The sequence below is a fragment of the Xenopus laevis genome, chromosome 7S (assembly GCF_017654675.1).
Source record: "Xenopus laevis strain J_2021 chromosome 7S, Xenopus_laevis_v10.1, whole genome shotgun sequence".
NCBI lineage: Eukaryota > Metazoa > Chordata > Amphibia > Anura > Pipidae > Xenopus > Xenopus laevis.
In genome coordinates, this window is record NC_054384.1 from 86,981,249 (window position 1) to 87,052,953 (window position 71,705).

Sequence of the window (71,705 nt, forward strand, 5' to 3'; positions counted from 1 at the left end):
CATTTAAAGAAGATATGATTTCATGAAAATGCTTATTGGGCAGTGCTCTAATCAAGGGTGGTGTAAAGGAAACTGATACTCACCGATGCCATGCTCCAATCCAAGATGGTGGAGCTCTGGTCCAAGATAGCGGCGCCCTGTTCCTCCACGTGGGTCCTGCTGGTCTCATCGATGTGACGCCAGCGCCTTCTCGTCCGCTGATTGGACGCCGGCGTCAGAACGGGTGCCGGCATCGGAACACCATCGTCAGGATACCAGGGTCAGTGTCATGGTGTAACCATATTGACCCTTCTCTGCCTGGATTGAACCCCTAGCCTGGACTTTGACCATTCTTTTGCTGAACCCTCTTGTTACCGCGAACCTCGGTCTGACGAACTGCCTCCTCCTTGGTCCACACTCCTAACTGTGCTTACGGGCCCTTACAGGTGGATTAAGAGGGTCTTGGGACCTGGACTGTGCTGTCAGCATGGGCCCTTTATAAATCAGTGTTTTGAGTGATTTAAAATATAGAATTTTTAACGTCTTAATGTCTTACATGTAGCATTTTAATAACTATAAACATAACACTGCTCACTGATTGTTGCATTCAGTATAATTTTTTTTAACATTTTAATTTCCATTTTCAATTCTCAGTTGATGGTTGTATTTATTGTTCCATTACATTGCCAAAGCCTATAGATTGAAGTAATAAAATATACCTAAAACTTAGGGATGTGCAAAACATTAAGCCACATTTTGCTGTGAAAAAACACCCATAAATTCTAATGTAGTGGTTCCCAACCAGTGGCTCGTGATCAACATGTTGCTCACCACCACTTTGGATGTTGCTCCGAGTGGCCTCAAAGCTGGTTCTTTTTTTTTAAATCTAGGCTTGGGGCAAGTTTTATTTGTATACAAACCAGGTGTACTCCTAAACAAAGCCCCTTGTAGTCAATCACAGCCCATAACTGGCACCTCCAGGAAAATGTTTTCATAATTGTGTTGCTCCCCAACTCTTTTCACATTTGAATGTGGTTTACTGGTAAAAAAAATGTTGCACTGTTTAAAAAATGTCACGCGACAAATGCTCCATTGACTTAAATGCATTTGCCAAAATATTTGTAGTTTTGTGAATTTTTGGCAAAGGGAAACGGGTCAGATTCACCAGTCCCTCATGTGAAATATCTCAGCAGACTAGAGATTCAAAGGGAAAGCGTTGAGATGTCACATTACAACAAGTAAAATGGATCTTCCCACAAGCAGCACAATTCACTAACTGAATTATGTTGCCATGGGTTTTGACATAAAGATGTTATAAATGCAGATTTTCAGTGTGCCTCTGCTGAATCTTTTCCATTCCTGCATTTAATTTGCATATAAATGTGTTGCAGCAATTAAGAAAGCCTACAGTCTGCAATGGAAATAGCTGTGTTTAACTCCTACTTCATGAGATGTGCACTGGATTGTATTCTAGTGTGTAAGAAGGAAATGGTCCTGCACATGGAGCTTACAATCTAAATTAGATATGGGTACCTTCTAACCCTCCAGATGTTGTTTTACAACAAATGCCAGCATCACCAAATACACTTTTTAACGTTATGATGATTATTTTTATTTTTACTATTTTTTATCATTTTTATTATTATTATTTTTACATTTTATGTATAAATTGGTGTATATATTGAACATAAAAGCACTGTACAATAAATAGGTGTATACGTTGAACATACAGATTACATTCAAAGATGCAACCAATAACCAATGCAAGAGGTATGCCCAGAAAGCTTACAATCTAAAAAATAGACCTTATTTTATTTTAAAACTGTGTAAACTGAATCAATTAATGTTTACTGCTCTTTAGCCTATAGAGAGAGTGCACATTTTTGCCCAATACCAACCCCCCCCTGTTATTGCTTTGTGGAAATCAGCCTGAAATTTACCCCCACAGATTGACCATTCACCTGAAAACCAATCACCAGTTCGGCTAATCTTTCCCCAATATGCCCACCTTGAACTAAATTATTCAAAGCAGATCTGATCATTCGGCCCTCGGGCCAGATATCTATTGGATAGGCCACCTGAGAGGAGGTAGGATTTTCCGAGGAGGTCTCAAGGGGCTGAAATGGAAGCCTAAATCTGTCCCTGTATGGCCAGTTTAATCTGTCAGGAAAGAAAAGTCTTACTGCTTTCATTTGAACCAAGTTCAACCAAACTCTCAAACCCAAATTCCCTTAATTAGTGCAAAATTATTGAACAAAACCAGCGTTAAAAGTCTGAAACTTTTTAACACAAAGGCATAAAACATGCTCCAATTGTCAAAAGGACCATCTGCCATTGACTTTTACACAAGTTTTTCCCCTTTAAAATCTAGACCAGAAACATTTGAGGTTTAATAATTAGGCCTCTTAATCTTTCAGTACAGCAGAGGTGATCCACAAAGTAGACAACTCTCATCAACCACAGCTCGTCTAGTCCAAATGGCCAGCAGTCATTTGAAGGGCAACATCACAAGTAAGCATAGTCTTAAGCTGGCCATAGACGTTAAGATTTTTAAAATATCTCTTCGTTATCATAAGACCAAGCATATCCTGAAACGATCAGTTAAATGTATGATTTGTCCATTAACTAAAAAGACCATTTCAAGCGATATCATCTGTAACGTAGGGTATACCAAGACCCAGTATATTATACATCAATTGGGAGTCCACATCTGATTTCCAACTTAGTTAAGCCTAAGGGACACACCCCAGTTCTCAGGTAATTATATGCAAAAGATTCCTTTATCAAAAGATAACGGTCCGAGGCTTTTTTCAGTAAAAAAATATAATTTTATTTAGATTAGCGTTAAAACTCAGATACATACTGACCCCACCAGGCCCACCTTACGCGTTTCGCACCCTCCGGCGCTTAGTCATAGGTGTATCTAGTCATAGGTGATACACCTATGACTAAGCGCCGGAGGGTGCGAAACGCGTAAGGTGGGCCTGGTGGGGTCAGTATGTATCTGAGTTTTAACGCTAATCTAAATAAAATGATATTTTTTTACTGAAAAAAGCCTCGGACCGTTATCTTTTGATAAAGGAATCTTATACCAAGACCCAGAACTAACACCAAGGTCACGGTCACGGCTCACGCTTCTGCCTATAACAGCCGCCTTATGCTTCAGGAGGATCCCTCTGCTACTCGGAAGCTGCCGGTCTTATAGTGAAAGGACCAAGGGGAGAGTTCTGGGCAGGCAAGTGAACCGAACATGTACTAGAAGGACGGGGAACAGGAAGCATAGTCGAGGGATAGGCTGAGGTCATTACCAATCTAGGAATGCAGTGCAGAATCAGCAGTCAGAAGAGTAGTCAAGGTCACAAGCCGAGGTCAAACCAAACAGACACGTGGTACAGTAACGAGATCCAATAGAATAAGGCAGAAGTCGGTACAGGCAACAGAACAGCAAGGGACAGGCAGTGATCAATTAATAGGATCAGACAAGATAAACACACCCAGGAACTATGGAACATAGACCTACATTGGGCAAGAAACAATTGGCCACAATTGGTCAAAACCTGGAAGCACAGCGAGCGTGTGTCATTTGCACATCAGAGTGTGAATAAGGTGGAAGCAGAAGGCATCCCTGCTGGTAATGGACCAGTTTCCCAGATAAAAACATTAACAGGGTTATGAATAAAAGGCACTACATTTGCCCAGGAGCAGTAACTGATAGCAACCAGCAGGTAGAAGTTACTGGTCACATGTTATTGGTTGCAATGGGTTACTGCTCCTGGGCAAACGTAGTTCCTTTTATTACATTTTAATCTTTTTATTACATTACACTGAATGAAAAAGTTATCAAATTATCAAAAATGGGCAGCAAACAACTTTTATAATTGGTAAGGCTTAATCTGGTCATACATTTAAAGATGGCCATACCCATAATATTGACTTCATTTTAAGCAAACGGTATTTAACTTTATGAACGAATTACTTTCCCTCTGTAGTAATAAAACAGTACCTTTTACCTGATGGTAACTAAGCTGCATAAATATTGGTGGCAAATCAATCGTATTGGGTTTATTTAATGTTTTTAGTAGACTTTAGGTATGGTGATGCAAATTACAGAAAACCCCAGGTCCCAAGCATTCCAGATCACAGACCCAATACTGCTCACTATATAGTATAGTTCAGATATATTTGCATGTATAATATAGGCAGGATAGTGTCATAGCTAACTGTTTACGCTTCCCTATGCCAGAGAAAAGGTTACTCTATTTCAAATTGTAAAATATAATTGTCATTGCAAAATATGCAGATTTATTTGTGGAATTTGGAGTCAGTATTAAAGGTTGGTAATGCTAAAAGCATCCATCTTATGCCAGCAAACTGCCAGTTTCTGAAATGCACTGCATGTGCCCTTGTTTCCAGACACTGTACAGAGCACCCACTGGGCTATTATTTATCTCTGGTTCTTTTCGTTTGAATAAATTCTCAAGGTCTGAGATCACTGGTGGTTGATGTGAAGCAAAAGCCCAATCCAGATGGTCCTCAGAGTTGGATTTCAGTGTAATACACTGTGAGGTCAAAGCACAGTGCTAATGAGGCATATAGTATGGCACACTTCTTTTGTTGTGCAGCTGAAAGCATTGAACTAGTGTGGGAAACTCCAAGAAACTCAGACTCTCACACTGCTGCTAAAATCATGTTTGTTCAACCGCTGTCCCTGCACACGAACACCTGCCTGAAACTGTATCTCCTCCAACATTTACTGAGCCCTAAAGGACTAGTTCCATCCAGGGTCCCCATTTGGGGGGGCGCAGAGGGATTTATACTAACCTCCTGTGCTGACAGAGAAAATACTGATCTGCAACCTTCCACACTGCCATCAGATCTTACAAAGGAGATGTGATGAATTTCAGAGGAAAAGTTTTCAAGGTATAAGGCACCATAATATTATAGTGTTGCATCACTGTTCTAGACATAATAACATAGTAAGTAACATAGTCCCTGGATCAACTTGTACTATGATCTATCTCCCATAACCCTGTATTCCCTCACTTGCTAAAAAGCCATCCAACCCCTTCTTAAAGCTATCTAATGTATCAGCCTGTACCACTGATTCAGGGAGAGAATTCCACATCTTCACAACTCTCACTGTAAAAATATTAAGGCGGAACCTCTTTTCTTCTAATCGGAATGGGTGACCTTGTGTCAGCTGGAAAGACCTACTGGTAAATAAAGCATTAGAGAGATTATTATATGATCCCCTTATATATTTATACATAGTTATCATATCACCCCTTAAGCGCCCCTTCTCCAGTGTGAACATCCCAAATTTGGCCAGTCTTTCCTCATAGCTAAGATTTTCAATACCTTTTACCAGCTTAATTGCCCTTCTCTGTACCGTCTCTAATACAATAATGTCCTGTTTGAGCACTGGAGACCAAAACTGTACGGCATATTCTAGATGGGACCTTACCAGTGCTCTATAAAGTGGAAGAATGACCCCCTCCTCCCATGAATCTATACCCCTTTTAATACAGCTCAAGACCTTTTTTGCCCTTGATACTGCTGACTGCCATTGCTTGCTACAGCCAAGTTTATCATATACAAGGACTCCATGGTCCTTTTCCATAATCGATTTGCTTAGTGCAGTCCCATTAAGGGTATGAGTGGCTTGGATATTTTTACATCCCAGGTGCATGACTTTACATTTATCAACATTGAATCTCATTTGCCACTTAGCTGCCCAGATTGCCAGTTTGTCAAGATCGTGTTGCTGGATAGTTTTTTATCATCTGCAAATACTGATGCATTACTTACAATATGCATCAGTATTAATGAACAAGTTAAATAAAAGTGGACCCAATACCGAGCCCTGAGTGACCCCACTAAGAACCTTACTCCAAGCAGATAATGTACCATTAACAATCACCCTCTGTACCCAATCCTGTAGCCAGTTTCCTATCCATGTGCAAACGACTTCATTAAGATCAACAGACCTTAGTTTAGAAAGCAGTCATTTGTGGGGCACATTATCAAACACTTTGGCAAAATCCAAATAGATCGCATCTACTGCCCCCCCCAAATTTGTCTGACATGACCTATCCTTTATAAAGCCATGCGATTGCTGCTCATAATGCCATTCACAAGGACAAAATTTTGAATGTGATTCCTTAAAAAGCCTTCAAATAATTTGCCCACCACAGATGTCGAAGTTACTGACCTATAATTCCAGACTGAGATTGTAATCCCTTTTTAAATATTGGAATGCCATCATCTTTTCTCCAATCCATAGGCACCATACCAGATGAAAGCGAATCTGAGAAAATCAGAAATAGGGGCTGGTCTAAAACTGAACTAAGCTTTCTTTAAACCCTGGGGTGTATGCCATCAGGCCCTGGAGTCTTGTTTACATTCATTTGTATGAAAGCTTTATGAACCATATCCTGAGTCAGCCACTGACTAGATTGAGCTGAGCCACCAGTGCAGCTATGAAGTGAACCTGGGAACTCAGACTACTCTATTGTATACACTAAAGAAAAGAACTGATTTAGCCCATTTGCCTTTTCTGTATCTGTTACAACCATACTGGTACAATTATTTAAAGGAGCAACACTCTCAATCCACATCTTTTTACTTTTAATATACTTAAAAAACTTTTTGGGGTTAGTCTTAGCCTCTGTCGCTATGCACTCTTCATTTCCTTTCTTTGCCTTCCGGGTTGCTGTTTAACAACATTTATTATTCTGATGAACAATACTTATTGCACAGCAACACATGTTGGGGGTTTGAGAGTTGCATTACGCCAGAATATGTAGACACAGTCATTAACATCAATTGGGTGATTCTCGCTGGAAGTGTATCCTGGGAGTTGTAGTTCCCAGCTATAGTCCCTAATTTCTGCTCCTTCTCGATTTCCCTCAGATCCTTTTGTTGAGCCATTGGTATTTTGAACATCTGCATGAGCAAGCTGCATAGACTTTTTGGCATGTGGGCTGATTGATAGGAAAAATGCCAAAATAAACATATTGTCACTCTGTTGGAATAACTTCCAGGCTTGTAAAATCAAAAACTTTTACTGAAACACAGGCAGAATTGTTGCTTTACACGTTGTGTACTGTAGGCACTTATTCATAGTTGCATGCGATACAACCCACTTTTAATTCCACAATAGCCAATAGTATTGCGCATACAATCAACCAACCACTGAGCTTAATGTATAAGTATATATGAGCTTGTAAACCACTGCACGTGTATAGAGTAGAATTTAGTGATCACTACTTACTGTATATAATATAATAAATATTGAGACATGTGTAGTGAAGAGATTTTCTAGCCAACATATAGTTAATACATTTAGATCAGTGATTGGTTAATGGTATGTGCAATTCTATTGGCTATTGTGAATTTAAATGTTGGATGTGTTATTTGTAACACTTGTGCATATGATTAAACTGCATTAAATGAATAGTGTGCCTGTTAAGATGCATATTCCAATATATCCCTGTGCTCCCTATGCTGTAGGCCAGTGTCATAATTACTCGGAGCTGATCCCTGCACAGAAAAAATCTTTGGAAAGGCCCAGTGAACAGAAATTCCATCCGCCGTCTACCTGTCCACCCACTGCTGGCATCCCCCACTCCCTGCCCACAGGTAGGAGAGTGGTTGGGGAGGGGGGATTTCTTTGCAACTATAGAGGAAGCAAAAAAAGGTGCGCTAATATTCTTATTGCGCCTTATACATACACCTTACAAGTACATTAGAGGACATTATAGACAAATGGCAGGGGACCTTTTTACCCATAAAGTGGATCACCGTACCAGAGGCCACCCCTTTAGACTAGAAGAAAAGAACTTTCATTTGAAGCAACGTAGAGGGTTCTTCACAGTCAGGACAGTGAGGTTGTGGAATGCACTGCCGGGTGATGTTGTGATGGCTGATTCAGTTAATGCCTTTAAGAGGGGCTTGGATGATTTTTTGGACAGACATAATATCAAAGGCTATTGTGATACTAAACTCTATAGTTAGTATATTTATGGGTATATAGAATTTTAATTAAAAGTAGGGAGGTGTGTGTATGGATGCTGGGTTTTCATTTGGAGGGGTTGAACTTGATGGACTTTGTCTTTTTTCAACCCAATTTAACTATGTAACTATGTAACTATGTAACCTGAAATGAAAGAGAAACTATATATGGAGTAGTACGTTCAGCACTTGTTGAAAATAACTCCGATGTTAGAACTACTCACATTATGGGTCATCAAACAGGAGCGTGTAAAATGCTTTCCCGTAGCACGATATATACGATGTAAAGCTGTGCGGTAGTTCTAAAAGGAAGAAAGGCTACAGATGGTGAAGAATCGTCGGAAATCCAACACAGACCCTGCGGGTCCTAAAAACTTACTAAACAGCTGCAAGGTAAAGCTTTGAAAGGACCGCAAAGGAGCCGCTCGATGTTAGCGATACTTCCTCAGGGGCATGCCCCTGAGGAAGTATCGTAGGATATGAAACGCGTTGGGCCATGTATATTACTGAAATAAAAGTTTGATATATAATTACTCTCCCCTTGAATTACTTATCTAAACTTTATACTGCACCGGAGGCGACCTGACTAACTGCGAGAGAAAGAAAGGGATACGGCATTGATCGAGGACGTCGATCACATCAGCAAGGCTGCCTTCACTTAAAGACCGGCGTTTAACAGCGTCTAAGAGAACACGCTAACATCGAGCGGCTCCTTTGCGGTCCTTTCAAAGCTTTACCTTGCAGCTGTTTGGTAAGTTTTTAGGACCCGCAGGGTCTGTGTTGGATTTCCGACGATTCTTCACCATCTGTAGCCTTTCTTCCTTTTAGAACTACCGCACAGCTTTACATCGTATATATCGTGCTACGGGAAAGCATTTTACACGCTCCTGTTTGATGACCCATAATGTGAGTAGTTCTAACATCGGAGTTATTTTCAACAAGTGCTGAACGTACTACTCCATATATAGTTTCTCTTTCGTTTCAGGTGTATGTATAAGGCGCAATAAGAATATTAGCGCACCTTTTTTTGCTGATCATTTTTACTAAGAGTGGAAGTGTGGTTCCACTATTTTTGGTGCTGCTCTCCCCATAGGAACTTTGTGCTGACAGCGCAGTCTCCACTTAATTTCTTTCCTATCTATAGAGGAAGCAGACTCAGTGGTCTAGACCCCCCTTTCTCCTTGGGTCATCCTGCAACCACCTGGTCTGCTTCCTCCACAGTTACACCAGTGACCTGGCACCTTCCAATATACTGGCGAGTAGTGATGGGTGAATATGACCTGTTTCACTTCGCCGAAATGCATTGACGTCTATGGACAAATTTTCTGATTAGCAACAATTTTTTTCACCCATTATGGGCGTCATTTTTGCTGAAAAACTTGCCTAAAAAGTTTGCTCATCACTACGGGCAAGTTTATTTCAAATCTATCTGGCATAATCTTGGAGATATTGATGGCTTTGCTCGGTCTACAATTGTGTGGCTACCTTTAAACTCATCCATTAAATACACTCATGTAAAATATCTGAAATTCTCACACAGCTGAAAGAAGTATATGTATATAGAGATGCATTTGACATGCAGATTTTGCCCCCCTACCATATAGTTTTGCTTTTTCGCTAAGATCATTTTTCAGTAAATTATGTTAATCTGAATAACATTTTATTCCAACAAGATTCTAAAGCATCAAGTTCAGGTTCAGGCATGCGGTTTTGTCTTCCACACAATGGCAACTTTCATTCAACTGAAGTTTGTTAGAGACATCAGTATTGAGAGGTCCATTCACTGGGGCTATTGCAGCCTATAGTGAGAAACGGAAGAAATCACATAATGAATTTCAGTCCCGTGAGAATATTATCGACCACACAAGCTACCGGCAGCCATAAATCCCAACCCCAAACCATTTCACATAAATCCCAACCCCAAACCAATTCACATAGTGAATCCTTTAATCGTTGAATGGAAATTCCACACATTATGTTGCATCTAAAAAGAAAGTAACGTGAATAAAGGATAATAAATATGTAACAAACAATGAGTGAAAGAATTCAGAGGCAATACACTGGGTGCCTATACAGATTATTCTGCAGTGTCACATTTGTAGCTTTCTTGAAACAAATAAAGGTTTATTGTTATGGACAGTGGATTTGTGGCATGATGTGGAAGAATATTTATATGTAATGTTTGTGGGATAAGTACTGCGTTGCTGAATATGTTGGCACACATTATCTGATATCAATATTAATCAAAATGTTCCTTAACTTCACTGTCCACCAGCAGCTAGTCCTTGAAGTAAAAAGGGCATTTGTGTCTACGCTAGCTAGTAGGGATGAGTGAAGAATTTTGCCGCAAAAAAAAAACACCCATAGACTCCATAGTTTAAAAAAGTAGCACGGTTTGAATAAATGTTGCATGGTTTGAACAAAAGTCATGCAACAAACATCCCATTGACCTCAATGCATTTGGCAATTTTTTTTCTGTATTGTGAATTTTCAGAAAAGCGAAAATGGGTTCACCCATCTCTACTTGCTAGCCTTCCCCTACATTAATAAATCAGCTCATTTAGCAATTTAGCCAAACAAGCTTATGTTTTTTCAATTTGACCAACCATGTACTTGGCCTGATCCGAATGTTTGGCCCGCAGGGACATCGCCAATTTACTAACAGGCACAGGTGTCACTTCGCTAGTGAAAGAGACAGACGCTAGCGGTCATTCACACTCTATCGCCAGGTGAATTTTCGCTCTGGCGAATGGACATAACTGCGCTAATTCAATGAAATGTGGATTTTACTGAACGTTACCTCTTCCGCCAGCCTTGCCTTCGCCAGCTCAGACCAGGCGAAGTGCATTGGAGTGTATAGATCTTCCTCATTCTTCTGTTACTTACATCATATTTTTTAGTGGAAAAGTCCAAAAAACGCTGGCAACTTGTCCTTCAAAAGTGATAGCCTGCAAAAGTCCTTGAAATTTGTTTTGGGTAACCAGGTTCCCCCATACATTTTCTAACATATGGAACATTAACTTTACAGTGGGCTCATGTGTAGGGCATTATAACAACTCTATTTTCTTCATTAAAGTTCCCTGGACTTGTGTAATGTAATGTATTTGCTGCAACATATATGTCCATTCAACTTTAAATTTCCCGCCATATGCAAATTAACTTGAGCGCAAAACCTCTAGCGAAGTTGCGCTAGGCAGAATGAATGCTAGCGCATCTTTGCTTTCAACTGCTCGCATTGCCGAAATGTCGCCAGCGTTCGGTGCCCACAATGAAACAACGCATTCCAGTGAATTAGTATTGTCTGAGTGAATTGTTGCCTGGCGAAGTGTAGCGATGGCTAAGAATTTTTGCCCTCAAGTAAATCTGCCCCCATGTCAAAATGCCAATAAGATCCTCGCCCAGAGGGATTTACAAACCTGCTCAATATCTGGCTAAATTTCAGCCTAATATTCATGTCCCAGACATGGGCCAATTTGCAGACAACTTGGTCAGTGGGGATCAGTGCATGTATGGCTAAACCTGGAAGCCTAAGTCAGTGATAAATTACAACAAATACATCTGGGGAGAAACAGTGTGCTGGGCTCATGAAATAAAAGGCAGCCCCAGCAAAAGCATTGTGTAAAAAGAAAAGTTAGTACACAGGTGCCTTGTGTCCTACATTGTCACTGGGCTCATCAGTCTGCTTTTACGGCCTTTGGCAAACAAGAAACATCAGGTAAACCAAATTATTTTGGCGGAGCTGATTTAAGCTTCAGTTGAGAAAATATTATACAAAAATGTGTAATTTTCTTATAAATAATGTTATCTCACTGACAAATGGCCAGAGTTGTAGTACCCATCAATGATCTGATGAAAGTGCTTCCCAATAAGGCCTTAATGCACTGATAATCAGGCAGTAGGTTTCAAAAGTGCATTAATATATAAGTGAATGATGAACCAACTACATTCAAACAGAAAATGACATGTGAGACCCTACCCATAGCAAACAGGCAAAACAAAGAAAAACCTAAAAGGCAATTAAAGTCAGAAGGAATGCAACCTTGAATACATTATTTGTTGTGTCATCACCGTTCTTTAAATATGGTTCAAGGTACTTAATTCACACCACTGGGCACGTTCATTGTGCATTTGTTTAGACTTTTTTCCCACACTGTTGCTAGTGCTATAGAGGCTGTATAGTGTATGAGCCTCTCTCCAGCTGTTTCTTTGTTGGCACGTAGTTCAGTAAGACACACTTCCATTGTTCCCTAAGCCCCTCACTGTGGGAAACTCCAACAAACTACCTACTGCAGAGTGTATATTTGTATGGTGCTGACAGCAAGGACAGACACCATTAAATTCCCTTGAGTTTCACTCAAGTTTCACTTGATACTCCTGGCTTCTATTCTTTTGAGTAAATAGCAGGTATTCACACAACACCAAAACCACAAATTATTTCAAAGATATGAAAAAAAGAGAAATATCCTTGGAAGACTTTTTTTTGCATAAAGGAACAATAACAGGAGATAAATATAATATATTAAAATAGATAGAAATACCTTGATTTATATCTGTCGTTAATATTTCAAGTCAATTTAAATCTGTCACACAAGTATTAGCAGATATTGGGTGACAAGTCATGATGAAAATGCCTGAAACTGCATTGTATACAGTAAATGGCTCCTGTCTGTTTGGATGTCTGCATTTTTGAAGAGGTGCTTCCCACAGACTTTGCTGAGTAGCAAAAATAAATTTAAATTACTCTCAACTGCCCTTTTTTGCTCATGACAAAAGAATCAGACTGCTTCCACCACAATAGTGGGCAGAATAATATTGTCTAATGTTTCTGAAGGAGGCCTCATACCCAGCTTTTGAACAAATATAAGAATACATTTAATATATTATTATTATTTTCATGTATTATTACTAGTCATTATTCATTGAATTGTTCCGTTTGATCAGCGAGATTGGCACCCTCAGTACAATTTATGCTTATTCTCTAATTAGCCCCTCAAATATCCAGTCTAAAACCATGACTTGTTTGCAGACATACATTTTATACTAAAGCTTAGTATAAAGCAGTGATCCCCAACCAGTGGCTTGTGAGTGACATTTTGGGTGTTACTCCCAGTGGCCTCAAAGCAGGTGCTTATTTTTTGATTCCTGGTTTGGACACAAGTGGCATAAAAACCAAGTGTACTGCCAAACAGAGCCTCCCGTAGGAATGCCAGTCCACACAGAAGCTTCCAAATGGCCAATCACAGCACTTATTTTGCAGCTCCCGGGAATATTTTTCATACTTGCGTTGCACCCCAACTCTTTTTACATCTGATTGTTGCTCCTAGGTTAAAAAAAAGTTTAGTATAAATAATTCAATAAAATGCTCATGTAGATCAGGGAGGATGAAATTGTTAAGGTTGCAGTAGTAAGAGTGGTAGGTAAACCAAATATAAAGCTGGAGAATAAGAGATATTTCATTGAGCAAGTTACTGTTGCCAGTATTTGATATAGTCAATGCTGCAGTACTTCTATGTTTGCCAAAACAAGAACAGGGTCAGGAACTAACAATGACATGCAAAGGTTCTTTGAAAATCCCATTCGCACTGCATGGGCCTAATTTAAGATCCTAAAGTATCCAAATACATGAAATATGATGATGGCCTGTCTTTGTTGGAATCATTAGCTGGACATTTCACACCAATTCTGTTTTGATTGGGCAACAAGAAGACACTGATAAATGTCCTTTTAAAACTATGGCATTTCATTTGGTAAATTACCAATTGTCCCAGAATGTCAATGCCTGTGTTATGATGACAAATAATCCTTACAGTAGCTGCCCTTTAAAATTATATAAGGGTTATATTCCAGGCATGCACAGTTTGGGGGTTAGTAGTCATAATTTTAGCCACACTTTATATCACATGCAACCATGCAGCTCTTTTAACTGTTAGAAAAACATCACAAAATTAGGCAGCCCCCCATTGACTAAAATCACTTATTTTCTTCCCAGGGCCAGTGCTGCTCTACTCTTTAAAAAAATCAATGGCCAGGGTTACTTTCCAAAAGAGCATTGCACCTCAGTTTTTCTTGCTTCTTCCTGGCACCTTTGCCGTAAAATTCCCTTAAAAAATACTCTGCTGTACATGTGCCTGCACACGGCAGCATCATGTAACAGAAGCAAGAAAGAACTTGGCACAGTGGGTGCCAACTAAAAAAATGGCGCTCTCTGCGATTTTGAGTTTCTTTTAAGGAACACTGGAAACTGTAGTTAAAATTATGGAAGAGCACTGGTTCCAGCAAAAAAAAAAAAAAAAAAATCTAATGTATTATGACTTTTAAAAATCGAAATTATGACTTTTAATCTCATAATTATGAATTTAAATCTCATAATTATGACAATAAAAAGTTGAGATTATGACTTTTAATCTCATAATTATGACTTTAAAAAATCAAAATTATGACTTTTAAACTCTTAATTATGACTTTTAATTTCATAATTATGATTTTAAAAAATTGAATTTATGATTTTTAATCTCATAATTATGATTTTAAAAAGTTGAAGTTATGATATTTAATCTCATAATTATGATTTTTAAACTCATAATTTTGATTTTTAATCTCATCATTATGACTTTAAAAAGTCGAAATTATGACTTTTAATCTCATAATTATGACTTTTAAACTCATATTTATGATTTTTAATATCATAATTATGACTTAAAAAAATCGAAATTATGACTTTTAATCTCACAATTATGACTTTTAAACTCATAATTATGACGAGGCAATGTTAATTTTAGCATCAAACCAAAAGGTATGGATGCACTGTTTCCACAAACCTCTTGATTTGCTTTATTTCAATAGGTTCAGTCTGCAATTAATAATTATTATTCTCTAATAATGGGTTAAATATTACAATTAATGGGGCTACTATTGTATAATATTGTGATACCAAGTATTTTCTCTCTGGGGCCACATATATTCTTGTCCTGTAGAGCAAGCAGGTTTATCACATCAAAAGCCTTTGCTTAATCTTCCATAAAATTGTGGCTTGGAAAAGGACTTTATTCATGTTTCCAGATAGTATCTCAGTGCAAATGTTTCCCACACTTCCCCTCTATCTCACAGCTTGCCTCCTGTTTCCTATATTGTTCAGGGCTCCAGATGCCACCCTTAATGTGACACACGTCTATTGTACCTGCAGGGCTGGGATTGGCTACTGAGTGTGGGAACCTCTGCTCAGCCTGATCCTCACACATTATTATGCAAAGAGAGGAGTATAAAGAGGGGCTGCATCTCCCTGGGATCAGATATCACAGGACACTCTCCCAGCTCCCCAGCTCCATCACATCCACTTACTAAACAGGATGGCTCCTTACAGCGCTAGCAGCATGCTCAATACTGAACACTGTCACAAGGCACAAGGAATAAGAAAGGTATGTTTTTTACTTATATACTCTTGGGAAGGGGATGGCTTTAGTGTTTAATCTCTGTATGAACCTTGAGTATATGGGTCTTTAATAGCACTTGGGCTTCCATCTTATTCCCTAAAAATGGTAACTAACCTGTTGCTGTATTTCATTCCCCAGTTGAGAAAACCAGTGGTTGAGAAAATGAGGAGAGATCGGATTAACAGCAGCATCGAGCAGCTCAGGATGTTACTGGAGAAACAGTTTGAGAAACATCATCTCCCATCCAAACCAGAGAAAGCTGACATTCTGGAGATGGCAGTGAGCTTCCTGCAGCAGCAATTAGTTACCAAATGTAAGTGTCCTTTCCTTACTGTCATCTGAAATTTGGGGGGGGGGGGCTGATCCAAGGGTTGAAATGACTAAACCCAATCTGATGAGAGTTATTAAAGATGACACCTTATAGACAAATTTAGCAATAGGCAGACACTTTTCCATGTTAACTTGCATTAGATCCAATGGATGATATTTGCATCAGGCAGATAAATTATTATAGGGTTTCCTTTTCATATGGCTAACTGCAAATATGGAGGCAACTTGGAGGTTTTTAGCAACTATTTATTTTTAAAAAAACCCTAGTTATAAATAGTGTATAATTTACCTTCAACAGCAAACCTGACCTTTTTCTTATTTTTCTCCATTTCAGGTAAACCGTTATCCAGTCCTGCGTACAAGGAAGGTTACTCAAAATGTCTCCAGGACTCTCTGCAATTCCTCTCCCTCCAGAAACACTCAGAGCTTCAAGGAAAAGTGATGCTGAATTTCCATGAGGATCCTTCTGCTGCACAGAGTTTGAGTCGTACTGGGTCACCTTTTTACCAGACACCTACCAAAGGCACCGCACCACCAGCCAAGCTCCTTTGGAGACCCTGGAACTGAACTGATGGCTCAGGCTGCCTGCCCATTAGCTCATTTACAGCTATGTATGGGAAAAATAAATAATTACTGTAAATTGTTGGAATCCAAGAATATTACAGGATGAAGTCTATGCTAGAGGACAGATATTGCTGTCATAGCATATGGGCTGTGCCTGCCTGAAGGAAGCATATAATAATTATATTGTTATATAATAAGTGGTGTTTGCATTGATAGAAAAGAGTATAATTGTTTTAACTGTGTATATTAGTACACAAAGCAAAGTTTTAAACTTTTTGTATATTACATTGTGTCTGTATCCTTAGTAAGGATTTTGCTTGCTTGGTTATAAATGTATTATGGCTCACATAGGGGAGTCAGAAGTACATGCTGTGTATTGCCACACATTGCGGCATATTTGGGCCTCTCAGAGTCTGGATATTATATGTAACACTACATTGCTAGTGATTTATTATTATATTACCATAAAAGTGCATCTTTAAGATTTCCTACAATGTATGCAATATTTGCAGTATTTAACAGTATAATAACTGTTACATTTTTTAGTACTATGCAGTATTTGCAATATTTAAATGTTATATGTTTTCAGCAATATGCAAAATTTGCCGTATTTAACAGTATAATAACTGTTTAACTTGTAAACTGCAATATTTGCAGTATTTGTGTTATATTTTTAATTAATTTGCAACATTTGCAGTATTTAACAGTATAACTGTTATATTTCTTTGTAATATGCAATATTTGCAGTATTTAACAGCATGCATGTTACATTTCTTTGTAATATGCAAAATTTGCAGTATTTAACAGTGTAACTGCCATATTTCTCTGTAAAATGCAATATTTGCCGTATTTAAGAGTATAATAACTGTTAAACTTGTAAACTGCGATATTTGCAGTATTTGTGTTATATTTTTAATTAATTTGCAACATTTGCAGTATTTAACAGTATAACTGTTATATTTCTTTGTAATATGCAACATTTGCAGTATTTAACAGCATGCATGTTATATTTCTTTGTAATATGCAATATTTGCTGTATTTAACAGTGTAACTGCCATATTTCTCTGTAAAATGCAATATTTGCAGTATTTAACAGTACATTACCTGTTAGAGATATTAGTGATATGTAATATTTGCAAACTACTTGATGGATTGTTTCCATATAAAGATCATACATGTATGAATGATCTTGCCTGTTAATAAAATTATTTATCTGAATAAATTTTGTTTTTCTCTGTTCTGTTAGCATATACGGAACAGGAGTAGATATATCACAGGAATAATCCATGTAATACTAATAAAGGTGCCAGAGTGTTCTTCCATGAGTATTGCTGGGTGTGTTCACTTAACATTGTGTTAAGTAGAACTGTTCAGTCTATGGTCCTTTAGCTGTTGTTGAACTATACTGGCACACCCCTGACAACTGTTGGTGTATTAAGGGAGTTGTATTGTTGTATTTCAACACCTAAAAGGTTACCAGCTGAGTTAGCTATCATACATATCAATGGTTTATAATAGAGTGTTACTATAGGCACCATCTCTCCCTACTATACCTGCTATCCTACAACTACAGTCCCTTCCCAGAGACTATTATCTCAATGTTACTATAAACACTGTGTTTGCCTAGTATACCTGCTATTCCACAGCCACACTCCCTTCCCAGAGACTATTATCCCCATTGCTACTGCAGGAACCATCTCTCTCTACTATATTAACTATCCCACTGCCATAATCACTTCATAGAGGTTAGTATCTCCTAAATATTCTATTATACCCTAAATATACCACTAAAGGCACATCTCCAACTACTATGTTTACTTTCCAACTAGCAGACCCTCTTATATTTTCCCCACTATGGCTATAGGAGCTGCTGCATAACCTGTATGTACATTTAGTGATGAATATGCTTTGTGCTAATATTTCTTTTCTGTATTGCTTTGTGGGGCTCAGAGCAGCCCTTAGTGGTGATCTAAAAGACACTTGCTTCCAAGGGAATGATGCGCTCTGCTCCTGCCACCAGATAGAATATGCTATGGGCCTCCCCACACTCATCACCTTGGATAAAGCAATACCTAAGACAGACAGCACTATATTCAAAGGGATATGACTATGAAGATTTTCATTCAGGTCATGGTATAAGGGGTAAAAGGGCTAGCCACAGGTCCCTCTGCTCTGAAATAAAATGCAAAGGCTTGTGGCTATTCTGTAACAACAGAAGGCAGTGTGAAAAATGCAATAAAAATGGCAGATTGTAGATTTTGTTGCATTTTGCATACTACCTTCTGTAACATAAATGACCCCAAGTGAATGATAAGGATACAGCTTAGGTCAGGGGCAAATGGTGTGATCTACTCTACTCTTGTCAGGACCAGTACCGCCGGGAGCGCCCGTCAGCGCGTCTTCCCTTCCCGGAGGTCGCGGAGAATTCAAGACTCAAACCCCAGAGACAGGAACATTAAACTTTATACTTAGATTTTGGGAAACCAGTAAAAAAATAAAAGATGGAAAGTTATTGAAAAAAGTCTTTATATCTGGTGAACAATCTGAAAACAATTTAACTCAAAAAAGTGTTTGGAAGGTGAACAACCCCTTTAAGGTATGAAGATCCAAATTAAGAAAAGATCCATTATCAGGAAAACCCCAGAATCCGCCATTCTGAATAAAAGGTCCCACACCTGTATTTCTTAATTCATTATTATTATAAATATCCACTAGCTGCAAGTATGGGTCCCCAAAGCCCTGCATTGTTAATGCACATACAAATTTAGTTGTGTTGGTGGATAGAATTGGTTGGATTGTGACATTGGCATCTCGGTGCAATAAGAATGTAGCCCAGCACAAAATGTAGTACTAGACAGGCCAATGGGCCTTTAGTTATACCCCTGCTCATGGAAATATTTTTTTTTTGTTATTTATAACCTTAGTTTCACTATCATTGATATGAGCCAATAGAGCCTAATCAAATGTTGGTTCACAGACCAAGTGCTTAAAACCTTTTTGCTTGCATAGAACAAAGAGGTTGGTTAATCCTGCCATATATGCAGTACTATAAAACAGTAAAATAAGTCTTTATTATTCAGTATTTGCAAGTAAAATAGTATTGTTTAATGTTTTCTTTCAGCTAAAATAATTTTTACTTCTTTATTTTTTGCTTATATATGAGAGAAATGACATTTGATATTTCAATTCATATTTAAATCATGAACCATCTTATATAAATATAAATATAGCCATAGCACACACTCAGATCATCGGGAAGTATATTTATTTACAAATTCAGTCAAAATTACTATCATGGCCTTTGCAGACAAAGCCCCGAAGCAATGTTCTCCCCCACTGCTTTCACACCAGGGTGTAAGTTTGGACCTGTGCTGGCTGCCCAGCCACATCTCATTTTCTTTGATGTTACAGGTAATGAAGTCACATTAAGGTGCCAGAGATTTAGCTGCATTTATAGCCTGAGAACCCAGCCAAAGGTTTGACACTGTGGGTGGAGGCTGAACTTGAGTATAGATGCCTTATGTAGATTACAAAAGTGTGTCAGTCTAGGCAATAAAGCATTTGATTGTACCAATGATAAAAAAAGACCTACACATTTATAAAGTTTGCTGTTTCTTACTAGAAAGGCAGTTATTGTGGGTTTCTATTTGTATTTATCATTACTGCCAATAATCAGTGCAGATCCACAGTATTTTGCCCATCTTTTAGGACTAATCAAAATGCCTGTGATGCCATTGAAAACATTGAACTAGATCCGCTAAAGCTTAGGCAGAATAATGTTGCAGTGCTTAGCATTGACTGGAATGGGGGATTGCATATTGTCCCCCTACTTACTTGGGTTTCCTTATGGTCATCCAGTTTCCTCATATACTCCAAAATTGACACTTATATGGGTTTGATAAGATCATAATACACATGATATTTTGTTCACCACTCTACTTTTAGGGCTATTCCACACGGGGAGATAGCGACGCGTTTGCGGTCGCGGCGACAAAGCGCCGCGACAGTCGCCGCGACCGGCGCAGGCGACAGTTTTGTATGGGCGCCTATGTAAAAACGCCTGTGCTAACCACACGAGGCGATGCGCTTTTCAACAGTCGCCTGAAAATGCCTCGCCAGGCTTTTTCAGGCGACTGTTGAAAAGCGCATCGCCTCGTGTGGTTAGCACAGGCGTTTTTACATAGGCGCCCATACAAAACTGTCGCCTGCGCCGGTCGCGGCGACTGTCGCGGCGCTTTGTCGCCGCGACCGCAAACGCGTCGCTATCTCCCCGTGTGGACTAGCCCTTAGAGGCATTCAAAATTCTCCCCACCCAAAAACAAATTACCAGCTACTTTCAAAGACAGAACTTTCCCATTTATTTTTATGGAAGGCAAAATAGACTGGGAAGTTAATTTTGACCCAAGCAGGATTCCAAATATTTCAGCAGATAATTAAAGCATGATAATACATACTAGACTAAACTTGCTTTAAAAATGTAATTATCAATTTAATATTTCTGACAATACAGTAAGAAAGGCAAAGCAGCATTTGTGTTATCACATTTTAAACACAGAAGGGGCACATTTACTTAGGTCCCAATGTTTGCTTCGGAAAACTTCACCATGCTTCACGCAACTACGTCAGACGTTAATTTGCTACTAGTGATGGGCAAATAAATTCTCCTGGCGCAAATTTGCGGCGAATTTCCACGTTTCGCTGGTGGTAAATAAATTTTCAAAACTCGCGGCCTCAAAAAAAATTTGGACGTGTCTGAAGTCATAATTGACACGCATCAACACTATTCAAGACGCCCATTGACTTTAACACCGGCGTCAAAATTGACACAAGCGTCTTTTCAGACGCGCGTCCAAAATTGACGTGGGCGTAAATTTTTGAGTTTCACAAATTTGTCTCTAATTTTTCATGAATTTTTCACTGCTTTGAATTTGAATTTTCCGGCGGAGTGAAATGGGAGAAATTCGCCCATCACTATTCACTACACCTATTTATCAAAATGTGACAATTCGTCACAACAGATAAACACTGGCGTATATTCGCTAGCAAAAATTAATCAGCGTGAAAGTTTCTTAACAAATTTTCTCTAGTGTTACCTTCTTCCTAGTGAAACTTCGTTAACATACTTAAGATTGTCAATTTAAATATGGCAGCTACTGTACATACAAGTCATAAGTATGTATATATTAGTGATGTTGGTGAAATTGCTGGTAGTGGCCACTTATTAAAAATGTCCAAGGAAGCAAATGTGTCATGAGCTTTAAATGGCTAAAAAGGTGTAAATAACAAATATGTAACAGTTACAACTTCAAACATAATCAGTTTATACATAATCCCTTATCCCACATTAAAATATGAGTGTTTTTCTTTCTTTATGACTTTTTTTGAATGCAGGATATGATGTCAATGACATAGTCATGTTGAGGATGTAGCCTTATCTTAATAAATTGCCTGGTAGAAACAGACGAAGTAGACTTTGGCGAAAAGGGTAATATATTGGAAATTTGCACTTTGATAAATTTGCGGATTAACAATCGTTCGCCTGAGCAAAAATTCACATGGCAAAAGAGGGCAAAACGTCTTTATGCCATGTGTGTTTATAAGATACTGTAACTTCATGGAGCAAGAATCATTTCTTTTAAATAGTATCTCAGTGCAAGTGTTTCCCACACTTCCCCTCTATCTCACAGCTTGCCTCCTGTTTCCTATATTGTTCAGGGCTCCAGATGCCACCCTTAATGTGACACACGTCTATTGTACCTGCAGGGCTGGGATTGGCTACTGAGTGTGGGAACCTCTGCTCAGCCTGATCCTCACACATTATTATGCAAAGAGAGGAGTATAAAGAGGGGCTGCATCTCCCTGGGATCAGATATCACAGGACACTCTCCCAGCTCTCCGGCTCCATCACATCCACTTACTAAACAGGATGGCTCCTTACAGCGCTAGCAGCATGCTCAATACTGAACACTGTCACAAGGCACAAGGAATAAGAAAGGTAAGTTCTACTTATTAATTGTAACTTTATTAGGCTCTATATACTCTGGGGAAGGCCTGTGGCTTTAAACATTATATGTGGAAAACAGAAGTACATGGATCTTATTACAGATCTAAAACAAGTCTTTCTAGTTGGTGAAATAATTGGACTGTAAAAGGTTTTTGGTGAGCACAGCAGTTTACAATAGGCAGCACTTTAACTTGGGCATCCATCTGATTCCCTATGAACGGTTGCTTACCTGTGTTGTATTTCCTTCCCCAGATGAGAAAACCAGTGGTTGAGAAAATGAGGAGAGATCGGATTAACAGCAGCATCGAGCAGCTCAGGATGTTACTGGAGAAACAGTTTGAGAAACATCATCTCCCATCCAAACCAGAGAAAGCTGACATTCTGGAAGTGGCAGTGAGCTTCCTGGAGCAGCACATGGCTTCCAAATGTAAGTGTCCTTTCCTTACTGTCAGGAGCGTAACTATAGAGGAAGCAGACCCTGCGGCTGCAGGGGGGCCCAGGAGGTATAGGGGCCCCATGGCCCCTAATTCATATAAAATTTCAATAAATATTGGAGAAACAAGTCAACCCCAAAACATTTTGGGGGCCTGAAAAATAATTTGCTGTGGGGCCCAGTAATATATAGTTACGCCACTGCTTACTGTCACCTGCAGATGGGGGAATGGGTTTCCTTGTAGAAATGATCATGGAACAAAAAACATGCAAGATTTATAACAAACCTAATAATGTTCCTCTTTTCCTCCACAGATGCACAATCATCCAGCCCAGCTCACACAGAAGGCCACTCTATAAGTCTCCAGGACTCTCTGCATTTCGTCTCTCCAAAGAAACACTCACAGTTTTCAGAAAATCTTCTACACAATTTCTATGAGGATCATTCTGTGGCAGTCAGTCCTCCTCTATCACCTTTGTATCAGACCCCCACCAAATGCACAACACCTGGGGCCAGCAAAGTGCTATGGAGACCCTGGTAGACATTTAATGAACGTTCTGAGCATCACCTTCAACTCCAGGACATCCTGCAGGCTGGTGGTTTACTTGATGGTTTACTTTGACTATGTAATAGAACAAGTGGTTACTGTAATGGTGCAACACCAAAGCTATTCTGTAGCTGTATGAATTATATCCAGGCAATGTCTGGTGCTTTTTTATGTGTCAGTAAGGACACTTTCCTAAGTGATATGAATTGTCATTATTATATAATAATATGCTTATGGCACTGACCTCAAAGTACAATAGATGCTTTAAGAAGAGGTCAAAGCTTATAGATACTGAACAGAAGCGCAAACGTATCTATATTTTACAATATCTGTATCCTCAGTGAGGAGAAAACATATTCCTAAATTTGGGTTAGGAAGCAAAACGGTGAAACTAGATTGCTAGTTATGACTTATATTCTACTATGTGGTATACTATGTTCTTTAATTCCCAGCACCCTAACCATCCTAAAGGGTTGCTGGGAGTTGTAGTTTCTTACAGTATTTGGATAATTGTTATCTCTGTGCTGTGAAGAACATTTGTGAATTTGTAATTCATTTCCTACAATGTATGCAGTTTTATTGCACTTATTGGTATATTATATAGATATATAAGTTATGCAATATTTGCAAGTTATATTTGTGCCTGAATGTTAAATGTATGCCTTTATTTAAAATGCTGCCAATGGCATTTCAATAAATTGATTTTTTGAAAAGATGAATTTATTTTTCTCTTCTGGCTAATTATATGTCCCATAAGACTGTACAATTTTTTTTATATTTAAAGGTGAAATATAATTGATGGAAAGAACATTATACTCCATTTATACATATAAGGGGGTTGCCATATAGCTTACCAAGGCATATTTCCATAGACTTCTGTAGAACAGTTACGAGGGGTATAACGATAGAGGAAGCAGGATGTATAGGGGCCCCATGAGGCCCTAGTTCATATACAGTTTCAATAAATATCGGTAAAACAATAATTTGCTGTGGGGCCCAGTAATGTCTAGTTACACCATTGACAGTTACTATTAATGTTACCACTAGAGGTGCTGTTCTACTAATGCCTAAGAAGTGTCAGAATCTACTTTTTATAATGCTTTAGCCATTCCCCTTAATTATTACAAGAAGCAAACTGTATAATTCTTTGGACAGTCTATAATTTCAATTGCAAATCTCAAGGTAAAATTACACTGAATGGGTAATTAATTTACATTATTTAAATATATCATTCACCATATTCTTACATTCACCATACACTGCCAGTCTGCAAGTGCTGCTGCACTTCACTATACTCTAATAGAGGATGATGGAAGTTGTAGTTCAGAATATATAGGTCTAACCAAGAAAGCTATATCACATATATACTGTAGATAATCTGGCAAAATAATCACAATATTTAAGGCAATGTTCTACAACATATAAAATGTATTTATGTATCCTGATTTCCTGGATATAATTTTTTTTCTGCTTATTCCCACATCTCATTATTGGGTGACTGTCACTAGTATTTGTCAGACATAACTTTCAGACAATTGCTGTTATGGCCAAAGTATTGCCTGATTTGTTCTTTTACTACTGTATTTAAACTGAATGGTTAGTTGCAGGTCAGGAGATAGAGCCGTATGATTGTGCATACGATACAAGACTAAAATCTGCATGTTTATAGCCAGCTTTACAGATACAGGACTGGTTTGCCACTTATTTAGAGAAGACTTTCACTGGTACACAGGATTTTTAGCTGCAGGGCAAGCCCTTGCAATTTTTTAATGCAGTGCAGGTGCAACGTTTCAGGGCCACGCCCATTTGTTGCACCTGCCCTGCATTAAAAAATTGCAAGGGCTTGCCCTGCAGCTAAAAATCCTGTGTGCCAGTGAAAGTCTTTTCTATGGAATTTTGAGGTGGCCGAAGCCTCTATCGTTGTGCACCAGGTGATTAATACTTGAAGGGTGGTGTTGGTGTGCGGTTAACCGAAATTCCTTGATTGCCACTTATTTAGTCACAGTTCCAAGAAAGTGTATATAGTATCAATAGTTCTACTATAGATAGCTTGATCATATCCTTTCCAGTTCCATCTGCTATTCGTGCTAAAGAGTCATGCCATCTGGTGAAGTTCTCCATGATATTAGAGACATCTAGCTACAGGCTTTGGGAGGCTATACCAGGACCAAGAGTTTATTGTGAAAGTGTCTTTAATTTATTTAGCACATCAGATAAGACCTAATTTACCTGGGTTTTCATTTGTATCTAGGAGAACAAAGAGGCATTCCCTCCAAATCAGAAACTCCAGTTGCTTTAGACTTAATTCTACTATACATCATTCACCATAACTCAATATGATTTTGGAAACCATTGATTAGATCAGTGATCCCCAACCAGTGGCTCATGCAGGGGCGCTCCGCCAATGAGGCGAGTTGAGGCACTCGCCTCAGGCGGCAGCACCCCCTGGTTGCCAGGGGCGGCAAATATGGCGCTCTTGGTAACCCGGAAATTCAGCTCTTCTAGTGCAGAGAGTGCAATTGTGTTCTCTGCACTAGCGACGTGGACCCCCTGACCCCCATCCGGCGCTGAAGATGAGGGACGTGGGGAGGCGGGGGGGCGGCAAAAACTAAGGCCACCTCGGGCGGCAAATTGGGTAGGATCGCCCCTGGGCTCATGAGCAACATGTTGCTCTCCGGCCCCTTGGATGTTGCTCCCAGTAGCCTCAACTCAGGTGTTTCTTTTTGAATTTCTGACTTAAAGGAAAGATTTTATTGCATAAGAATCATGTGTACTGCCTAACAGGTAGTCAATCAAATCCAATATTTTGCGCCCCTATGATTTTTTTGCATGATTATGTTGCTCTCCAACAATTTTTACATTTAAGTTGTGGCTCACAGTAAAAAAAAAAGTTGGGGACCTTTGGATTAGATGGTCTGTTTGATGCTGTATATCAGTCTGGACTCCACCAGGGCCCTCTATATGTAGGAGCCCCAGCAATCGCTATAACTGCTTTATCTCTTGTTAAGGTGGCCATAGATGCATGAATACAGTATTATTGTCCAAAACAAAGATTTGATGTGTGTATGTCGGGAGATGACCTGACTGATATCGCCAAAAGACTTGGATATTTGTCAGCTCATTGATTGGCCAGGACGGAAAATTCTGATCACTGACCAGGGTTTACTGCTGAATCTTTAGATACAGGTAGAAATATGTTTGTTTCTACCTGTATATCTGATTCAGCTCTAAGTGTGAAAATAATACGAACAATGGAAAAATTGCAGAAAAAATCTTAACTGTTGTGTATATGGCCACCTTAAAAGGGTTATGTTATTATATCTGGTTGCTAGAGTCCAAATTATCCTAGCAACCATACATTGGTTTGAATTAGAGACTGGAATATGAATAGGAGAGAACCTGAATAGAGAGATGAGTAATAAAAAGTAGCAATAACAATACATTTGTTGCCTTGCAGAGAACTTGTCAGTTACCCCCATTTAATAGCTGGAAGGAGTCAGAAGAAGAAGAAGGCAAATAAATCAAATATTGTTAAAAAAAATAAAAATAAAGGCCATTTGAAAAGTTGCTTAGAATTAACATAACATGCTAAAAGTTAGCTTAAATGTGAACCACCCCTTGAAGGCCTCTCCTTGTGTAATAATTGCTTAAAATGTGCTTTCTACTGAAATCACATTTTAAGCAATTATTACACAATATTTTTGTTGCTGTTCAAGTAAAAAAAAATCAAAGTATGTTTCTATTTTGCTTTTAATTTTTGAGAAATATTCCTGGGCTCTGTACTATTTGGTTACACGAATAAGCCAGGAGTATCGAGTGAAACTCAAGTGAATTTAATGGTGTCTGTCCTTGCTGTCAGCACCATACAAATATACACTCTGCAGTAGGTAGTTTGTTGGAGTTTCCCACAGTGAGGGGCTTAGGGAACAATGGAAGTGTGTCTTACTGAACTACGTGCCAACAAAGAAACAGCTGGAGAGAGGCTCATGCACTATACAGCTTCTATAGCACTAGCAACAGTGTGGGAAAAAAGTCTAAACAAATGCACAATGAACGTGCCCAGTGGTGTGAATTAAGTACAATGTAATAGTATCTGTCAGAAGTCACTGCTAAAAACAGTGAGAACTAAAGGGGAACTAAAGCTCCCAACAAATAATGGTTAAAAGGTTTTCATCACTGAATAGGTTCCTATACTGCAGGAGCCCTAAAGAAATGCAAAGGGTTGTTTTTCAGTTCAGTTGTTTTCAGATTGTTCACCATAAACAAAGACTTTTTTCAATTGGGTTTCCAAAAGTGACCTTTTAAGTTCCTTTCTCCGGCAGCTCAGTGATCTAGGAGCAGTCTGAACTGTTACAATTTGCTACATTTAGTTCATGCTATTAGTTGATTTTTCAGTATATGTGGAATATTAGCAACTATTCTATCAATTCTAACCGCTGCCTTTAATGAAACTCTGGGATAACAAAAGATAACAACTGTATCAACTAAATGTATCAATTTAAAACAGTAAAATAGTCGGCGACCCCCCCCCCCTTCCCTGATCTGCTTTATAAGGTGAAAAATGAAACCTTACACTTCAATATTAAAAAAACGGACACAAATAGGAAGCAATTCGAAAAATACTTTATTTCTGGTGAAGAATCTGAAACCAACTGAACTAAAAAAAAAAAAAGGATTTGAAGGTGAACAGCCCCTTTAAGAGAAATTTACTACCTTCAGCTTAAGTCTGGCTATCTACATTGGGCCTGAGTGTTCCCTATAACAGGGGATAAAAATAAAGTACCATCAATATAGCTCAGTGCTTATTACTGCCTCTGTATCACCTTGAAGAAATAGTATCCCTGTAACTATTTCCCATGTTTTACTGTTTAATGGAATTAAAATAGGTTGAATGCATGTTATATGAACAAAATGAACCGTTCATTTAACCATTGCCGCTCACTACCTCTTTAATACATTTGGTTGTTTAGAGCAATGAACTTGCACCCTCAGCTATAATAGAGTCACAGCCCAGGTTAACAAATTGAAATACTAAAGATTTGAGCTCAGAAAAACTTAATGGGACTCCGACAATTTTATTTTGTCTGTTCTCCTCATTGTCATACACTTTGGGTGGCATGTAAATTACAGGTATTGAGGAGCTGAAGAACTGACCTTCAAGTGCCCCGGGCCTAACAAAGTGGGAGAGGTGTAGGTGCTGTGCATCTTTCTGTACTTATCAGTACTGTGTTTGCTCTTTTTAGTTTAGATTAGATTTAGTTATTCTAGTCTAGCAGTGGCATAATTAGAAGTAACTGTATCCCACAGCAAAATCATTTTAGAGCAACTCTAAACTTTGGGGACAAGATATTTTTCAGTAACCAATATTGACAGTGTGCCCACTGGGCCTTTTATATCTCCTGGACCCCCATTAGTTGTAGGGTGCACCACTATAATTATGCCGGTTTAATCTAGCTTTTGCCACATGGTGTGCTAGTTATCTTATATACTTTACATTCATGGGCCAAATAATAATACAAAGATTGTGCCATACAAAGAAGTCAGTCACATGCTCATGTGAGAAGGAAGGAAGTTTCAAATAGGAATATAAATACTGTAGGCTTATCACACACAATATCATTGCCAATGTCTATATCTTGTGTGCCCAGTCTGAAGGTCTGAAGGTCAGACTCCTTTGATGGGCTAGTGGGGAAACTTTTCTGAGCATATTCACAAGAATATCATTTGACACTTCCCTTCTTTCCCCTCCAATGAGATACACAAAACATCAGGTTTCAGATGTACTCTCCTAAGCACCTCCATTGAGTTAAGGGCTCAGTAAATACTGGAGGCGATACCGTTTCAGGCAGGTGTTCGTGTGCATGGACAGCGGTTGAACAAACATGATTTTGGGAGCGGTGTGAGAGTCTGGGTTTCTTGGAGTTTCCCACACTAGTTCAATGCTTTCAGCTGCACAACAAAAGAAGTGTGCCATACTATATGCCTCATTAGCACTGTGCTTTGACCTCACAGTGTATTACACTGAAATCCAACTCTGAGCACCATCTGGATTGGGCTTTTGCTTCACATCAGCCACCGGTGATCCTTGAGAAAGTATTCAAATGAAATAGGCTAGAGAAATAAAATAGCCCTGTGAATTCTCTGTCCTGTTTAAGGAAACAAGAGCACATACATTGCATCTTGGGTCATTTACAACTAGGAAGGCAGCTGTAAATGCACACTGCCTTCATCTATACCTGAATTGCTGAAGGTCTCTGTTCTCTACTTTAGGACAGAGATCTATTTGACAGCCTTGTACCCATGAGGGGTCTTGCTCTTATGTCCTAATAATTTTTTCAATTTTTTAATTGATTGGTTCATTATTTTTGGGGATACTCACATTTTCCTTTTTTGAAATGTTGTCTTGGACCTACACCCTAGGACTGGGGTGAATTGTGAGTATACTCTCTATGATTAACTTCAATATTTGATTTAGAATTATTGATTATTTTGGAGTAGTACCTATACATATATATATTTCCTTGGCATCAACACAAATCATATTACTATACCTCCTCCTACTCCCTAATTTGTGCCTAATTCAGACAAAGATGTTAGGGAGCAGTGATGGTGCTGGCGTCTCATACCACATTTTTCTGGAGTGAGTTGCAAATTGCCCCTTAGTACTCTTGTTCTACTGTCTAGAGCAGGGGTCCCCAACCTTTTTTACACGTGAGTCACATTCAAAAATAAAAAGAGTTGGGGAGCAAGACAGGCATACAAAAACTTCCTGGGGTGCCAAATAAGGCCTGTGATTGGCTATTTGATAGCCCCTATGTGTATTGTCAGCCTACAGGAGACTCTTTTTGGCACTAAACAGGATTTTTATGCAGCCAAAACTTACCTCCAAGCCTGGAATTCAAAAATTAGCTTGTCTGCATAAATAAACCTTTTATCTTTAAGGTTATACTATAAGGGTAAGAGCACATAAGCAGATTCAGGGAGATTAATCACTTTGGGCGACTTTGGAAAACAAAATACTCCGAGTGCAATCCCACCGGCAATTTACATTTTAGCCAGCGGGAAGGCAGGGGAGGCAGGGGAGTCGCCCTAAATATAAGGAGATTTGTTGCCAGTCAACTAATCTCCCCGAATCTGAGTGTGTGCCCTGACCCTTACTGTTGGCAACAGCTCCCAGCACACAGTGAAAAACACACAACCATGCAACAACCAATTTTCAATCAAAGAAGCGAATTTGAAGCAATTTCAAATAATCAGTTGATCCAATGCTTGAGGGGATACTGGGAAATGTAGTTTAGTATAGCCTGGGGGGGGGGCATGTAAAAGGCCCATGCATGACATTCATTGTCTAAGGGAATGTGTCCTTGGGTTCTTTAACTTTGCTTTGATGTGTGGTGTGTTATTATGTCTTTCCCCAGAGGATGAAGGGAATGATAATTGATTTAAGTTTGTTTTGTGGGTCTGTACACATGAGAAATTACATCAATACTGAATGCAGAAGAAAAACTGTCTTGATCGGTCATGGCAACTGGCAAATAGCATAGATAAACTGCCCCTAGGGCTGATGGCACACATGGCAATTTTCAGCTGGCTGAAAAGCAAACCAAATCAACTCCAGTAGCTCCCTTTGACTTGCATTGGAAACAACTTAAAGTTTAAGTATGTACTGGGCCTTTTTTTTTGCCAAAAATCCCTTGCTACATTATTTTCAGGCTAAAAACTTACAAGCTGCTTGCTCATAGCAGCAGGTGCAACATTTTGTAGATCATGAGATTAAAATTCTGGGGAAATAACTGTAGTAATGAAGGTAGTGGCAGACTGTAACCATCTTTGCCAGTACTGTAAAGTGCACAAAGGATCAACTGACAAAAAAAAGTTAATTCATCTTTATTCACCAGTTATTCTTATCCAGAACTTGTTTTCTTTAAATCAAAACAGGGATGCAGACCCTACAGTGCTGGAGAGTACCTGATAGTATAGGGGGCCCAGTGGGTTCTTGACTGCAAAAGTTCTTCCAAAAGTTTAAGAGGACTCTAAAATAATTTTGCAATGCGGCCCAGAAACTTCTAATTATACCACTAGGTCTACACCAGCCCAAATAGGCACAATATGGTTGATCAGTTAATTCATGAGCAGCTGATTACAGCCTGTTCTAGATCATGTACATGCATAGTCCTTTATTCCAGGGACCAAACAGTCTCATTGGTGCTGTTTTGATAATCATGTGTGTGTCCAAAATGCTGGCTACGTGTTTGTTTTGACCAAGCTATTATATCATAGGACAATTAACTCATGCAAAGATTAAGATGAGGTGTTTGTTATTTCCTGTGTTATAGAATAAGGTAAATCCATGTACCGAGAATCAGTAAGCTCTGAACAGAGAGGCAGAGTGTGTATAGAACTGTTATTGGTTGGGCAGTACACTGTGGCTCCATTTGATGGGTATATACCTTATACAAAACATTACTTAACCTTTAATTTAACCATTCCTTGGTCACATCTTTCACAATTTATTTAAAATCAGATAGGCTTCTGTTTCTGGAAACATACTGGTATAATTTAACATGCAAACTTTGCTTTGAGCTATAATAATTTCTTTTAAATAGCATCTCAGTGCAAATGTTTCCCACACTTCCCCTCTATCTCACAGCTTGCCTCCTGTTTCCTATATTGTTCAGGGCTCCAGATGCCACCCTTAATGTGACACACGTCTATTGTACCTGCAGGGCTGGGATTGGCTACTGAGTGTGGGAACCTCTGCTCAGCCTGATCCTCACACATTATTATGCAAAGAGAGGAGTATAAAGAGGGGCTGCATCTCCCTGGGATCAGATATCACAGGACACTCTCCCAGCTCCCCAGCTCCATCACATCCACTTACTAAAAAGGATGGCTCCTTACAACGCTAGCAGCATGCTCAATACTGAACACTGTCACAAGGCACAAGGAATAAGAAAGGTACGTTTCAACTTTATTGGGCTCTATATACTCTGGGAAGGCCTGTGGCTTTAAACATAAGTCTGTGTGGAAAACAGGAGTACATGGATTATTACATTATTACAAATCTAAAATAAATCTTTGTAGTTGGTGAAATAATGGGTCTGTGAAAACTAAGGTTCTTGGTGGGCAGAGCAGTTCCTAATAGGTGTATTTAGCAGCACTTTAGCTTGGGCTTCCATCTGATTCCCTATGAATGGTTGCTTACCTGTGTTGTATTTCCTTCCCCAGATTAGAAAACCAGTGGTTGAAAAAATGAGGAGAGATCGGATTAACAGCAGCATCGAGCAGCTCAGGATGTTACTGGAGAAAGAGTTTGAGAAACATCATCTCCCATCCAAACCAGAAAAAGCTGATATCCTGGAGGTGGCAGTGAGCTTCCTGGAGCAGCATATGGCTTCCAAATGTAAGTGTCCTCTCTTTTGTGTCACCTGCAGATGGGGGAATGGGTCACCTTTTAGAAACGTCTAACATACAAGACTTAACAATCAAGCTAATAAAGTTCTTTTTTTTTCTTTAGCAGCACAATCATCCAACCGATCCCACATGGAAGGCCACTCTAGATGTCTCCAGGATTCTCTGCACTGCCTCTCCCCAAAACACTTGGGTTTTCCAGAGAAGCTTCTGCACAATATCTATGTGGATAGTTCTTTGACAGTCAGTCCTCCTCTGTCACCTTTGTACCAGACCCACACAAAATGCACAACACCTGAAGCCGACAAAGTTCTATGGAGACCATGGTAGACACTACATGGACTATGGTTTCTAATGCAGCATCATTTGGTTTATGCTGTCTTGTAAACTCTTCAGGGCAATTGCAATGGGACAAATTTAACCTTTAAATGAAAACCTTAATGGTTGCTATTTATAAGCAACTCGTTTATAATGTAATCCGACATCACTGTCTTATGTAATATGTTATAGGGCAAGAGGTGTGTATCCAGTAAGATATTTCCTATAGAAAAACAAAGTTGCCTTCTAAGAAGGAAAGTAATTGCATTGTATGAAATATTTCATGTATATTACAGTGTAATTTTAGGTATAATTCTCGTCAGTTCAGGATGTGGTTTTAAGTGGGTATTTGCTCTCTATAACAAACAAGGGAAAGTTGTGCTCACCACTATTTTTTAAAACCATTAGGCGGGGTTGCAATGAGGCTGTGACCACAAAATACAAATAGTCAAATACAAGAGTCCTCTGCACTCAACCCATTATCAATATATTTAAGACAGCGACATTTTGTGCATACTGCTACTAAAAAATGCCTTACCCTTTAAACAAAACAGGGATTGTTTGTCCATATATTGCAATATATTTAAGCTGGCCAACTACGTCAAAGTCATCCCATATCTGGCCAGTCCTATGCTCATCCCATATCTGGCCAGTTGAGCATAGGACTGGCCAGATATGGGATGACTTTGACGTAGTTGGCCAGCTTACATATATTGCAATATATGGACAAACAATCCCTGTTTTGTTTAAAGGGTAAGGCATTTTTTAGTAGCAGTATGCACAAATTGTCGCTGTCTTAAATATATTGATAATGGGTTGAGTGCAGAGGACTCTTGTATTTGACTATTTGCTCTCTATTCCATTAGTATTTATGTACCATACTTTTATGATTCAGGATTATTATTTTTATTTAGTACTGCTTACAATAACCAGTAGACCCACCATGGAGTTCTTTACCTTACAAGTCACTGAACTCCTACATATCATATATTTATTATGGGGATGAATTGCTCCTTTTAAATCTTGAAAAATTCTGTTGCAAATGCAGGAATATTGGGCTTGGTAATAGCTATATTATATTGGTAACTTATCTGTTACAAGATTATATCAGTATTAATAATGTAATACAATACCATTGCTGGTATGTGTACACTGTGTGTAATATAAGCAATCCTGTATCCTCTGTGAGGATTACACATTAATGCATTCAATATATGAATGTGTGCTGTGATTTATTAAATAAATGTTTGGTAGTTATGTATTCAGGCATAATTAGAAAACTGATTTCTGTATGTTCACTGAATATCTGGCCTTGCAGTATCTGTAAATGGCAAAGTTCAGGATGCATTTGACATTGACTGTATTTGATGAATGTGAATATCAATTTGTTTTCCATAATGGAAGTTTCTACAAATGCACTTCAATAAAATGACTGTATGAATATTATCCTTTTTTTGCTTTATCTATTTGATCAACAAATGTGTTTTTAAACTGGGCTTAATCAAAGCATCAGGGGCATATTTATCAAAGAGTAGAAATGGATATTTGCGTTCTTCAGTCCCACATAGCCAGTGTCAGGGCATCAAAGTAGTCACAGCATATACAGTATATTGGATAATGTTCCTCTACGTGTATATATTTTATTATTCTACATATAATAGTTGTGCTTTTTTTTCAAGGGCGATATTTAATGGGGTTTAATTTGTCCTTTTTTGCCCACATAAGACAGACTTTGGCCAACCCATATGTAGAAAGCTTTTCCTCACTTTATTACTGTTATCTTTGATACTTAAAACACCAGTGTTATGTAGTTAAGTGAACATGGGAAGCAGAACTGGAAGTCAGAGAGCCATACAAAGTCCTGACTTTCTGTTCCCACCGATATTTAAGTACTGTAGTTTATAAACAACTTAATAGACTTGTGCAACACTGAGATCCCACATGTCACATGTGGGTGAGAAAAGCTCTGTCCTGTCACTTTCCTATGTCCTGTCAGCTGCTTTCTCTCACTATCTCTGTTCTAGGAAGGAAAGGAAACTGTTCACTCTTACACTCTCCAAATTCATCTTCAGCTGCTGAGACTGGTGGCAATGACCCACTTTCTGCTCACATTTACTACTATATATAGTATATATATAGACAATTATATTATAATATAATAAAATAACATTCTTCGTGACTAAATTAATTCTGTATTGCGTTACATGGCTGCAACCTCATTTATTCCATTAACAACATTTATTATAAATAGAAATACTTCTTTTAACCACTTCCTAGCCAGCCTGTTAATGTCACACCAACTAAAAACAAATCTCCCAGAATTAAAGCCACGGGTGCACCAATTTCATAAAATGTCTTAAACAACTGTTTCCTACAAGCTGCAACTATATTACGTTTTTGGGTGGGTAGTGTGTGGGCTGACTCCTGTAGCTTGTTGTCTGGTATGATGGGTACCCTGCTGACCCCCTACGTATGTACAGTATACCTGTTTTTCCTGCCACTAAAATGTGCCCTCTGACCACAAATAAGCTCATCACCCATAGCTGACTTTTTATACTGCCTCCTCATGGCAGGCCTATAAAGAAAACCAAAACTGATCATCTGGGCATTTAGGCAGGTCAGTGGTGGGTTTTGCCAGACTATCTATTTTAAATGACAGGTCAAATGAGGTCATTTTATCTGCTGATGCACCATGTTGACTGCTGCATTGTACAAGCAGAAGAATGGCAAGTGAAAAGATGCTGGAGCACGTTGCTGTCACTTCCAGTGTTTGCCACAGACAGAGTGTCTCCCATGCTCTGCTATAGGGACTAGTGACAGGGCATTTATTGTATTTTGGCTGTTAATATTCTCTATAAGAGTTGAGAATTATTTAGGGCCACACCAGCATTATATTAGTGGCTTATATTAGTGCCTGCAAGTCCCTTGGATCTGAAGTATGATCATTGCTATATTTTCATGTATTTTATTAAAAGTCACACAAAATTAAAAAGTGCAATTTTTACTAAAAAATATACCATTTACATAAACTGTACATTGCATCTGCACAATGCAAAAGTTTGCTTCCTTACTATCAACTTAAAATGTCCTTTATTCTAAAGGTGGCCATACATGGAGAGATCCGCTCGTTTGGCGATGTCGCCAAACGAGCGGATCTCCCTCCGATATGCCCACCTTGAGGTGGGCAATATCGGGCTGATCCGATCGTGGGCCCTAGGGCCCAACGATCAGATCCTAGCGAACGCAAACAGGCTGTCGGGTCGCGGGACCACATCAACGAACAGATGCGGCCGCGATCCGACGGGATTTTTAGTCCCATCCGATCGAGATCTGGCCGACTTTCGGCCAGATCTCGATCGGGGAAGCCGGTCGGGGGCCCCCATACACGGGCCAATAAGCTGCCGACTCGGTCTGTCGGCAGCTTTTATCGGCCCGTGTATGGCCACCTTTAGACTGCATCTCTGCGGGGCAGGGGCCTCCTTCCCACTATGTCTCTAACCTCATAGCACTTAAGTTCTTTGTCCTTTGATTTCTGTGTATATTTATTATGTGATTTGTCTTCCCTGTGTATACTTTTATATATATTGTACTTCTATGCACTGTACAGCGATTTGGCTACTAAACAGCAATTTACAAATAAAGTTATACATACATACATTCTGGGAGCCTAAGGACAGAGAAGTTGCCTCACGAGGAAACTTCGGGTGACTTTGGAAAACAAAGCGCTCCAATCGCCATCCCACGACGATTTAGATTATAGCCGGTGGGAAGGCAGTATGGGGAGATCAGTCGCCCGAAGTGAGGCGATTTGTCGCCGGGCAACTAATCTCCCTGAATCTCCTCGTGTGTCTCTGCCCTAACAGGGACACGCAGAATAGTATTAGCACATTGGTGAGAAAGTGTGTGTATGTGCCTTTTATCTCAACCACATGACAGGTGGCATCTGCATATCAAAGAAGCAGTTAGCACTAAAGGTGGCCACACAGAGGATGGTTTCCTATGGATAGGTTCACTTGGCTTGTGGGTTGAATAAGCAGTTTAGTGGGATATGAAAATGTGTCTGTGAATATTATCATTGGGCCTTCAGTAACGCTAAGGCCTCTCCATCTTACCTTCCTGGAACTGTTATTGCCATTATGTACCAATCTGTGCAAAATCCAAAGGTAACCCCTGCAATTAATGTTAAAGGATTACACTTATTGGGCCATACAATATATACTTTATGGGAGGTTATACAGGTATGGGATCCTTTATCCGGAAACCGGTTATCCAGAAAGTTCTGAATTACAGGAAGGCCATACCCCCACAGACTCCATTTTAATCAAATAATTAAAAATTTTGAAAAATATTTCCCTTTTCTCTGTTTTTTTAGCGAAGTCTGACCAATCCTTCTAAATTATTGTGCGGTTAGTGGGATTCGAACGATATTACATCTTGCGATTTTTCGTCCAAAATCTGTCAGGAAATTGATCGGCCAGGTTAAAAAATCTTTGTCGGTCCCAGTGCAATCTATTTATGTTTGCAGGGCCAAGCAGGCAGCTCCCCTTTGTTTTCCTGCCAAATTAGTCTTTTTTAGTTGATGGACAATTCGTACGATCGTACGATCGTTCCGAGATAATCGTGGTCTCACGATGACGATCGGATCTTTTAAAAATCTCAACATATATGGCCAGTTTAAGGGCAGAGACAGACGAGAAGATTTGGGGAGATTAGTCACCCAGTCACCTCTTCTTCTAGTGACTAATCTCCCCGAAAAGCCTTCCCACAGGCTAGAATCTAAATTACAGGCGGGATGGCACTCAGAGCGCTTTGTTTTCCGATGTCGTCCGAAGTTTCCTTATGAGGCAACTTCGTAAAACTAAGCGCTCCAAGTGCGATCCTGCTGGCGATTTAGATTCTAGCCGATGGGGAAGCAATTCGGGGAGATTAGTTGCCTGAAGAAGAGGCAATATGTCGTTGGGCGACTAAATCTCCCTGAATCTTCTCGACTGTCTATGCTAGGGTTGCCACCTTTTCTGGAAAAAAATACCGGCCTTCCTATATATTTATTATTTTTCCCTAATAATAACATTGGGATCAACCATCATTTTTACCAGCCAAGCCGGTAAATTACCAGCCAGGTGGCAACTCTAGTCTGTGCCCTAAACACGACCTATAAGTGTGCCTGCAGTTACCTCACAATGCCAGTTCTGAATGTGTTTGACTGGGAATACATGTGTGTGTCCGTGTGACCCAAGAGCATTACATGTAATTTCTAATGCTAATGGCTAAGGACAGCCCTAGTAATATTGGTTAGTGAGCCCCCCAGGCGATGAACACAAGGGTTGAAGTGCAGAGAGCCTGACGCTGGGCCCTGTCTGTGCAGCTGTGGGGAGGCAGCCATGTATGTTTTCCCACACTCAGCAGGGGATTAGCGAACAATAGAAGTGTGTCCAGTGGGGGTGGGAGGGGATAAGGGAACATGTGGGGGGTGATGATAGTGAGACCCTGAGAGGAACATTATCCACTGTGGGAAAAGTCTCCTCTCGGGGGGAAATAATCTATCAATCAGAGCCATTGATTCCTCCTCATGGCCCAGCATCCATTAAAGGAAAGAGGGCACACAGGCTCTTCACAACAATATAAGGCCAATAGCCTGACAAACAGAGATAAGCTGCAGGGGCAGTCAGGGGCTCACAACATGAGTGAGGGGGAGTCACACAGAGCCAAGGTTTGGCAGTTTATATCTGTTCTATAGAGCAATACAAGTGCCTGGGTGTAAATTTCCCAACAATGGAAGTGCAAATTCTGACGGGAAAGTGTGGCAGTGTGCGGCCCCCTCCCCATCAAAGACAGGAAGGCTGGAGGCTAATTAGAGTAGGAGTCTGTGTCTAGTTGGGAGCTGGAAGGGAACACACTCAGCACACGCTCACACCTTCACCCCACCGCCCAGTACAGCCTCATGCCATGGGGAGAGGCCTCATCCCGAGAGACCCTGTGTCTGCCTCGTAATAACTAGCCTGATGGGTTTACCAGCCCAGGAGGCACCAGTGCCAATTTCATGGCAGGCCAGAGAGGTTACTAGCCATGGGGCCTTACAGGATTCATATGAAAGGGGAAAACTTTAATATAAGTGCAAATGTATATGATATTGTGTAACAGTAGTCCAATATCTTTTGGGCAGGACCCTCTTTTCAGTTATTGGTTGTTGTTTGTATGTGAATCAGTATGTTCAATGTATACAGCCATTTATTAAGCTGGCCATAGATGTTGAGATTTTTAAAAGATCAGATCCTGATCGTGAGACCACGATCTTCTCAGAACGATTGCACGTTCGTACGAATTTACCATCAACTAAAAAGACCAATTTGCCAGGAAAACAAAGGGGCGCTGCCTGCTTGGCCCTGCAAACATAGATAGATTGCACTGGGACCGACAAAGATTTTTTGACCTGGCCAATCAATTTCCTGACAGATGTCGGCCGAAAAATCGTAAGATGTACGATCGTTCGAATCCCACTAACCGCACGATAATTTCGAAGGATTGGCCGGGCTTCCCTAAAATCGGTCGTTCGGCAAGAAGAATTGTTGCGTCTATGGGGAGCATTGTTCAGCAACGTGGCACATGTTAGCACTTTATAAATACTTGATAATTATAATAATACATACATCAGGGACATCCAAACTGCTGCACAATTATAGTTGTTGACTTGCTGGAATAGGTGGGGAACTGCAGACTGGACAACCCATTGAGGTCCATCTCAATGGTCTAAACCTTCCTGCATTGCCAGGGACCCTTGTCTAAAGGTGGACATACATGGGCAGATATAAGCTGCTGATTGAAGTCATTTACACCGAAGGCCTGTTTTTGTGGAGTTCCTTTAATGGGGGTAGTCACCTTCGAGATAACTTTTAGTATGATGCAGAGAGTGATAATCTGAGACAATCTGTATTTCATTTTAATTTTTTATTATTTGTGGGATTTGAGTTATTTAGCTTTTTATTCAGCATCTCTTCAGTTTTAGCAGCTATCTGGTTGGTAAAGTCCTAATTACCCCAGCAACCATGCACTGATTTGGATAAGAGGCTGGAATATGAATAGGAGAGGACCTGAATAGAAAGATGAGTTATACAAAGTAGCAATAACAGTACATTTGTTGCCTAACAGAGCATTTGTTTTTAACTGGGGTCAGTGACCCCCCCCCCCTTTGAAAGCTATAAAAAAGAGTCAGAAGAAAAAGACAAAATACTGTCAAAAAAATGAGAACCAGTTGAAAAGTTGCCATTCTATTACAAGTAACACGAGAACGTTAAGGCGAAACGCCCTTTTCATATAAATCAACTTTGATAAATCATGTTAAAGTGACATTCACAATTCGCTTCTATAAAATGTGGGCGCAAACTCTTTAATTTCTGCAGCAAAATACCCCTCCACACACACACTGGTAACAGCAGATGATGGTACCAGGTACCAAAGTTACACCCCTGTCCTCAAAGCTGTATTAAATCAGGGGCTACTTGCATCCATTTGACCTGGTCTTTTGCACCTTATTCAGAAAAGGGTGAGGAACTGTCATTTTTAGTGGGGATGAGTCAATGATGCTTTTAGTACAAAGAGGATTCGCTATGTCCTGCAGGAAATGAAGGCCAACTGCAACACAAACAACACTGCAGTTATTTATAGGTTATAACATTTTTATTAACATCTTGGTGACTGACCAATAATGGCAATGTAGCAACTGGCCTGTGGGGACCTGAAACAAGGATTTTTAACATTTAAGGCTATGGACTGTTGTCATTGTCAGCCTGCATATTTTTGCAAGCTGATAGAAGCAGATCTTCTCAGTGCCCCTGCTCCATTGATTTGAATCCAATCAGCCTGTGTGCAGTCACACACAGCAGAGCTGAAGCTGAGGTCAGTATTTGACCTAAACTCAGCCTGTGGCTGATCAGATTCAAATGTGGAGCAGATCTGCTTCACATGCACCGCAGGGTTAACAAAAACATTATTCATAAATTTAAAGGGGTTGTTCACCTTCCAAACACTTTTTCCGGTTGCTCTCCAGAAATAAAGACTTTTTTCAATTTTTTTCTTTCTATTTTTTTTTTTTACCATTTTTCCAAAAAGCTTAGCGTTTAATGTTCGTGTCTCTGGTGTCTCAGTCTGGCAGCTCAGTAATTCAGGTGCAGTCTCTAAACTGTTACAAAATTTGCAACATTAATTAATACATTTCTCAGCAGCATCTCTGGAGTATTAGCAACTATTTTATCAACTCTAACAGCTGTCTGTAATGAAACCCAGAGATTCTGCTCAGCAGGGACAAAGATAAGAAATGTATCAACTAAATATATCAGTTTAGAACAGTTTAGCGGGTCGGCGCCCCCCCCTCCCAGAGCAGCTTTAGAAAGATTAAAAATTGGACTTACACTTCAATAGAAAAATTGGCACACATAGAAAATAGAAAGTAATTGGGAAACGGAACTGAAAAAAGTTGGAAAAAAGTGTAAAGATAAACAACCCCTTTAATACAGGTGGGAATTTATAACCTAAATGGAGGAAGAGGAGCCCAGTATGTGAACTGCAGCAGAATGAACCACTTGGAGAAATCCAAATTAATTTATTTATACTAACTTGCTGCAGCCCAGAAATGTCTCATTGTTAGCTGCACAATATAGCTTATACCAATATAGGAAATATTGCATGTTATTATATGGGAGGATGAATAATAGTGCCGTTCTCACTCGCTGTTGCATAGGACTGTGCTTTCTTGTTGTCCATGGGCAAAACAGAAGACTGGGCTGTGTAAATGGATAATAGCAAAAGCTGCAGGAAAATTCTGTGTGTGTATTGGGGGATGTAAACCCAGGCTAAGGGGCATAGTATCTGACACATAGGTCAGCTCAGAGTATAGAACTGCAGACTTGTAGTAACTAGCAGGAGACGGAAGTATTTGCACAATTTGTGTATTTATTAAGCTCACAGAGCACACCATTTCTGATCACAGAATACATATAAATGTATCATAACTGATATTACTTACTAACAGAGCAACTTATTTCATAGAAACAATATTACATTTTAATTTTGAAAAAAAAAAAAACATTTCCTCCTACTCAACCTGTGTTCAAGATGAAAATACTTGTATTATTATTCCAGCTGCTGGAAATATACACAGTCCAGTCCCAGAAGAAATGAGAGAGCCATTTCCATCAGAACAACTCAAAGTAGACAGGCAATATGCCTAACAAATAATATATATAAAATTATATATGTATATATGTAACATTCAGTCAGTACTGTACTTCAGATGATGCAAATATTGCACTACTTGGGATATACTTCAAACCTAGAGGCTATACTTGTATATTATTCCACAGGAATATACAGATTTGCTCATAAAGTGTTTCCAGCTGGCAGTCCAAAGTGTCAGTTCACTGACTGTCTGACAAACTCTTCTTATTAACCCTTTCACCATGGTCTCCACAAAACTTTGCTGTTGGTGACAGGGTTGGTCAAAGGGGACTGTCCAGGGAGCAGCTGAGACTGGTGGGTTTCTACTGAGGAACACTGATGACCATGGAAATGTTTGAGCAGGTTTCCTTCACTGTGATGATTGCGAGCCGACAAGAAATGCAGCGACTCTTCAACACATTTGGAATATCCCTCCTTGTAGGATTTGCCTGATATATCAGCAGCTGTAACAGAAGGAAAATATGACTATTAGTTTTGTTTTACAATGATAGATAGATGATAGATAGATGATAGATAGATAGATAGATAGATAGATAGATAGATAGATAGATAGATAGATAATAGATAGATAGATAGATAGATAGATAGATAGATAGATAGATAGATAGATAGATAGATAGATAGATGTGAGAGAGAGAGATAAAAGAGAGGGAGAGAGAGAAATAAGAGGTAGATAGGTAGATAGAGAGAGAGAGAGAGAGAGAGAGAGAGAGAGAGAGAGAGAGAGAGAGAGAGAGAAAGAGAGAGAGAGAGAGAGAGAGAGAGAGAGAGAGAGAGAGAGAGAGAGAGAGAGAGAGAGAGAGAGAGAGAGAGATGATAGATAGATAGATAAATAGATAGATAGATAGATAGATAGATAGATAGATAGATAGATGATACTTCAGTTTTAGAGTTTTAGGTATAGTGGTCTGGTAAGAAAGTTAGATGCATAAATAGATAGATCTAGAGAGAGAGATGTGGAATAAGTATGAAGCAAGAAAGGACACTTACATTTGGTAACTAATTGCTGCTGTAGGAAGCTCACTGCCACCTCCAGAATGTCAGCTTTCTCTGGTTTGGTTGGGAGATGATGTTTCTCAAACTCTTTCTCCAGTAACATCCTGAGCTGCTCGATGCTGCTGTTAATCCGATCTCTCCTCATCTTTTCAACCACTGGTTTTCTCATCTGCGGAAGAAAATATAAGTCTGTAAGTCACTGTACTGAAAGAATTGGAAAAGACGAAATATGTATATTTCAGTAATGACAAGGAAATCCCTAAAGCAAATAGTTGTTTAAAATAATGTGCATGACTCACCTTTCTATTGGTGCTAGCGGGCTGTGGGCTAATGCTGCAAGGTGCCATTGTGCTCAGTTACTGTCAGGGAGAGCTGTGCTGCTGCCACTTCAAGGCTTTGCTGTGTGACTGCTAGTGCTCTGCCTCCTCCCTTTATACCCCCAGTCTACATTGTAATGTGTGAGGCTCTGCATTGCTTGTGATTCCCACACTCAGCAGCCAATCAGAAGGCTCCCCAGATAAATGAAGTGTGTACAATGCAGTGTGACAGCAGCCTAGCATCTGGAGCTACTATTGTGCAGACACACATGAAAGTGTGGGAAAAGCAGGAAAGTACTTAGTGCATCTGCTGGCATATGCCATGCCCCTTACAATGACCTGACAAGGCTTTATTGGTGGGATGTCATAAACAGAGGTATATAACATGATATACAGCCTACTAAATGTTCTATAATAAATATAAAATGCAAATAAAACATCTAAAGTATTATATTGCGATATGTTGCTTTGGGGGCTTGATTTGTAGCAGATGCTATGTGTGTAACAATTAAACTGACATATCATATATATCGATAGGGACAGAAATCTAGAATAAGCGTTTAAGGGTTTGTAGGTGGTACATTATGATGTCAGCATAAGAATTTAGTTAGGAAATTAAACTTCCTTAGTTTCTCAGATCTGGAGTTTCCAATTTACTAAACCCATGCTAAATGCACTGCACCCCAAAACTGCAGATTCTGATCTCTTCTAAATGACTAAACCATGGGGAAAAAGACAAGTGCTGTTATTCGTAACTACTCATATAGCTCATGGTTTCCTCCAACCAGGCAACAGGTACAGATGTTAGTTACATTCAATAATGTGTATTAGGGTAGTGATAGGGTTAAAGGGAGTAGGGTTTGTGGGGTGGTGATGAAAGAGAGCAAGAATACTTTAATTTCACTGCCTATACCCCAAGCAGAAGGTAATTTAATAACTGTAATTTAAAGTGACTTAAATTATGTTACTTTGTTATGTTGTTCCTCTGTCCCTGTTAGAAATGTAAAACAAAGCCACTTGTTCTTATTGCAAGGGCACTGGGAACAGATCCATTTTTATAGATAAATATATTTAAAGGGTAACTATCGCGAGCATGAAAATTTAATATAAGCTTCCTCATACTGAAGTAATAAACTTTCTAAATACAATCAATTAAAAATTCGGCATTGTTTCTGAAATAATCAAGTTTATATTCACTATTCCTCTATCAGCATCTTTTCATTCTGTCTTCATTCAGCAGTTGGGTGTCAGATGAATGATCCAATATTTCTTATAGGGGGGCTTCCTTTCCTAACATATGTATTAGAGCTCACTCAAATAACTGATTCCAGTAGAAACAAAATAACGGCCTTTTGCACAAATTCTGCATTTAGAGAGACAGGATTTCTGCTCTAATACATCTTCTAGGCAAAATGTGCCCACTATAACATATATTGGATCATTCATCTGACACCCAACTACTTAAAGAAGACAGAATGAGGAGAAAAAGATACTGAAAGAGGGGGATAGTGAAGATAAAATTATTTCAGAAACAATACAGACATTTTAATTTATTGTATTTGGAAAGTTTTTTTATTTCAGTATGCTGAAGCTTATATAAATTTTTCATTTTCACGATGAATTCTGGAATCTTTCCCTACAGAGTAGATATTAAATTAGTATATGTCTATTTCTGCATAAAAAAGAAGTTATAAAGAGAAGTGTCAGGTTTGCAGGATCCCAGGACAAGTTCAAAGAGTTCTGTTGTCAACTGCTGCCTATTGTGGGTTTCAGGGCTTTCCTTTGATGGGAGTTGGCTAGGAATGGGTGCTATTTGGGAAGCACACTTTCACACCTTCTGCCTGGGAGTCACTTTTGCTGCTTTTGATCACAGCCTGCAATAGACAACAGAGACCATTCAAGCAGCAGTATTTGCGTATGGACGTGTGCTGCCTACAGAGCTGTGAAATGTAACACCTGTAGGAAAGGAAGTACAGACTCAATCTCACAGTTTCCACTGCCTTTATCTACCATGGAAAATGATAAACTTGTATCTTGTAACCCAGATAGGAAACCGACCCCTGTCTTTGCAAACCTGCTTAAAGGGGATGTTCAATTTTGAGTTAACTTTTTTTGTTAAACGTCGAGGGGGATATTCCGGGACAATTTGCAATAGTTTTTTATTTATTATTTTTTGTGGTTTTTGAGTTATTTAGTTTTTTATTCGGCAGCTCTCCAGTTTTTAATTCCGGCAATCTGGTTGCTAGGGTCCAAATTACCCTAGGAACCATGCAGTGATTTGAACTGCAGATAAGAGACTGGAATATGAATAGGAGAGGATCTGAACAAAAAGATGAGTAATAAAAGGTAACTATCAATAAATGCGCAGCTTTACAGAGCATTTGTTTTTTAGATGGGGGTCAGTGACCCCCATTTAAAAGCTGGAAAGAGTCAAGAGAAGGCGGCAAATAACTAAAAAACTATAAATATAAATAAATGATAATTGGTCACTCCATAACAGTGATCCCCAACCAATGTTGCTCACCAAGCCCTTGGATGTTGCTCCCAGTGGCCACAAAGTAGGTGCTTGGTTTTGAATTACTGGCTTGGAAGCAAGTTTTGGTTGCATATAAACCACATGTACTGCCAAATTTAGCCTCCTGTAGGGTGACAATCCACACAGAGGCATACCAAATGGACAATCACAGCACTTATTTGGCACCCCAAGAACATTGTTTTCATGCTAGTGTTGTTCCCCAACTCCTTTTACATCTGTATGTTGCTCACAGGTTCAAAAGATTGGGACCCCAGCTCTATAACATACTAAAAGTTAACTACCCCTTTATGTGGGACACACAGGGTCCCATTAGCATTGTGGGCATTTGAGGGCTGTAAGAGTGATAAGGTGTAGTGTAGTAGAAGCCTCTCTTAGTAACCATCAATGCATTTTATAACTTTCTTACCTATGTTGGAAACTCAGGGTTTAGGGCTCCAGTGGGGTATATTTATAAATTATAATCTCAGTTTATATGTTTCCCTTGCAGTGTGTCACTATCTACAACTTCCTCATTATACTCGGCACCTTTATGAGAACACACTTTCACACCTTCTCCCATTAGGGATTTTTCAGCAACACTCTCAAATGTGGGTCTGAAACAGCCGGGGGGGATGGGAACTACAGGGCCTATTTTGTCTCCAAGTTCAGACCTAAACGTCTGTTACTGAACGTGTTAAATCTTATTTATTTTTCCAGCTCCCATTTCTGCATAATAAAGAGGTTATAAAGAGGAGATGTGCCCAGAGAAAGTTCAAAGAGTTCTATTGACAGCTGTCTGTTGTGGCTTGCAGGGTTGCCTTTGATGGGTGCTGGCTAGGAATGGGTGCTGGCTAGGAATGGGTGATATCAGGGTAGCACACTTTCACACCTCCTGCTTGGGACTCGCTGCTGTCGCTTTTGATTGCAGCCTGCAACAGAAATCATCAATTTGTGTGTGTGTTTAAGCACTAGTACTGGAAGTGTGCTGCCTACACTGCTGTGAATTTTAACACCTGTAGGACAGGAGGGACAGACTCCCAGCTGGAACGACTGCTTCCACTGCCCCTTGTTTATCTACTGTGAAACATTAAGAACTTGTGGTGGTTTGTTAAAACTAATATAGGAAACGGACGTGTGTCCAAAAAGAATTGTGTTATTCAGGGCAACAGGGCAGGAGTTACCTGGACTTGTATTATAGAATTATAGAACTCACGTTCAGTAACCCCTGCCCAGGGCATTAGTTCAGCATTGTGTTACCTGTGTGGCTAGCTTCACTGTTGTAGGTTTATAGTATTAAACTCAATTGATATATTCCACAAACAGTGTGTCACTATGGATGGCCCTAAACTGCAGGCTAAATTCCAACTTCCTCAATTGAACAGCAATTCCCTATACTTGACACCTTTGTGCGAACACACTTCCACACCCTCTCTCATTAGGGCAAAGGCTGATAAAGTGGTGTTAGAAGGGGAGGGATGTAATGGGGGGGATAAGATATAAAGATCAATGACCTCTCTGCAATAAGACAGGAGCCAGAATGAATTATAAGCGCAATATTTAGCCCCTATACTTCTGGGGCCACTAGCTATTTTCTATAATTATTATCATGATGAAAAACATAGCAAGGACGCTGTGCCCAGTACCCCCAAGATAGCACAGTTATAATGGATATTAACTTTGCTTCTAGCACTGGAATATAAAAAAACAAGGGAAAGCTGTGCTCACCCCATTTGAAAGCTGGAAAGAGTCAAGAGAAGGCGGCAAATAACTAAAAAACTATAAATATAAATAAATGATAATTGGTCACTCTATAACAGTGATCCCCAACCAATGGCTCATGTGCAACTTGTTGCTCGCAAAGCCCTTGGATGTTGCTCCCAGTGGCCTCAAAGTAGGTGCTTGGTTTTGAATTACTGGCTTGGAAGCAAGTTTTGGTTGCAAATAAACCACATGTACTGCCAAACTTAGCCTCCTGTAGGGTGACAATCCACACAGAGGCTACCAAATGGACAATCACCCGGACACCCGGGGTCCTATTAGCATTGTGGGCATTTGAGGATTGTAGGAGTGACAAGGTCTAGTGTAGTAGAACCATTAGGTGGGGGTGAAATGAGGCTGTGACCACAAAATACATATAGACAAATACAAGAGTCCTCTGCACTCAACCCATTATCAATATATTTAAGACAGAGACATTTTGTGCATACATTAAGCAAAACAGAGATTGTTTGTCCATATATTGCAATATATTTAAGATGGCCAACTACATCAAAGTCATCCCATATCTGGCCAGACCTATGCTCAATTTACATTGGATTCATTATGAATATATATATATAATGCAAACACAGGATTTATCCAAGAAAGAAAAGAAGTGGCTTATTCAACGTTTCAGCCCTTGAACTTGGGCCGTTGTTCCTGAAGACCTGTGTAAGTCCTGTGTTTGTGCAGTTTCTTGTAAGAATGGTATATATATATATATATATATATATATATATATATATATATATATATATATATATATATATATATATATATATATATATATATATATATATATATTGTAGAAAGGAAGATATTGCCGCACAACCCTCTTGGTTTCTGGGTGCAAGTAGTCAAAAAGGCACTGCCAAAGTAGCCAATATCATAGAAAAAATAAAAACTGACACAGCACTCCAAATTTTGTATGCAAAGAAGAATATATATTGTAGAAAAACATACCAAAGCCCAAAGGCCTTTGGTATGTTTTTCTACAATATATATTCTTCTTTGCATACAAAATTTGGAGTGCTGTGTCAGTTTTTATTTTTTTATATATATTTATATATATATATATATATATATATATATTTATATATATATATATATATATATATATTAATCAGTCCGTGTGCATCAATGTGGATTACAGCAAGTCTCAAAGTTGTATGTACTGTTGTAATACAGTAATGTGTTAAATTTCAGTATTTGCCATGCTCCCTGCATATGAATGAAGTTATACAGAGAAGAGCAATGATAGCAGGATCCCAGAGCAATTTCAAAGAGTTCTATTGTGGCCTGTCTGTTGTGAGTTGCAAGGCTTTACTTTGATGGGAACTGGCTAGGTATAAAGACCATTTGGGATGCACACTTTCACACCTCCTGTCTGGGATTTGCTGCTGCTTTTGAAGACAGCCTGCTAGAGCCAACAGGGACCAAGAATCTGTATAGTGCACCAGTGTAAGTGTGCTGCCTACAGAGCTGTGAAATGTAACACCTATAGGAAAGGAAGTACAGAACAACAGCCCACAATTTCCACAGCTTCCTGCTGTCCTTACTGTGAAATAGGGTGTTTATAGGCTCAGAACCCTGTACTATCTTCTATACACTCGCTTTAAAGGATGGGCCCTAAATTGTCTGCTCTGTGCTGGGAAACTCAGTCCTTATTGAGGTAGTGTGCCCTGTACTAACTGCTCTGTGCTGAAATACCAAATGCTTATTGGGGCAGTACACTGTAATCACCTCTATGGAACTCAGTATTTATAGGGGCAGTGGCCTGTACCAACTGCTCTATGCAGGGAAAGTAGGCACTAAAGGTGGCCATAGAGGCAAAGATCCGCTCATTTGGCAACATTGCCAAACGAGCGGATCTTTCCCCGATATGCGAGCATGGCTATATCGGGGGTAATCTGAATGTTCGGCTGTATATTTATTTTTTACTTTTTTTCCCAAAATTTAAGTTTCAAGTTTAATGTTCCTGTCTCTGAGTCCGGCAGCTCAGTAATTCAGGTGCATATTCTGAACTGTTACAATTTTGCAACATTTAGTTGATACATTTATCAGCAATATCTCTGGAGTATTCACAACTTTTGTATCAATTCTAACAGCTGCCTGTAATGAAACTCAGGGATTCAGCTCAGCAGGGACAAACACAAGAAATTGATCAACTTAATGTATCAATTTAGAACAGTTCAAGGGCACAGACAAACGCTAAGATTCAGGGTGATTAGTCGCCTGAAGAAGAGGCGATTAATCACCGGGTGACTAAATCTCCCCGAATATGAGCGTGTGTCTCTGCCCTGTCGTGACCCCCCTTCCCAGAGCAGCTTTAGAAAGGTAAAAAATTAGATTTACACTTAAATATTAGAAAAATGGTCACAAATAGAAAGCTGAAAGTAATTGGAAAAAGTCTTTATTTCTGGTGAACTATCTGAAACCAACTGAACTGAAAAAAAGTGTTGGAAGGTGAACAACCCCTTCAGTTTAAGGGTAGGGGCACACTGGGCGATTCAGGGAGATTTAGTTGCCTGGAGACTAATCGCCTCCTCTTTGCGGCGACCAATCTCCCCAAATGCCTTCCCTCTGTCTTGCGCCAGCTAAAATGAAAAATCGCCTGCGCTTAAGCACACATGGTGCTTCGTATTTCGAAGTCGCCCGAAGTTTCATCGTGAGCCAATCTCCCCGAATGGCCCAGTGTGCCCCTACCCTTAAAGGAACAGTAACGTCAAAAAATAAAAGTGTTTTAAAGTAATGAAAATATAATGCAGTGTTGCCCTGCACTGGTAAAACTGCTGTGTTTGCTTAAGAAACACTACTATTGTTTATATAAATATGCAGCTGTGTAGCAATGGGGGCAGCCATTCAAAGGAGAAAAGGCTCAGGTTACACAGCAGATAGCAAATAAGCTCTGTCTGTCTAATGGTGTTATCTGTTATCCATTCGTTCTTCAATTTCCACCATTGCTCTACAGCAGCTTGTTTATATGAACTATAGTAGTGTTTCTGAAGCAAACAGATCCGTTTTACCAGTGCAGGGCAACAGTACATGCTATTTTCATTACTTTAAAACACTTACATTTTTTGGTGTTATTGTTCCTTTAAACTCAATTTTACAGCAACCATACAGGGCTATAATTTTAAACAGGACATAGGACATTTCTGTCAGAAGAAGAATCATGAAGAGAAAACTGTGTTCACATCGGGGGGTTGAGTGTCAACTTCCTGAGTTCATTATTCAGACTAAACATCTCACAGCTTTGTGACAACACACTTTCACACTGTCCCCCATTAGGGCCAATATCAAGCGAGACTGAGGAAAAGCTCATGGGGGGAACTGGATGGGGAGAAATCAACAGTATTCCTGTTTACATTAGCACATCTAAGACATTGTGTTTATAGGAAGATTTTAGTTTTGAAAGAACTCTCATCCCAGAAAGCATTTCTGTTGTAGAGGTCACTACAAAGGTCTGTGTGCAAAAACTATTATACATTTCACATCATTAACACTAATTGGTCACCATACATAAGGAATTTACTCTCTAAATAAGTTTACATTGGCAATATTGTCTGACCTCTATTTTCTTAGTGGTCTCATGGCTTTCTGAGTTTATCAACACTGAATTTGCTGTCATGTCAAATTATTTGAAGGAATGGATTACACAAAAAAGTCATATAAACATTTACCAGATGATGTGGATAATTACATAGATTGGCCTCATTGGTATGACTTGGATTCTCGCCACCCTGTACCAACCTCAAACACTCAATAAGCATTACTGCATGCTACACACCAGATTAATGGTACATGGGCATTTTAACCTCCACTGGTGGAGAATATTACCAGGGAAAATTCAATGACCACCTATCACCAATTATAATAATACTAATACAGGGATAGGATCCCTTATCCGGAAACCCGATATCCAGAGACTCCATTTTATCCAAATAATTCAAATTTTTAAAAATGATTTAATTTTTGTCTGTAATAATAAAACAGTAGCTTGTACTTGATCCCAACTAAGATATAATTAATCCTTATTGGAAGCAAAACCAGCCTATGGGGTTTATTTAATGTTTAAATGAATTTCTAGTAGACTTAAGGCATAAAGACCCAAATTATGGAAAGATCCATTATCCGGAAAACCCCAGGTCCCGAGCATTCTGGATAACAGGTCCCATACCTGTACTATAATAATACTAAATATAAAGTGCCCTAGTGAACACACATGGGGCAGTCACCCAGTATGGTATTTTTCATGTAATAATATAAGGGCTGAACTCCACGAGCGCTTTTTGTATGCTAGAAAATGTATGAGGGAACCCGGTTAAAAGGCTATCACCTGGAAAAGCATTTTTTGGATTTAGAAACTTTTTCCACTAAAAAATATGATGTAGCGTCTAGCATCTATCACCTTCTTTACCGAAGTGACGCCTGCGCCCGTTAGTAAATTGCAGAAGTCCCTGAAAACGGTGATACTGGTGAATCTTCACCAGCGTTAGTCACTTCTCCCTTTAGAAAATCTGTCCCATAATTGGACTGTGTCGTAAAGAATTTTTATTCTTATTGAAATATATTGACTGTCGGATGTAAATGCATGAACAAAAGATTCCATCCGATTTATCTAATCCAACTTTACATTTTAGGGTAAGGTCACACCAGGAGATTCTTTGAGACTTAGTCGCCTGGCGTCTAATCGCCTCTTCTTTGGGGCGACTAATCTCCCCGAACGGCTTCCCCCTGTCTTCCGCCTGTTAGAATGAGAAATCGCCTGCGGCATGGCACTCGTGGTGCTTTGTTTTCCGAAGTTGCCTCGCGAGGAAACTTCGGGCGACTTCAGAAAATGAAGCGCAGCGAGTGCCATGCTGCAGGCGTTTTTTCATTGTAACTGGAATCATCAGTAGAGTCCTGCCCTTAGCCTACAGACATCAGATTTTGTAGCATCCTACAAAAGCTTGTGCTGTTTGGGTGTGTTGCGCGGCGTAGCGTGGTGTTGCATGGCATGATCAGTTAAAATCTGACCCACAAAATCTGATAAAAATCTCCTGTGTAGTTCTACCCTAAGGACAGATGACAGGCGTTTTCTTGGCCACTGTTGGCCACTGGGGGCTCTGTTTCATTTTATTCCACCACCACGATCAGGCCCGGACTGGCAATCTGTGGGTTTAGAGGGGCTGCTGTAAATTGCTATAGTCAGTCACTATTTATTGGGCTGGTGGGGGGCTCCTTGGGCCTCTATCTACTTGAAATGCCACGGCCTATTGTGAATCCCAGTCTGGATCTGCTGCCAAAACAACTGCTTCTGCAGCTATTTAACCACTCATGCTGTGCCCCAAATTGTACAGATTATAAAGACAGCCCATTAAAAAAATATAAAGTAGGGTATTTAAGTGTGCAAAACAATTATTTTGGACCCACACACAATGATAGCAGGGTATTTCAGATAGAGAAGAAATGCTCTATTTCCCTCTGTTCTGGCCCCAAAAACATGGAATTACATTTCTGGGCCAGAAAACACCTGTTGCAAGTGGTGCCAAGTGGTTTCCATTTATGTGTGATACCTGTATACCAGTAATGCACTGTCAGTCTCCCTCCTGTGGCCACTACACAGCAAACTTTGTGCAATATAAAATATATATAAATATATGTAAAAAAAAACAGCTGTGAAGGCTGGTGAGGGCTGCACTGGCTACATGCCTGTCCTTGCAGAGAACTTTATCGAATCAGACAGTTCACACTGAAGGCTGTGCAGCTATTGTAAACTACAACTCCCAATGTCATCAGCTGGTCATCATCTAGACATATGGATCATAAATACTGCATATATAAAAATGTTAAACTGACTATACATTTAAAGATCTGCTCATTTGGTGCAGTCCCAAAAAAGGGACTCTTTGCCTGATTTGGCCACTCATGCCCTAGTGTACGTGGGAAATAAGCATGGAGGATGTAACACAGATAATAAGATGCAAAGGTGGCTGCTCTAATAGTAGTTTGCCTGTCTGAACCTGGCAAAATTCTTCTTGGCAAATATTAATTTTAGCATACTTGATAAATTGGCACATATTTGAGATTTCTCACTGCAAAGTTTCGCCTGGCGGAAAGATGCAAACATAATAAACCAAAACTTGTCATACTTGCATTTTAATTCATTAAATGATTTTAGGGGAAATTTTCTGGCAAAATGCACAACATGTTAACTTATACCCTTTAGTAAATATGCCCCACAGTGTCTTTTATCTAAACATTCAACTGCACCATAAATGAATGAATCTAATAGAATCCATTGTGAGTGAACAGGCCAGTCAGTCATGAGACTGGAGAGCAGTGAGCAGTTCACATTGGCCTGTGAGATGTGACACCTGTGTGTAAGGGAAGGTAAGGTGAGAGTAGGAGGGGCAGGAGACATGTCAGTATCTGCTCATCAAAGCAGTTCCCACAAGATCAAAGTCTTTCTGTTACATTGCCGTGGGAATCTCTTCCTATGCATAACAACAGAATTAGGTGTTCAGCATGAGGCAAGGTCCATAGACTGAGGCCCACAAATTCAGCTATAAAATCAGATTCACTTAATAAGGACCATAAGTGGCACTGGGGTTTCATGTTAGAATATTGCCTTGTCTTTATATAGGAACCTTGTACCGTACATAAGACTGGTGGAAAAACAAGTGACATACCAAGACAGGAGTTAGAAAGGATCCTGTCCCAGGGTGTCACTCAATTTCTCTAGTTTATAATAATCATTCTTTGTAGGGGGTCATTGGGTTTTTAGCTAAGGCTGCTAATACCTTTTTTGCAAGATACTTGAAGCACAGCACTGGTCTGTATTGTGAATAAAAAGCCTTTATTAGATATACATGGCAATAATCTGGATACAGCGACGTTTCAGGCCCTCGATTGGTCCTTTCTCAATCGGCTTGAGAAAGGGCCAAAAGAGGGCCTGAAACATTGCTGTATCCAGATTGTTGCCATGTATATCTAATAAAGGCTTTTTATTCACAATACGGACCGGTGCTGTGCTTCGAGTATCTTGCAATATGTGAATGCATGGTGGCCATTAATCACACGTGCGCTGGAAATTCTCCTTTAAAAAGGTAACAGTGGAGCAGAGCTGAATCAACCAAGTTTACAAATACCTTTTTTGCAACATAACAGCAGAGTGTATTGACAATATTAGTGGGAAACTAAAGTGTCTGATCCACTGGTGGACCTGGGCCCATCTGACCCCATAGAAACCCCCCTGGGCCGGGCCCCGCCCACCCTGGTGTCCAAGCCCCGCCCACCCTGGTGCCCAAGCCCCGCCCACCCTGGTGCCCAAGCCCCGCCCACCCTGGTGCCCAACCCCCGCCCCAGATTCCGCCCACTCCACATCACAGTTAAAAGACCACACAGACATCAGCGCTAAAAAAGTAACCCCCCCCCCCCCCACACACACACAAGTTATAAAAAGCTATTGATGGTCTGGGCCCCCTGAAAAGTTTAAAAAATAAACCATTGGTCCCGGGGCCTCCAATAAAAAATTTTTTTAAAAAAATCATTGGTGCCAGGGCCCCCCTTACAAGTTAAAAAAAAATTGGGTCCCCAAAATTATTTTTTTTAAAAAACATTGGCGCCAGGGCCCCCCTACAAGTTAAAAAAATTGAGGCCCCAAAAAAATATTTTTTTTAAAAAACATTAGCGCCAGGGCCCTCCTTACAAGTTAAAAAAAATTGGGGCCCCAACAATTATTTTTAAAAAAACATTGGCACCAGGGCCCCCTTTACCAGTAAAAAAAATTGGGGCCCCAAAAATGTTTTTTTAAAAAAAAACATTGGTGCCAGGGCCCCCCTTACAAGTTAAAAAAAATTGGGGCCCCAAAGAAATATTTTTTTAAAAAAACATTGGCGCCAGGGCGCCCCCCTTACAAGTTAAAAAAAATTGGGGCCCCAAAAATTTCTTTTTAAAAAAACATTGGCGCCAGGGCCCCCCTTACAAGTTAAAAAAAATTGGGGCCCCAAAAAAATATTTTTTAAAAAAACATTGGCACCAGGGCCCCCTTTACATGTTAAAAAAAAATTGGGACCCCAAAAAATATTTTAAAAAAAAACATTGGTAGCAGGGGCCTATAGAATATTAAAATAATACATTGGTGGTCAGGGGATTTTAAAAAAAATAAGACAAATTGGTGTTCAGTAAAATTTAACTCATGCCTTCAAGACTTCACCTCTTTTCATGACTTCGGGTCTTTTCACCGCTTCGGGAGTTCGGCTGTCCGGCTTTTCAGCACTTCCGCATTTTCAACTGTTCGGGATTCAGAGATGGCAGCAAATCTTCATCGCTCGCAAGGGGGGCCCAGCTCTTTCAAAAGTGCAGCACTGCCGGGCCCCCCTTCATGCCTGGGACACTTGTCCCCCCTGTCTCCCCACTGATGGCGGCCCTGCATCTGACCACCCATATGCTGGGCTAAATAAGGCTGATTGTTGGCCTTTGGGCCAATGACGGATCATACAGTCCTATGGACAAAACTGGTGTCAGGGCCCTTCATGTGAACTGAAGCACCCAACCTCACATCATCCCAGCTTTCTTCCCCCCCCCGTGCACGTGACGGTGCAGAGCATACTTCCCTCCTCCCTGTGATCTGGGTTCGGCCAGGGAGAGGAGGGGGGGAAATCTGGGCAGGGGAGCAAGTCAGCAAGGCCCATGCAGGCCGGGGCCCACTGTTTTTTTTCGAGTGTCCCACCAGCCCAGTCCGACGCTGTGAACACCGGTTGGATGAGGAATACACGAACGTACCATCCTTGTCCATAGGGGTATTCAAACCTTTCCAAATGGTATCCAGTTGACTTTTGGCCAGATAGCCTGGCAGGCCCTCGCTGAGCCCCATACGTGGGCTAATAAGCTACTCGATCTGGAAGGACTAAGTTGGCTGCCCAACTTGTGGGGGGGAATGTTTCTTGCTGACATTTTACTGCTTGTCACTCTCAGTGATATGCCAGCTCTGCTCTCCTATCAGTGATAATTGTAATGCAAGGCCATAACTAGGGGTAGGCAGAGTAGGCGGCTGCCTAGGGTGCCATCATTGAGGGGTGTGCTTTTATGGGGATTTGTTTTAGTTTTTTTTTCATTTTTTTCAAGCGTTTATTTAATAGTTTATCAGTAATCATGGTCACTTAGCTTGGAATCCACCTCCCCCTCTTGCCGGCAAGTGATAGATCCTTCTGTGTGGTGCATCGCTGCAGTGCGATTGGGTGGGAGAGAGATACAGAGAGCTGGCGGCCTGCTTGGTGTGGCTCTCGCTCGCTGCTCTCAGCCTTGCACAATTGCACTGAACTGAAGATATTCTTTCTATTAGGGTAGAACTACACAATCGCTTTTGTAGGATGGTGTCGGATCAACAAAATGCATCCTACAAGTCTGATATTGTTGTGTGGGTTAAAATACAATAGGACTGATACAAAAATCGGATGCGTAAACTACATGTAAAATTTTCCATCTGACATGTCAGATGTGAATGCTGCATGCTGCGTCTTCACCCGACAAGATTAAGGGCAGGACTCGATGATGCGTTTTCACCCGACACGTCGCAATGCGACTAAACGCATGCGACGTGTCGATGTTTTACTGAAAACAGAAGTGAAGGAGAAATCGCAAGTTACAACTAGATTGATCTGAACTGCGGATGAAATTGCAGCGTGAAACAGATGGTGTCTGAAAGACTTTTTTTTTTCATTGAAATAATTGACTGTCGGGTGTAAACGCATGACCTAAAGACTCCATCCGATTAATCTGATCCGACTTTACATTCTAGCCTAGGGCATCAGATTTTGTAGCATACTACAAAAGCTTGTTCTGTTGCATGGTGTTGCGAGGTGTAGTGTGGTGTTGCATGTAGGATCAGATAAAATCTGTCCCACAAAATCTGATGAAAAATGCTTGAGTAGTTCTACCCTTACTGTGAAAGTGCGAAGCTTCCTGCTGGCACAGACAGGTACAGATTTGAGAGCCATGTGTTTGCTGTTGCTGCTGGGCTGGGCGCTGGCACAGGTACATAAATACTTGGGGGCAATATGATGTGATCAGATTTATTTTTGACTGCTGCTGACACAGGTAAAGATTGGGGGCAATATGATTGCTGCTGGGCTTGCTGGCACAGGTACAGGGGGGCTGTATTATGGATGGCTGCTGGGCTTGCTGGTACAGGTACAGGGGGCAGTAAAATAAAAACCATCATGGTAAGGAGGGAAATGGTAATGCAGAACAGGGGGCACTGAGTGAAGCTCTTGCCTCGTGCCAAACTACCTTGGCCCAGCCCTGTTGTAATGTATAGACCAGTCTGCAACGCACACTTACTGACTATTGTAAAATGCTAGTCTGTTATGCACACTTCCTGACTGTTATCCCAGACTGGAATGCACACTTACTAACAGCTGTAAAATCCCAGGCTGTTATGCACACTCCCTGCCTGTTGTTAAAGCCAGTCTGTAGAACACACTTATTGATCCCTGCTAGATAACAGCTTGTAATGCACAAGGTATGCAAAGTACATTGTTTATGAAATGCAACACAAGAGGCTCATGGATTCATTTATAAAATTAAAATGTCTTCCATTGCTGCAATGAGGTCAGTGTGAACTACACTTTGGTCTGGTTTGACCCCTCCTTAATGGAAGGCACTTTTATTTCTTAGGGCAATGACATATAAGGGGATTTAGGGCACTTTGAATACCCTGTCTTTAATTTTTTTTTTTTTTTAAAACATCCATTGACTTCTGTGGGAATGGCCGGCATATGCGTGTACCCCCTTTCACTGCTGTGGCAATTAACTAACAAACAAGCACTTGCAGGGAATTCCAACAGTGATTCCCAATGGGGGCTGCATTGGGTATGTTGGCACTGTGTGTTAGGGTTATGTAAAACCTAAGGTTCTGAGTGCGATAGCCCTTAGGCTGCTAAAAGTTCTTAGCTACAATTTGTTTATAAAACAAGTTTTATGGCTTTGTGCCCTTTCTGGTATGTGAGCAGTTTATTTATTGTATATATACCCTGCAATATCTGCAGGATCAGTAACTGACGTGAGCTGTAAACAAACAGTGTCTGTGCATTGCAGACACAAGCCCAGCAGCCATACAAGCTCCATTAATAGTGATATTTAAAGGCTTAACGTCAATGTTTTGATAACAACAGATGTGAAAGGAAGAGCAGGAGATCAATTAGCCTGTGTTGTATGGCCTGGTGCTTTCCCACACTCTTCTTCCTCCCCAGTTTTATTTCAGGCTCCAGATGAACTGCTGTCCTGTTCCACACTTCCATTGTCTCTCCGGTCTCTTTTATTGGCTGTTGAGTGTGGGAACGTCCAGTTCACACTAGTCTGCCAGTATTAAGCCTATATAGGGAGGTAGATCCATTCATAGATATCAGACTGCCTGACTACAGACACGTGGACTTATCCACTGCACTATGGCTCCTTATTGCAACAGGATGTACCACATGGAGACTAACAATGGCAAAGACATGAGAAAGGTACAGTTTGAGTCCCGCTTATAATTATAGCATGCTCTTATTAACAAAACTGTTCCTACTAAATGGATACCAAGGAGTTTAGGATATACGGACTGCCTTTTCTACTTCCAAATGTGCTCTACGCCAGTTGTAGTGTAGGGCAGAAAGGAAATTTGTCCATGGCCCCCAGGTTCATTGGTTTCTTTGGGGTGTTTGGATTTTTGCAGTTAAAATATAAACATTGTATATATATCAATACATTTTAATATTTATGTATTTATAGTTGTTCAGTGGATAATTTGGGAAACAAATTACAGTTAGTAGCGTAACTAGATATTTCTGGGCCCCACATCAAATTATTTGTCAGGCTCCAAAAATGTCTAGAGTTTGACCTGTTTTACCAATATTAATTGCAATGTATATGAATAAGGGCCTCATGGGCCCCAATACCTCCTGGGGCCCTCTGCTTCCTCTGTAGTTAAGCCCCTGGTTGATGCATATAGTCCAGTAGTTAAATATTCTGAGAGTGCTACTATCCCTGGCAACTAGGGTTGCCACCTTTCCTGGTACAAAATACCGGCCTTCCTATATATTTAACTTTTTTACCTATTAATAACATTGGGTTCAACCATCATTTTTAAAATACCGGCCAGGTGGCAACCCTACTGGCATCTGATATTGTTTTTCTGTATGTTAGCAAATCTATGCAATAACTCAATTAATAGGTAGGGTTATGTTTCATTTATTTCCCCTTCTATATGTATGAGGACATATTTATTATTTGAATCTGGTATCAGTGGGAGCTGCTAGATAGTTTGCCACTTAGCCATAAGCAGAACATCACCATTTAGTGGTTAAAAACATATTGTGCCGGAGAACACTTCTTTTTCCTCTATATTCTCCTGGTTCTTTAGATACCGATACAGATTTAGCACACATGGGTGGGCAGATATCTGCATGATGAACCCCACCCAGTGATTGACTCTTATTTCCTACAACCAACTGAAATAACAGGAACAGTGAATACTATATATGGATAAACATTCAACTATACACAGATGTGGCTATATGGTGGCTACACGTACTAATAGGCTTATTATTTTTCTTCAAGTACAGAAAATAAAGTGCTAGAATCCTCAAAAATTCATTGAGGAGGGGGATTTAACAGAAAGAATAAAATATAGTATAGTATTTTTTTTAAAAAATTTTTTTGTTTTTTGTTTTTTTAAAAAATTGTTAAGACCCACCGTGATTATTAACAGTGATAATAGTGTTCTTTTATTTAACTTAGAAGAAGAGAGCCCAAAAAAATGAAAGTGGTGAATTTTAGATGAAAGATAACAAAATAAAAAATAAAATAAAATATAAAAAATAAAATTAAAAAATTAAAAAGTGAACAAGTGAATAATTTAGTGAATTAATAAATACCAACGATTTCTCTCCAAGTGATAGTGAATTCAGTGTTATTTATTACTTAAAACACATTCAATTGTGCAATAGGTGAATATTAATGTAATTAAGGAATATTTGGTGTGGGTTCAACTTCCGGGGAAGTTGAACCCACACCAAATATTCCTTAATTACATTAATATTCACCTATTGCACAATTGAATGTCAATGAATTTTTGAGGATTCTAGCACTTTATTTTCTGTACTTGGAGATCGTCTCAAACAGGTGGAGGAGGACCTGCAAGTGCTGAACTGTGGGGAAACCAAAGTTTGTCCTTGGATACAACCTGATATATTATTATTTTTCTTTCCCCAGATTAGAAAACCAGTGGTTGAGAAAATGAGGAGAGATCGGATTAACAGCAGCATCGAGCAGCTCAGGATGTTACTGGAGAAACAGTTTGAGAAACATCATCTCCCAACCAAACCAGAGAAAGCTGACATTCTGGAAGTAGCAGTGAGCCTACTGAGACAGCAGCTACAAAGCATGGCCAAACGTGAGTTATTACATCCTATACATATAATATAAATAGTAACATTCAAATATAGTTAATTCCTACATAGACAGCAAAGGTAAATTTATTTTCTTTTTTTTTTCTCCATTATAGCCGTTCCAGCTTCCAGACACATTTTCCCAGCATCTGCATCAAAGCACATTGAGTTATTCACCACTAAGAAACACACAGTTATAGACATGGACCTGCTGGTGAATGTTAATGAAAGCCAAACAGCAGGAGAGAACATGTGCTGGCCGCTGGCTCCTTCTCACCAGGCCCCCACTAAGCAGTCCTCCTTGGCTAATAATAATGTGGATCTATGGAGACCTTGGTAATGAAATATCTGGACTCAGAGTAATTCTAATAGAAGACAGAAGTGGACTGACTTTACTGGGCCATGTTTCCTGCTAGACTAATAGCTCAATTAGTATGGCATCTAACTGACACTATTGGACGAATAAATGCTTGGGATCACAATGTGTGATGGGGCTTCCAATTTCTGCCCCTCTAATGTTGCTTATCTGCAACTCCCAGAATCCCACTGTCCATTGGCTAATGGGGTTACTGAAATATGTCTAGAGAATTACACTGCTTCTTAGTTAACGGGACTTAACTGTAAAGTATAAGTTACTCTGCAATATATATATATATATATATATATACTGTGTAGCTGGTGCACACGGCAAGCAGTCCAATGCCTGTGTGCTGGTTTATAACAATCTCATAGTACGCTCAAAAAAAACCGCATCAACCAGGTCTTAGTGTGAAAAATCAAATAATCAAAATTTATTATCAACGTTTCGGCTCCATAGATTGAGCCATCTTCAGGACGGCTCAATCTATGGAGCCGAAACGTTGATAATAAATTTTGATTATTTGATTTTTCACACTAAGACCTGGTTGATGCGGTTTTTTTTGAGCGTACTATATATATATATATATATATATATATATATATATATATATATATATATATATATATATATATATATATATATATATATATATATATATATGATCCATCCACAAACCGCACTCCAAGGACTTGTAAAGTGAATAAAGTAATATTTTATTCCCAATGTTTCTGCACCCTGCACGTTGAGAATAAAATATTGATTTATTCACTTTACAAGTCCTTGGAGTGCGGTTTGTGGATGGATCATGTATTAATGTGTTGACCAGCACCCAGGCGGTTGTGAGCTGTTTGGAGTGCACCAGTCTGACTGCTTTTATATATATACAGGTATAGGATCCCTTATCCGGAAACCCGATATCCAGAAAGCTCCGAATTACGGAATGGCTGTCTCCCATAGACTCCATTTTATCAAAATAATCCAAATTTTTAAAAATTATTTCCTTTTTCTCTGTAATAATAAAACAGTAGCTTGTACTTGATCCAAACTAAGATATAATTAATCCTTATTGGAAGCAAAACCAGCCTATTGGGTTTATTTAATGTTTAAATCAATTTCTAGTAGACTTAAGGCATGAAGACCCAAATTACGGAAAGATCCATTATCCGGAAAACCCCAGGTCCCGAGCATTCTGGATAACAGGTCCCATACCTGTATATATAGATAGATAGATAGATAGAGATAGATAGATGATAGATAGATAGATAGATAGATAGATAGATAGATAGATAGATAGATAGATAGATAGATAGATATTTATAGATATATATAGATATATATAGATGTATATAGATATAGATCTTTTTTTTTATTTTTTTATAATTACAAATGAGGTCAACACTTTTCCTTTGCACTTCTTACTTCCTGCTCAGGGGCTGTAATCATATAGGAAAAGAAATTACAGAAAGTGGAGAGTGCATGGATAACTGATTCCTATTTACACATTACCTTATGTTATCTCATACAGGAGCAATTCTTCTTTTATAGCCTTTTTTCTTATATAGCCTTAGTGCTCCTGTTTTAGTTCAATTGGGTTTGAATACACTGCTGTGTGCTGTGCTCAGTTATGTTTAACCTTCCCTAGGGCTTCCTCACACAGAACCTTTTTTCCCTGTCTCTATGCAACCATATTGTTTTGCCATGAGTTCAGAGCGAGACCTTCAGTAGGCTCAACTAGACTGTTTGGAAATGTAAATGAATTGTTTGCCTTCTGCGAAGGACAACACTCCTGATTTCCTCTGCTATTATTCTTATGTACTCCCTCCTGATATAATATCAAAGGGACTTTGCTGCTCTTTTCTGTGAAAAGGAATTCATTGTATTTATTGTTGCACTTTTCAGAATTATTTTGTATACAGATCTAGATGCATGTAATAAAATGTTTTTATTATAAATGAAACGTGTTACTTATTTTGGTAAAACCTTTGGGTGATTGGCTGGTGGGGTTACCATTCAGGGGTATAACTACAGAGTTAGCAGACCACGCAGCTTCAGGGGGCACCAGTAGGCATAGGGGGGCCAATAAGGCCCTAATTAATGAGTAATTTTAATATATATTGGTAAACAGGACAACCTCTGAATCTGTTGGAGGCCCTAAAATTATTTTGTTGTGGAAGATAGTAATACAGTATATAGTTACGCACTGTTAGTATTTATCAGTTTTAGTGAGAAGGTATTACTGTTCCTTTGCTAGAATTAAAAAAAAAACCCTATCATTTCTCATGAGCATTTACTTACACTGTAGGGAAAATATAGCTAGAAAGTGAAAGCTGGTTGTCTTTCCCATTTAGACCCTTTCAGAGAAAGATGTTCATGGCACCACAGTGTAAGGCTGCTAAAAAAAAACATGGAAGGATATTAATCTATCAGTGCAAAATGCACTGCCCTAATGTAACCAGTTAAACCAGTGCAGCATGTGGGGTTTTATGCCTCAAGCATAAATATGTCATTTTAAAAGGGAGGTTCACCTTTAAATTAAGTTTTAGGATGATGCATAGAACAGTATTCTATTTATGAGTTATTTAGCTTTTTATTCAAAAGCTCTCCAGTTTGTAACTTCAGCAATCTGGTTGCTAGGGTTCAAATTACCATAGCAACCATGCACTAATTTGAATAAGAGACTACAATATGAATAGGAGAGGCCCTGAACAGAAAGATGAGTAATAAAAAATAGCATTAACAATACATTTGTAGCCTTACAGAGCATTTGTTTTTAGATGGGGTCAGTCAGGTTTAGATGGGCCCAATCTGAAAGCTGAAAGTCAGAAGAAGGCAAATATTTAAAAAACTATAAAAAAGAAAAAGTTGCTTAGGATTAGTCATTCTATAACATATTAAAAGTTGAAGTAAAGGTGAACTGTCGCTTTAATGTTTCAAAACACTTTCACATAGGGGAAGGATTCAAATAAATTCAGTCTGCATTGCAATATACTTGTTTTTAAGCAGCCTTATTCCAGTTACAGAATTGACGGAATGAGACAAATGAATGCTGCTTTAAATACACAGACACCAAATGTAAAAACTACATTTCCCATCATTCCCAGCCATCTCTGAAACAGTTGTATTATCACTATTGGCTCTCTAGTAGGGGGCTTAGTTTCAGGTAACTTAGGTTTCTTATGTTTTACTGTATCTCTCTGTACACACACATTCTAAAAAGATAAAAACAGTCCTTGGTGCATTCCTGGGTATTATTAGCAAGCTTCACATTTCCATTAACCTTAAAGGGTAAGCACACCCCAAAAAATAAAGAAATAATTCAAATCAACTTGCGAATATACACTCATTACACATTTTTAATAGTTTTAAACTACGTTGTTTCAGGAGTTTTACCCACCAGGGCTGCTTTCAATAGCAATTACATTTACAAATAACTTGAAAACCATTAAGATTGTGTAATGAATGTATAATGGGAGTTTGCTGAGGATTACCTTTTCTTTTATTAGACAAAATTATATTACATCCCATTTAATCGGCAGTATTCTTTGACAAGGGTCCTGAATATTTTGTGCCATCTAGTGTTCTATCTGAAGAATTACAAGGACATGAACAATAAACATTTTCAAAACCAGTGTTAGACTGAGATGCCTGGGGCCCACCAGAAAACCTTTGATCACAGGCTCATTCTCCAAACTATTTTTCCTTCTTTTGTTATTCACTTTCTTTATTCTTTTAATCACTTCTCCTCAAATATTATCATATTATCTGTCCTTCCATTTTTTCTCTTTATTCTTATATAGAAATGGGGCAACTGCTGTTGTATAGGCATACAAGGCAAATAGTTGTATAGTACAAGGCAATTAGACATTAGAGGTTATTTAGTAATAGGAAAGCAAATTGCAAAAATTGCAAAAAACAGAGCACAGAGACATGCGGCTACCCCCATGAATACAACTCCACTGTTCAGCAGAAATGTATTCATTAAAGGGGAACTAAAGTCTAAAATAGAATGATGGCAGAAATGCTGTATTTTGTATACTAAATATAAGGTATGGTCTGGGCTGCTGAATAGGGATCAAAACAGCACAAGACAAATAATATCTGTCAGAAGCAGATACAGCAAGACTGATTAATGAACAGAATATGCAGAGTGCACTGGGTTCTCTGTTGTCATGTAATCTAATGTGGATTTTATATTTTTAATACATACTTTCTCCAACTCTGCAGAACCAGTGGCTGCAGCAAAATAATCCTGCAAATAGAATCCCAGTTTATCTGTTTAAATCTGGCTCCATGATCTTTGTCCCTGCAGCTGGAGTTGGAAACATTAAGGATGGGCAGGTGAAAGCACATAGGCATCCTATCCCTGGGCAATATACTGATCATCTATGACTATATATATAAAAAAAAGAAAATTCTAAATAGACTTTCTTGTTGGGTAAAGTAAAGGACTCCAAATACCTAGTAAAGAAATAATTTAACTCTTTTTAATAACAATGTGCCCACCTGAGCCCATTGTTTGGCTGGAGCATCTAGATGTTATTTAATGGTGCTTAAGCAATGATAGATTAAACTGAGTCAAAATTGTTTTAGTGAACATGTATTTCAAATGTATGTGACTTTAAATACTGCTTGCAGTGTACTTTCCCATCAGAGTCATTCTCTGAACACACCACTAGATGGCGTTATTAGATTTTTTTTTCCATAAGGGATAAAATAATTCTAAGCAACTTCACAAATACAGGTATAAAACCTGTTATCCAGAAATCTGTGGATTTCTAGATACTGGCTCTTTCTGTAATTTGATTCACTACTAAAAATAAATAAGGGTGGTGGCACACATAGCTCTCCGGGGAGATTAGTCACCCAGCGACAAATCTCCTCTTCTTAGGGCGACTAATCTCCCTGAAATGCCTTCCTGCCAGCAACAATGTGAATCGCCGGCGGGATGGCACTTGGATCACTTCGGTTTTCCGAAGTCACCCAAAGTTTCCTCATGAAGCATATATATAGCGCACTATATATTTTATGCTCTGCTTGTTCTCCAGAAATATTGTAACAAAAGGCAGCTGAATAAAAGACGTGAAGGATAATTGACTTCAGCTACATTGTTTGAAGAGTCAGAGCCAGAGAACAAAAAGGGATAAAGAATGATGCACTCTCTGTAAAGTGCCGTGCAGTATAGAATAGAAAAAAACTAAAATTTGGCTGCTTCCAGATAAACATTTCTATTTGAGCTGCACAATAGCATATTTGGTCACAGTCAAATCAGTTAACATTTGAATGCCTCATGTCTCATTGGCACAGAAAACCAGGGGAAGCTGCACATTTGCATCCTCTTTTTTTATCAGGCAATGTCATCAATGTCAAGGTGGTCATCACAGGCTGAACCATAGAGTACCCTGAGCAACTGGCCCATGGGCAATTAGACAAGTACTGTATTGATTCTTGGATAGGTACATTTCAGGCAGAATGTCAATGTCTTATGGTGTGATTTGATTGGCAGCATTCTGTAAGGGAGATTCTGAGCTATAAAAATGATTAAGCCTACAGGCAGCTACTTTCCATTCATTTAAAGGGGAACTATCCTGCTGAGATAAGAAACTTTGTAAATACAATCTATTAAATATTCTGCATTGTTTCTGAAATAATCAAGTTTATCTTCACTATTCCTCTCTCAGCATCTGTTTCTCTTCATTCTGTCTTCATGCAGCAGTTGGGTGTCAGATATTCATTGACAGTTAGATCCAATATATCTTATAGGGGGGCTCCCTTTCTTAGCAGTTGAATTAGAGCTCATTTAAACAACTGATTCCAGTACAAATAATATCTAATACAATAACTGCCTTTTGCACAAATCCTGCATGTAGAGAGACATGATGTCTGGTGATTTTAATAGAGTGAGTTCTAATACATCTTCTAGATAAAAGGAGCCCCCTATAAGATATATTGGATCAATTTTTAATTGATTGTGTTTAGAACGTTTCTTATTTCAGTATGCTGAAGCTTATATTACATTTTCATTTTCACGATAGTTCCCCTTTAGTTTGAAAATATGCACCCCAAAAAAAATTAATGTAAAATAGTCCTGAACACTTTTGCAATGTTTCCTAAGAATAAGATTTTTTTTCTGCCTAAAACAGATGCTAGCGGTAGCAGACAGGGGAATTCTGACTTCTAAAGCAATAGAGTTTGTATTAGTCATAGTAATGTTTTTGGCATTCTAATTGATGGGAGCTGGCTGCTGGCAGGCACGGGCATTGACAGGATCATGGCAATCAAAATATGCACTGTGCAACAGGCCCGGACTGGCAATCTGTGGGTTCTGGCAAATGCCAGAGGGGCTGCTATAAGTTGCCATAGACAGTCACTATATTTTGGGCTGGTGGGAGGCTGTTTGGGCTGCAGTGTGGCCTGTTTGGGCCTCTGTGTACATGAAATGCCAGGGTCTATTTTAAATCTCAGTCCAGGTCTGTATGTGCAATATAGTTTAGCTGCAAAGTAATAACAGGACCCAAAGTAAGGTTGCCACCTGGCCGGTATTTTACCGGCTTAGACTGGTAAAAATGATGGTTTATCCCAAAGTTATAAATAGGGAAAAAATATAAATATATAGGAAGGCTGGTATTTTTTTCCAGAAAAGGTGGCAACCCTAACCCAAAGACTAGTATGACATGGTTGTGTAAACATCACAGAACCACCATCATGTTTAACATTTGGGAAAAAGTAATAAAAACATCTGTAGCTTTGGACGATTTTGCAACAAGAAGGGCCTACAAATCCTTCCTGCCCATTGCAATTGAAAGCAGTATCTCTGTGTCCCTTTCTATCCTCTGCTCTGCTAATTAAAGGACCAGTAACATCAACATTTTTTTTAAAGACAAATGAAACTTTAAAATCACAAAGCCTTTATTAAGAAATAACTTACCGAAACTCCGCTTCGGCAGTTTCAATACAGTAGAACCCCCATTTTACATTTTTCAGGGGACCGGGAAAAAATTATGTCAAATCGGGTAAAATGTAAAATCGGGGGAAATGTGTTAAAGTAATTGAAAGGATATAAGCACAGGAGTCCATTTTACTTTGAGATTAGGGTTGCCACCTTTTCTGAAAAAAAATACCAGCCTTCTTATATTCTTGCAGTTTTTTCTTATTAATAACATTGGCATCAAGCATCGGTAAAATACCGGCCAGGTGGCAACCATATTTGAGATACAATATTTACTGTGTTAATAACAAGGGTTAAGCATTGCAGCATTATTGTTACACTATGGACTCTCTGTCAGGCACATACACAACCTAAAGCAATAAGTGATTGGTGCAGGACTGTATAAGGGGTAGGGTTGCCACCCGGCCGGTATTTTACTGGCCTTGCCGGTAAATATGATGGCTGATCCCAATGTTATTAATAGAGGAAAAAAATAAATATACAGGAAGGCCAGTATTTTTTTCCAGAAAAGGTGGAAACCCTTATAAGGTGCAGACTAATTGGAATTTACCATTTACAGGCAGAACCATCGCAGAATATGCATCAGGTTAGTATTTAAAACCTCTTTATTTCACAAATAATAACATTTATAGAGTATACTTTTTGAGTATCAGGACAAAAGTTTGATGTAAAATCAGAGAAAACATTACTTAAAATCAGGGAAATGCACCCATATAAATGAATTATAAATTGGCAGGACCACAAATAAAAAATGGAAAATGCGGGAATAATTAAAATCAGGGCACTTAAAATCGAGGTTTCGCTGTATATTTTTATGCAAAGTGGCAGATCTCACACACAGCTTAGTGGGCTGATTTTGCTGCGCTACATGTTGACGACTACAAGGAACAAGCAGATCTAACCCATTGATTGTGGAGCATCAGTTGATGCTTATTGTGCCATGTATAATGAAATGTTAATTTGAAGTGAAAGAAGATTGTCACTAAACCCCAACACCAAAGACATAAAGTTGTACTGGAAATTGTAATGTCTTCAAGTGGGCCCAGCACAGCATAGTTGTGTCCAGCACAACACAAAGTACACTGAAACACTTTCCCTAACGACTGGCCATTTCAATAGACTTGTAATTATACACATTAGTGCAAATTACTAGAAACCCAACCACCCTAGATTGGTATCAGTTCACAGTGTGGTGCTGAGTAATGAAAATATATATATAAATGCATACATACATACATACAATAGAGCTTCGGGCAAGCCTGCATTGTTCTGGTTGTGACATGTTATGACTCCCACTAGCACCAATAAATCAATACCCCACCAGATCATTGTGTGGGGCTGCAGGTTTCGCTGGTATTTAATGAGCTGATTTTAATAGGCAGTGGGGGGAAAAACTCTTTCAATTAGTGTATTTGTTCAACAGTTGTCTCATGGAATTGCGCCATGCAGGGAATATAAATTCTATTTATAAGGAGCATTAGGGTTTATTTCCATCTATACACAATAAAGCAACAATGCATACTTTATTATATGCATAGAACATGACTTTTGGAAAACATTAGCATATTCATATTAAAGGGGGGTGTAAACCCAAATATAAAATGTTGTCTTCTAAATGAAAATGTAATTCTAAGCAACTTTCCAACATACATTCATTGCATGTTGAAATGGTTTTAAGTTATTTGTTAATGTAAATTGAATTCTGTTCTCTGCCCAAGTGGCTCTGATTTTTGAAACAATGAAGCAGAAACTACCTTTCTTGGCTGGAAGAGAACTGACTTCTGCTACATTGTTTCAAAAGTCAGAACCATTAGTGCAGAATGGGACAGATCCTGCTTCAATAGCAACAATTGCATTTACAAACCAACCTGGGGTGTAACTATAGAAGATACAGACCCTGTGATCACTAAGTTGCCCAGAAATTATAGGGGGTCCAGTGGGGCACTGACTGATAATCAGTTTCAATAAATATGTATGTTTTAAAGTGTTTTATTCCCAAGGTCTTTAAAGCAGCCTTAAATATTTGGCTGTGGGGCCCATGAGCCTCTAGTTACACCACTGGAACCACCTATAAATTCTTATAAACAACGTAATGGAAGGCCACACACACAGGTTTCTGTATGAGCAGCATTTAAAGTACTTACAGAAAACCTCACCAAACTCTGAAAATCATCAGTTGCCTTATTAAGTATTTAGGACAAGTGGAGGCAAAGAGATAACCTAGGGTTTATTGTGGTGTGTAAATGGAGCATAATGACAGAAATAAGAGCTCACGGCTGTCATAAAATGATTCATCTTCTCCCTTATCTCTCATCTGCAGTCTGAGCTGCACCTGATCCAAATGAACAGTCAAGAACCCAGGTTATCAGTCGGTGAGCCTGCACGGATAAGATAGTGATGCACCCATTGTCCTTAATGCTAATGTGCTGCTGGGAAGTGTGGGAAACTTGCAGCAAAAACGTACTCATCAGAGAAGCTCATCTGCCTGCTCAGGGGCCATTGCTCTTAGAACACCCACATAATGACATTTTTTATCATCTCTTTATTTTCAGAAAAATCTAGCATGCAACATATCTGGATTAAACCCCCAGGGCAGAGCTGAATTTAGGGGGCTGACCAGGGACCCTCAAAGCAGCACTTGTATGCTGAGGGATATTAAAGAAACACCTTGCACCCTGTACCTATAGGATAGCACAGATATGTAGGCAAGATGGTAAAGGCACACCTGGCAATTCGGGTAGATTTAGTCGCTTGGTGACTAATCGCCTCTTCTTTGGGGCGACTAATCTAGAATTAAAAATCGCCTGCGGCATGGCACACGCGGCGATTCGTTTTCTGAAGTCGCCCGAAGCTGTCTCACGAGGAAACTTCGGAATACGAGGCGCTGCTTGTGCCATGCCACAGGCAATTTTTCATTCTAGCCGGCCTGCCCGGTAAAAATGGTGGTTGATTCCAATGTTATTAATAGGGAAAAAGATAAATATATTCGAAGGCCGGTATTTTTTTCCAGAAAAGCTGGCAAACCTAAAGACAGGGGGACATGAAGAGGCGGTTAGTCACCAGGCGATTAAATCTCCCCGAATCGCCAGGTATATGCAATAGATATATACTGTATATATATATGTATATATAGCTTT

At 39.4% G+C, this 71,705-nt stretch overlaps 5 protein-coding genes across 6 annotated transcripts; 4 read left to right on the forward strand and 1 right to left on the reverse strand.

Annotated features, from left to right (window-relative positions):
- The first annotated feature begins 15,093 nt into the window (after positions 1–15,093).
- Positions 15,094–17,534, forward strand: hes5.5.S (hairy and enhancer of split 5 gene 5 S homeolog). The gene is made up of 3 exons (XM_018226784.2): positions 15,094–15,407; positions 15,561–15,735; positions 16,087–17,534. Exons 1-3 carry the CDS (start codon positions 15,339–15,341, stop codon positions 16,317–16,319), a joined length of 477 nt encoding a protein of 158 aa, XP_018082273.1. The 5' UTR covers positions 15,094–15,338; the 3' UTR covers positions 16,320–17,534.
- Positions 17,535–22,000: 4,466 nt separating this feature from the next.
- On the forward strand, positions 22,001–24,015 carry hes5.6.S (hairy and enhancer of split 5, gene 6 S homeolog). Its single transcript, XM_018227973.2, has 3 exons — positions 22,001–22,311; positions 22,573–22,747; positions 23,068–24,015. The coding sequence occupies exons 1-3, from the start codon at positions 22,243–22,245 to the stop codon at positions 23,292–23,294; spliced, it is 471 nt and encodes a 156-aa protein (XP_018083462.1). The 5' UTR covers positions 22,001–22,242; the 3' UTR covers positions 23,295–24,015.
- Positions 24,016–31,930: 7,915 nt separating this feature from the next.
- hes5.7.S (hairy and enhancer of split 5, gene 7 S homeolog) lies at positions 31,931–33,510 on the forward strand. 2 transcript variants are annotated; one of them, XM_018227976.2, is made up of 3 exons: positions 31,931–32,258; positions 32,529–32,703; positions 32,821–33,510. In XM_018227976.2, exons 1-3 carry the CDS (start codon positions 32,190–32,192, stop codon positions 33,039–33,041), a joined length of 465 nt encoding a protein of 154 aa, XP_018083465.1. In that variant the 5' UTR covers positions 31,931–32,189; the 3' UTR covers positions 33,042–33,510. The 2 variants fall into 2 exon arrangements, with proteins under 2 accessions (XP_018083465.1, XP_018083464.1); XM_018227975.2 differs by having other exon boundaries at positions 31,935–32,258; positions 32,818–33,510.
- An 8,445-nt stretch (positions 33,511–41,955) lies between these two features.
- hes5.8.S (hairy and enhancer of split 5, gene 8 S homeolog) lies at positions 41,956–43,678 on the reverse strand. Its single transcript, XM_018227977.2, has 3 exons — positions 43,556–43,678; positions 43,251–43,425; positions 41,956–42,703 (listed from the first exon to the last, which is right to left on the reverse strand). The coding sequence occupies exons 1-3, from the start codon at positions 43,601–43,603 to the stop codon at positions 42,477–42,479; spliced, it is 450 nt and encodes a 149-aa protein (XP_018083466.1). The 5' UTR covers positions 43,604–43,678; the 3' UTR covers positions 41,956–42,476.
- Positions 43,679–59,016: 15,338 nt separating this feature from the next.
- hes5.9.S (hairy and enhancer of split 5, gene 9 S homeolog) lies at positions 59,017–62,044 on the forward strand. Its single transcript, XM_018227978.2, has 3 exons — positions 59,017–59,341; positions 61,086–61,266; positions 61,378–62,044. Exons 1-3 carry the CDS (start codon positions 59,279–59,281, stop codon positions 61,599–61,601), a joined length of 468 nt encoding a protein of 155 aa, XP_018083467.1. The 5' UTR covers positions 59,017–59,278; the 3' UTR covers positions 61,602–62,044.
- Positions 62,045–71,705: the final 9,661 nt, after the last annotated feature.

What these genes read in the sequence shown, in the direction of transcription:
- hes5.5.S (XM_018226784.2), top strand. Translation starts at nt 15,339, where the DNA reads ATGGCTCCTTACAGCGCTAGCAGCATGCTCAATACTGAACACTGTCAC. An exon ending in AGGCACAAGGAATAAGAAAG is followed by an intron (nt 15,408 to 15,560) that starts GTATGTTTTTTA and finishes TTCATTCCCCAG; the next exon opens with TTGAGAAAACCAGTGGTTGA. An exon ending in GCAGCAATTAGTTACCAAAT is followed by an intron (nt 15,736 to 16,086) that starts GTAAGTGTCCTT and finishes TCTCCATTTCAG; the next exon opens with GTAAACCGTTATCCAGTCCT.
- hes5.6.S (XM_018227973.2), top strand. Translation starts at nt 22,243, where the DNA reads ATGGCTCCTTACAGCGCTAGCAGCATGCTCAATACTGAACACTGTCAC. An exon ending in AGGCACAAGGAATAAGAAAG is followed by an intron (nt 22,312 to 22,572) that starts GTAAGTTCTACT and finishes TTCCTTCCCCAG; the next exon opens with ATGAGAAAACCAGTGGTTGA. An exon ending in GCAGCACATGGCTTCCAAAT is followed by an intron (nt 22,748 to 23,067) that starts GTAAGTGTCCTT and finishes TTTCCTCCACAG; the next exon opens with ATGCACAATCATCCAGCCCA.
- hes5.7.S (XM_018227975.2), top strand. Translation starts at nt 32,190, where the DNA reads ATGGCTCCTTACAACGCTAGCAGCATGCTCAATACTGAACACTGTCAC. An exon ending in AGGCACAAGGAATAAGAAAG is followed by an intron (nt 32,259 to 32,528) that starts GTACGTTTCAAC and finishes TTCCTTCCCCAG; the next exon opens with ATTAGAAAACCAGTGGTTGA. An exon ending in GCAGCATATGGCTTCCAAAT is followed by an intron (nt 32,704 to 32,817) that starts GTAAGTGTCCTC and finishes TTTTTTCTTTAG; the next exon opens with CAGCACAATCATCCAACCGA.
- hes5.8.S (XM_018227977.2), bottom strand. Translation starts at nt 43,603, where the DNA reads ATGGCACCTTGCAGCATTAGCCCACAGCCCGCTAGCACCAATAGAAAG. An exon ending in CCGCTAGCACCAATAGAAAG is followed by an intron (nt 43,426 to 43,555) that starts GTGAGTCATGCA and finishes TTTCTTCCGCAG; the next exon opens with ATGAGAAAACCAGTGGTTGA. An exon ending in GCAGCAATTAGTTACCAAAT is followed by an intron (nt 42,704 to 43,250) that starts GTAAGTGTCCTT and finishes CTTCTGTTACAG; the next exon opens with CTGCTGATATATCAGGCAAA.
- hes5.9.S (XM_018227978.2), top strand. Translation starts at nt 59,279, where the DNA reads ATGGCTCCTTATTGCAACAGGATGTACCACATGGAGACTAACAATGGC. An exon ending in ATGGCAAAGACATGAGAAAG is followed by an intron (nt 59,342 to 61,085) that starts GTACAGTTTGAG and finishes TTCTTTCCCCAG; the next exon opens with ATTAGAAAACCAGTGGTTGA. An exon ending in GCTACAAAGCATGGCCAAAC is followed by an intron (nt 61,267 to 61,377) that starts GTGAGTTATTAC and finishes TCTCCATTATAG; the next exon opens with CCGTTCCAGCTTCCAGACAC.